At 33.1% G+C, this 72,089-nt stretch overlaps 6 protein-coding genes and 3 pseudogenes across 7 annotated transcripts; 4 read left to right on the top strand and 5 right to left on the bottom strand.

Moving 5' to 3' along the window:
* Positions 1 to 5,935: 5,935 nt before the first annotated feature.
* LOC123907311 lies at positions 5,936 to 6,476 on the bottom strand (annotated as a pseudogene).
* Positions 6,477 to 17,214: 10,738 nt separating this feature from the next.
* On the bottom strand, positions 17,215 to 17,750 carry LOC123905967 (annotated as a pseudogene).
* Positions 17,751 to 19,422: 1,672 nt separating this feature from the next.
* LOC123907313 lies at positions 19,423 to 19,958 on the bottom strand (annotated as a pseudogene).
* Positions 19,959 to 27,711: 7,753 nt separating this feature from the next.
* LOC123910844 (LOB domain-containing protein 2-like) lies at positions 27,712 to 30,064 on the bottom strand. The gene is made up of 2 exons (XM_045962120.1): positions 29,556 to 30,064; positions 27,712 to 27,847 (listed from the first exon to the last, which is right to left on the bottom strand). The coding sequence occupies exons 1-2, from the start codon at positions 30,058 to 30,060 to the stop codon at positions 27,828 to 27,830; spliced, it is 525 nt and encodes a 174-aa protein (XP_045818076.1). The 5' UTR covers positions 30,061 to 30,064; the 3' UTR covers positions 27,712 to 27,827.
* Positions 30,065 to 34,253: 4,189 nt separating this feature from the next.
* On the top strand, positions 34,254 to 48,843 carry LOC123907843 (50S ribosomal subunit assembly factor BipA). 2 transcript variants are annotated; one of them, XM_045958239.1, is made up of 19 exons: positions 34,254 to 34,724; positions 34,817 to 34,891; positions 35,663 to 35,813; positions 36,650 to 36,718; positions 36,804 to 36,976; positions 37,394 to 37,531; positions 37,925 to 38,050; positions 38,796 to 38,894; positions 39,109 to 39,229; positions 39,321 to 39,384; positions 40,231 to 40,285; positions 40,361 to 40,485; positions 44,219 to 44,292; positions 44,579 to 44,628; positions 44,783 to 44,869; positions 45,271 to 45,321; positions 45,401 to 45,484; positions 46,184 to 46,234; positions 48,386 to 48,843. In XM_045958239.1, exons 1-19 carry the CDS (start codon positions 34,410 to 34,412, stop codon positions 48,467 to 48,469), a joined length of 1,992 nt encoding a protein of 663 aa, XP_045814195.1. In that variant the 5' UTR covers positions 34,254 to 34,409; the 3' UTR covers positions 48,470 to 48,843. The 2 variants fall into 2 exon arrangements, with proteins under 2 accessions (XP_045814195.1, XP_045814193.1); XM_045958237.1 differs by having other exon boundaries at positions 34,319 to 34,724; positions 40,231 to 40,485.
* Positions 48,844 to 50,576: 1,733 nt separating this feature from the next.
* Positions 50,577 to 54,650, top strand: LOC123905333. The gene is made up of 4 exons (XM_045954940.1): positions 50,577 to 50,610; positions 50,940 to 51,615; positions 53,994 to 54,477; positions 54,615 to 54,650. Exons 1-4 carry the CDS (start codon positions 50,577 to 50,579, stop codon positions 54,648 to 54,650), a joined length of 1,230 nt encoding a protein of 409 aa, XP_045810896.1.
* Positions 54,651 to 54,696: 46 nt separating this feature from the next.
* LOC123907842 lies at positions 54,697 to 55,963 on the top strand. Its single transcript, XM_045958236.1, has 2 exons — positions 54,697 to 54,990; positions 55,094 to 55,963. Exons 1-2 carry the CDS (start codon positions 54,715 to 54,717, stop codon positions 55,379 to 55,381), a joined length of 564 nt encoding a protein of 187 aa, XP_045814192.1. The 5' UTR covers positions 54,697 to 54,714; the 3' UTR covers positions 55,382 to 55,963.
* LOC123905332 lies at positions 55,472 to 56,011 on the top strand. Its single transcript, XM_045954939.1, has one exon. It carries the CDS (start codon positions 55,472 to 55,474, stop codon positions 56,009 to 56,011), a length of 540 nt encoding a protein of 179 aa, XP_045810895.1.
* A 6,908-nt stretch (positions 56,012 to 62,919) lies between these two features.
* On the bottom strand, positions 62,920 to 64,011 carry LOC123905331 (protein MAIN-LIKE 1-like). The gene is made up of 3 exons (XM_045954938.1): positions 63,859 to 64,011; positions 63,049 to 63,768; positions 62,920 to 62,958 (listed from the first exon to the last, which is right to left on the bottom strand). The coding sequence occupies exons 1-3, from the start codon at positions 63,898 to 63,900 to the stop codon at positions 62,920 to 62,922; spliced, it is 801 nt and encodes a 266-aa protein (XP_045810894.1). The 5' UTR covers positions 63,901 to 64,011.
* Between the last annotated feature and the right edge of the window lie 8,078 nt (positions 64,012 to 72,089).

Here is a 72,089-nt window from a genome sequence, read left to right as displayed (position 1 = left end):
AGCATGAAGCTCCTGCTAAGAAGATTAATGAAGAATCATATGGGGCTCAGAAGAGGAAATTGCAGCTAGATGATGATGCTGATTCTGAAGAGACTGATACAGATAGGCAAACCATTGCTGCTAAGCTACAGCAAAGAAGAAAAGCTCCTGCTATTAAAGGTAAATCTCTTAAGATCACATCTACTGATAAGGAATTAGGCTATACCAAACCCCTTCAAACCATTCACCCTGATTCATCTCAACCCATAAACATCTCTTCATCTGAAAACTCAGAAGAACAAAGTTGTTCAACTAATGAGCTGATCAAAAGAGGTAAGAAAAGGCTTTCCAAACTTACCTCCTCTGATAAGTCTCAACAGAAGGACAAACAAGTTATCTCTGATGACCCCCTCATTGAACTAGAGAAACATCTTAGCCCAGACACCCTAAACACACATACCTTCACCCATGAAACCACTAAACCACAAAAATCACCAGCTAAACCCCAATCACCAGAAAAACAACAACCTCTTACCTCCACACCATCCTCACCAGTTAAACCATCATCTGACCCACAACCAGATGAACCTAAACAAACCTCTCCCACCAAATCACCTGAACCCATATCTGAGCCTATGGACTCTAAACCAACCAAAACCCCAAGTGTTGAACATGAATCTCCTGTACGTGTTCACACTTGTGCTCCTCGTCCTCCACCTCTTACCATGGATGATCTTGTCATGCGTGCATCTGTCTTTGATGAAGCCTTTGCACACTTTGGCGAACCAAAGGTAGATGTAGTCTCCTACATCTCCAGAAAAGATCTTAGCTTCATTAAGTTTATCAAAACTCCTCCTGAACTACCCAAACCATATAATGTCCCTTACACTTATTCCAAAACCTCTGACCCTTCAGCTGACCCTTTTGATAGCCTATCAAATCAGTTTTACTGTGATCTTCTGAGGTTATCTGAGCTCAGGAATAAGTTCCTAGTCTTTCCCTATGATGTGGATGCTGAAATCTATGCTCTCAAGGCCAAGCTGAGTGATCTTCTGAAGTGATTGGTCAAGAGATTAAGAATGAGATTGGACAAAGGGGAATGGAAGCTGTCAGACTTATGATGGATGTTGTAGAACGAGCCAGTCAAAAGAGATTGACTTTTCTCAGTCATGCAGAACTTGAGTCTACAAGGTCTGAAGCTGAAGCTGCCAGAAAGGCTGAGGATGACATGCTTCTTCAAGCTCTTAAGGGTTGCAGGATGGAATCTGAATTGTTCAATAGATTAGAGGCACAGCGCATTGAAACAAAGAGGCTAGCTCAAGAGACGGTTTTGCTGATTGAGTATCCAGAGGATGTTGGTTCTACTTCTGACAAAGGCAAAGCACCTATGGATTCAGATGTGGATGATAAGCTCAAAGTTCTAGAGGAAGCTATTAGAGCTCAAAGGTCTGACCATCAAGTTCTTGCTAGCAAAGAGGACTCTTTGGACTCTAAAGTGGATGGTCTTCATGCAAAATTTGACCAAATTCTTGCTCTCCTCTCCACCTCTAAACCCTAGGGCTCTATGTTTTTGCACTGTTTTTGATTTGTTTATGTTACTTTATTTTGATGTTGCACTTTCAAAACATTGGTTTCTTTATTTAAGTTCTCGTTTAATATTGGTTTTGCATGTTCTTGATTGTTTATTTTTTTACGCAAACGAAAACTCAACAAGTATCTAAAGGAGCAGATAAAGAAAATCAAGAAGTTGAAAACTCAAACTTTTTATTAAAATTGGCTGAAAGCCTTGATTACATTTGCAACAGAAAAAGAAAACCTAAGTTTCTACTCTGATGAAATCTCAGATTCTTCAGGTTCTGAAGATTTTCTCTCATATTCATCTGAGGAGATTTCAATTGGGTCTTCTTCTTCTTCTTCCTCCTCAGGAACATACGTTGCAAGGTATTCAGCGTAATCAGCATCAATCTCATCCTCTTCAGACTCTGATTCAGATGAGATGATGATAATTTCAGCTTCCTGTTTTTTCTTCTCTTGTTTCTCCTGCTGCTTGTTGTCTCGTTCTTTTTCTTCTTCTTTCTTTCGACGGAATTCTGCGATTCTCATGCTAAACCTTTTCATCCTTCTTTGGTTTGATATTATTTGCTTAGTTTGTTTATTTGTGAGTGACAATGACATCGCGTAATGTATTTATAGCATATTTGGCGCGTTGGTTTTATCTCTAAAATTAATTTCTTTTCGTAACAACCAATCTTTACCCTTGACTGTCTTGGAATTTTACATCTTTGACTTTTTTACTATTACTTTTTGATAATGACAAAAGGGGGAGTAGTTACGCATTAATTGAGATAGTTAGGCATTAATTGATATGTGTCAAAAACCTGAAACCACGCTTAAAGTTGTTAATAAAGTTTGTTACAATTATTTGTTTTAAATAACTTATGTGGAGACTAAGTGTTTTACAACTGAAAATAAATTTCATATGTAAGAATAAGTTAAGAGTGCAATCCAAACTTAACCTTATGTGACTTAGGGGGAGAGCTTGCAAACCTCTCGTTCTGAAGAAAGATATGGAATTTTATTTCACTATAAAAACAACTTAATCTTATACTAAATTAAAATATCATGGATAATACTTAAAGCTAAGACTTTATGGAGTATCAATCTTAGGGGGAGCTTGCAAAACTCACAAACCCAAGAGAAACATGATAAGTTAATTTAACAACAATTGTCAATTAATACTTATGTTTGTCATCATCAAAAAGGGGGAGATTGTTGGAACAAAATTGATTTAAAAATTGTTGCCCCTAAATCTATTAAGGTTTTGATGATAACAAAGTATTAAATATACAATTGGAGATACTAAAAATTTATTTTAAGTGTGCAGAACTTAGATACAGGCAAGCTCTGAAGACAACTCAGAAGTTAACTCTCAGAGTCTCTCAAGAATCTCAGAGAATAAGAATCTTCAGAAGTTACATGTATCAGAGGATGAAGACCTCAGAACTTGTCAACTCAGAAGTTAATCAAACTCTGATGTTATCTTGGATTGTGTGAAGATTCGTATTTGAAGGTCAACTCTCTTACCAATGAAGAAAAGGACCTCTCAACCTTGATCAGAACAGCTACTTACATTTTGTCTGTCCATAAGGGAGAACGTGACTTGTCTGACTTCTTAGCTGAATAAGGAAAGTCTTCTCTGCAGATGGTCAAAGTTACTGAAACTCTTACTTAGTTTTAGTAACATCCAAACTGCATCAAGACAGATGCATGAAGACAAAAGGTTATCTCCATCAACGGTCATTTTGTAACGACTCTTTCTCAGTAATATATATACTAGAAGAAGTGAATTGCAATATATAAAAACACGCACGAACAATTCCTCATTCACGTATACAAGCTCTCAACCTCTGAACCGAGAATTTCACTCTTAGTCTAAATACTCTGAAGTCTTTGTGTACTCATTGTATTTTATCTTAAAGGTTCTCTTAAGAGTATTTCTATTACAATCATTGAACTTTATTTACTTTTGTAAGTTTGAGAAGTCTATTGTTGTGTGCTTGAGCATTGTGGTGAAGTCTCTTGCTGTGTGCTTGAGCAATTGTAATCTTGTGTGATTATAGTGAAATCCCTTGGAAGTGCAAGGGGACTGGACTACTCTCGTTTTGTGAGAGGAACCAGTATAAATCTGTTGTGTGCTTTTCTCTCTCTGATCTTGGTTATTGTTATTGCTCTTATCCGTTGCGAGCTTAGTTAAGTTAAGAACTTTGAAAAAGTTTTAACTTACCTAAAACACAATTCAACCCCCCCTTATTGTGTTTTCACACCTTCAACAATCACTTAAAAATGAGTCACAATAAGTCAATGGGACTGATATTTTTGTTTGTTACTGATCAATTAGTTAAGTTTAATTTAATTATTTAATCTATATTTTATAATTTATTATAAAAATCATGCATGACGCAAATATTTGTGAATAACAAATTTATTAAAACTAGCAGGCCAGTCCGCGCCTGTCTGTGTCTAACGTACCCAAAAAAATATATATGTCTTATATTATGGTTAGTTTGTTAATAAAAGATTTTTCCTGCTAAAAAAAAGGTGTTTTATGTTATGGTGAGTTTGTTAATAAAAGATTTTTGTTGCTACTAAAAAAAAGCAAGAGTAATGTTGGTATTATGAAAAGTCTACACCAAAACACATGTATTCTCTTTATATATAGTATAGAATAGATATAGATGAAAAAACCATAAAAAAAAAAATAAAAAAAAAAGAAGAGATGAAGTTAAGGGCAATTATGAAATAATTAAAAAGCCATAAAGGAAGTTAAGGGCAAAATGGACAAAAAAAAGTCAGTCCAAACTCATTTATTCCCTTTATATATTGTTATAGATTAATGCTTCTAGTGTGTCGAAATAAAAATGAAAACAAATATAATACATTTACTATAATTTTTTCAAACTGAAAATTTATTTTAAGTTGTTTCTGTAAAAATAAGTTTTTTTTTTATTAATTTATAAAAGCGTACAGTTCATTTTAATTTTTAATCAAAAATATAATTTTTTCTTCAAAAACAAATTACGTAAAAAAAAATAACTATGTTGGTTAATAAAAATATAAATTTTTTGTTGTTGATCAGAAAGTAATCAATATTTTTCTTACACTTGCATAGCAATAATAATAATAATAATAATAATAATATTGTTGTCAATGAGATTCGAACAAAAGACCTAATATGATTAAATTTCAGTCTATGTAAAAGCTTGAATACGACTCTCTCAGTCTATATAATAAGTTTATAGGGTCAAATTTATAGGGTTAAATATACTGCATTTAAATAATATATAAATATAAATATTAACATATAAGATCTTGTTCAATTTGTTTTGAGAGTATTTTCAAAATATCAATTTTTTAAATTTTTTTTACTAATAAACAATTGAAGATATTAGTGATCAAAATTGTGCATTGACGTACGTGCAGTGGTCAAACAGAGTCTTATAATTAGGAATGGAGGTAGTAGTATTAATAAATTATTTAAATGGTTTACGTAAATTTTTAGTCCCAAAAATAAAATATGATATTATCGTCCTCTCAAAAAAATTTCGTTTCGTTTTGTCTCTAATGACATTTATGTGCATGTTACGACTCCTTTATGTTAAAGGCACATGTCTAAATTATTTTCATTAGAGATAAAAGAATAAAATAGAAAATTTTTGAAGGGCGAAAACTTATTTTTATTTTTTGAGGCTAAAATTAATATTCTTTATTTTTTATAGACGAAAATTTTATTTTAACGAATTATTATATTTATATGCATTTTTTTTATCACTATGCAAAAGAAAAAGAGAAAAACTGCTTCTTTTTATCCAAAAATAATTTTAAAGAATGAATAAAATTTACAAACTAAAACATGTTTACACATGTAACGAAAAAAAAACACGTTTACACAATATCACTTTTTTTTTTCATTATAAAATAATTAAATATGTTTTTACTACATACATTTTGGCGAACTTCTAAAAATAGCCTTATATTTTTTTATTATAATTTTTTGTCTTTAATGTTTTTATCGTTTCGAACACTGGTCTTCACTGTAAAATTTTGTTTGACTGAATAGACAAAAAATGACATATAGATGCCACATACCCTAAATTAATGCTTAGTTTCTACTCGTTCACGTTATTAAATCAACTAGAACATCGACCCGTGCGGTGCATGGGTCTGATTAGCTGCAAGATATATAATGATTAAATAAGATATGATAATTCCAATAATGTAAGGTATATGAATAAAGTTGAGTAACATTAAACGATAGTTCAACAATAATTTTGGATAAATATTCATACAAAGAAAATTAGGTTATATTACGAAAGACTTCCTTATAGACCACATTCGAAGTTTTAGTCGTATCTTCACCGTCGTCATCAATGATCAATATTTTTAATTTTTTTCTAGAAGTAACTCTTGAAATTGAAGCATACAACTGACCATGTGAAAACACTGACGACGGAAGATATATCCCAACATGCTTTAAAGATTGTCCCTGACTCTTATTAATAGTCATCGCAAAAGAAATCATTATAGGAAATTGTCTCAGTTGAAATTTAAAAGGAATTCTCACGTCAGATGGTGTCAGAGAAAATCTAGGTATGAAAACCTGATCACCAATATTACTTCCTGAAATACTTTTTCCTTCATTCAAGAGCACGTTTTTCCAATCTCGTAATAATAAGTCTTGTTCCATTGCATAATACTAATTTTTGATTCAAATTCCTTAATAGCATAACTGGAACTCCAACTTTAAGTCTCAACTTTTGATTTGTAAGTCCCGACGTAGAAATCGTGTTCAAAAATTCGGGAGTATGAACATCATCCATTGTTTGACCGTCTACATTTTGTGTGAGTGGAGTATCATAACTCAAATATGTTTTTTCTTCACCAGGAATTAAATCCAACATATAATCATTTATTGTGTCGACTATTGAATTTTTAGGAGCTAGTATAGCTCTATTTTGGAAATACGTTATATCGTTCATGTTTTGTAAAAGTTGGGGATAGGTGCTTTCAATGATAGAAGCAAGAGGATCACCTGAATTTGGAATCAATAAATCTGATGGAATGTCAAGTTCTAAATCATCGTCGTTGTCATCTCTAATTTCTCCATCGCCAACACCCAAAACCCATTCAGAAAACAATATTCTTTGTTCAACGTCTGCACTCGAAGCACCACCGAGAAGCCTCATGTTTTTACTCAATGTTAAAACTTCACAAAAATTCCAAAGAACCGAAGAATTAATAGAAGCATGAACAACTTATGGCCTTGTACCTTTGGGTATTACTGGTAGAATTTGTTTAAAATCTCCGCCAAAAACAATAACTTTTCCACCGAAGGGAATGTGTTTATTTTTTTCATCAACTGACTTAAGAATATCTTTTAAAGTTCGATCAACAGTTTCGAAACAGTGTTTGTGCATCATTGGTGCTTCATCCCATATAATGAGCTTTGCTTTTTGTATTAATAGCGCCAAAGGGCTTTTAGGAACTATGGTACATGTTAAAAACTCGTCAACATTTAGAGGAATACAAAACTTTGAATGTGCTGTTCTACCTCCAGGTATAAGCAATGCAGCGATCCCACTTGAGGCAACTGTTAAAACTATCTCACCTTTTGAGCGTAATGCGGCTGACATGACCCTCCAGATAAATGTCTTCCCTGTACCACCATAACCATAAAGAAAAAACACACCAGGTTTGTTTTCGTTAACTCTTGTCATGATTGTGTCATATACTTTACGTTGCTCTGAAGTCATAGTTGACATCAGTCTAACATGTTCCTCAGCTAATGATTGTCTGTTATAATTCAATTCGTCGTGTATTAAACTATTTTGTATATCAGAAACTAATGATGTGTCTGCTCTACGCATTGGAGGATAATCCTTTAAACTCTCCCCACAACTACGTAACATCATCTCAATATTTGCTAGTGCATATTGTATCAATTGATCATCTGTTAATATTAAATCTGCAATGTTAAAATCAAAATAATGAGTATGAATTTATAACTACACGAAACCTATCCCTTAAAATTATACCAAATTGTCCTCTTCCGGTGTATACCGATGTAACCCAAGCCCCGATACGGTTGATATTGTAAAAATCTTTTAAAGCATATCAGTCATGCGTTAAATAAATATTATTGTTAATTTTTTCGACTAATACTTTAAATTGATTCGCGAACGGATCTACCAAAGTTGCGAAACGATAAATTTCGTGTCGAAAATCAGCAGAAAACATCTTCAGAAGCATCGATGCACCCTATAAAATCAATGAACAACAATAGAAATGTTAGGAAAAAATAAATTTGAGTTTTTTCCATTTAACAATGTTCTATGAAATGATGAATACTGCATATTATTTATTCCTGACTAAGTATCAATCTAAATATAATAGAAATCACTAACTAAATGCAAAATTGTGTCGTGTGTGAAAATCCTAATATCAATACTCGGTATCATAATTTTAATAGAAATAACATATAAAATTAAATTAAATATAAATAACTGAGAATTTTGGTGTAAAAAAAATCTATTAAAAAATTTGGAACTATACTAACTTCAGTTACGCAAAACTCAACGCAGTAGGTCCGATATCTAATTTGCAATATTTCATTAACCAACTTCTCTCGATCAGATAAATAAATGACTGGGATTCAAAGGACCTGTTTATATATATATATATATATAGTTAGCATAAAGTTTTAAAACAATATCGATTTCAAGAATAAAGATAATAAATCACAAAACAGAATGAAAGTTTATACACACCTCTGAGTAAATTAAGTCGAATTGTGGTGAAGTTGTTAACATGAGACATTGAATTGTGAAAGATGCTTTTTTTTTAATAGATTTCAATATTGTTGAAGGTGTTATAGTATGAGAATTATTCTCTAAATTTATGATCCGGTAGAAAAAAATCAATAATCAGGAAAGACATAAAAATATTTCGTGATGAATAATATAGTCAACAATAATTTTGATATGATATACTTTTAAAATTAATGGTATTTATCAATTATTGCACATAATTTTAATCACAATTGGTATACTTGTCATAGTGGTTGAAAATATTGTCTTTAATGTTTTTATCGTTTCGAACACTGGTCTTCACTGTAAAATTTTGTTTGACTGAATAGACAAAAAATGACATATAGATGCCACATACCCTAAATTAATGCTTAGTCTCTACTCGTTCACGTTATTAAATCAATATGCATGATATTTATGTAGCATTTTTCGTCTGCCCAATCAACCTAAATTTCACCGTAAAGGTTAATGTCAATGTGACTCGTGAAGACTATTTTTAGAAGTCCGACAAAATGTAGGACTGTTTTTATACGTGCCTAAATTTGGTGCCTATGAATATAGTGAGAATTAACACAAATTTATGATTTTTTTAATTAAAAACAAATTATGATTTAATAAAACAAATAAACATTTTTAATTAAAACAAATCCATGAATCTTCATCTTCTCCGGTGTCTTCAACCCAAAACCCCGACATATTCCAGAAAATAAAAATCTCAAATCTTTCGTTCACGACCATCACTTTATTGCCATTATGAATTTGTTTTTCATCAACCACAACACCACCTTTATATATATAACAATTAAACAAAAAATAGCAGCAACATATTAATCTCTCTTTTTGTTTTGCACCAACAATGAATTTCATTTTGACTTTCTTCTTCTTTTCTTTCTTTTGTGCAAAAAAAAACAAAAACCAAGCAAGGACCAAATCAAAAGGGCAATCCTTAAAATCCCTTGTTTAATCCCCCACTGTTTGGCTCAACTAGATCTAATTTCAACCTGAGTTTCAAGAGAGAAAAGATTTAAATATGATGGAATTTTTATTTGAGATTTTAATTTGAGTTTTTATCCGAAGAAGCTTTGAGGCGTGAGACAAAAATGGATGTGAGATCTTAAAAAGGGAGATGAAAGGGAGAGGTAATGAGAGTTATGATTAATGAAAGTGTATACAAATCCTGGTTTGGAGTACTATCTTATTATTGGAAAATTAAGTTGGGTGGTTGAGAATAGTTTTTGATTTTTTTTTTTTTTTGATAGACTATTTTTTTTTTTTATAGAGAATAGTTTTTGATTTTTGAATCCATGAAGTTTTTAATTTTCTGGGTTGTTTGATCTTTGATGAACATAAACTTGAAGGGATAAAGATGGTTGAATTTTTGGGAAAAATTAAAAGTTAAAAAGCAGATACTATTTAATTAAAAATAAATATTCCTGAATTATACGGTATATATCAAAAACCAATTCATGAATTATTTTAACTTTAAATATAGATGCCGATGAAAGGAGGAAGGAAGAAGAAATCTGATGTGAGAGGTTGCACAATAACATTGATGAACTTGCATAATTTAATGAGGGTAATGTTAACTTGTGCACCTAATGCACACGATAAGGACTAATAAATAATGATTGGTCCCATCTATTTTAAAGGGAAAATTAACTTCATGTTATGAATAATAATATGTAATGAATGTCCATTATTGTGTAGGTTTTCTTGTCCCCTAAATGTATCCTATAAATAGAATCTCTTTATTACAATGTAATGCACACCTTGAAGAGAATATACAAACTCTAATCTTTCTCTCTTCTTTCCTTCATCTCTATTCTTCTATATTCTTAGTTATGTTTAGATTAGTTTCATAACACGTTATCAGCACGATAGTCTCTCCTCTTTCAAGAAAGGTATAACAACTATGGGAAGTGATAATTTTATTTTTTGTATGATTTTTTATTCTATTTTTTATCGGATCATTTTATTCCTTCTCGTTTTTTTTATATTGATTCACAGTCTACGATCCAGAAGTATCGTGATAAAATTCTTTAAATATGAATCCTGAAGATTCATAGTTTGACAAAATTTTAAAATATGAATCCTACGATCCAGAAGTATCGTAGTGAAATTTTTGAATTATGAATCCTGAAGATTCATAGTGTGATGAACTTTTAAAATATGAATCCTGAAGATTCATAAGCCTCAATTTCTAGAAGTACCGCAAAATATTTTTAAAATATGAATCCCGAAGATTCATAGATATAATAATGAATCCCGAAAATTTATAGATATAAATAAAATGAATTGGATAAATAACTGATTTGATCTTATTATTCATTTAGAATTCCAAAAGAATTCAATATCTATATGCATCCCTGAAGGATTGCACCAATATATTTCTCATACTTTATAGTATATATTATACAGTTCCTGAAGAACTCAATGTTATATATGCATCCCTGAATGATTGCATAAAGAATTATTTTTACATTATAACGATATTATATCTTGAAGAACTTAAAAAAAAAAATAATCAAATTATTTTCTATATATGCATCCCTGAAGGATTGCTTAAAGAATGATTTTTACAATATAACGATATTATATAGTTCCTAAAGAACTTAAAAAAAAAATCATGGAATATTAACTCATATGTATTGTGATAGTTTTAAATTACTACAAGCGTATTTTATCTCTTTGCTTATACATAGAATTATATATAGAATTTTATGAAAATGAGATAAGAAGAACATGTGGTATAATTTGTTAGTCCCTAAAGAACTAAACCCTTTTTACGTTCTTATTTTAATTCAAATAAAGAGTGAATGAAAATACATTTACTATTTTGTAACCTCTTGGATCATATGATTTCATATTAAGATTACATTTATGAAAATATGAAGATTTTGTAACCTCTTGATTTTACCCTTTTATGTTCTTATTAAAATACATTTACTATTTTGTAACCTCTTGGATCATGTATGAAAACGTTTTCATCACTTTTAAGAGAATTAATTCCATTTTTTGTACATTAATTCCGATTTTTTGTTTGATAATATATCTTTAATTCTTTATTCTTTATTTTATTTTTACATGTACAATTATATATAGTCTTATGAATTCTAGAAGAATTCAACATTCAAGCATCCCTGAAGGATTGCTTAAATAATGATTTTTCTTGATCATTGTTTATGAAAATTATTTGTGATATAGTAGTTCCCGAAGAACTAAAGAAAAAAAAAAAACCTTAATGTTGAAGTATCTTTGAAGAATTGCTCAAAGAAAGAAGTTTGATATCAATGTTTGAAGAACTTAAAATCCAATATTAAAGCATTCTTGTAGTATCGCTCAATAAAAAATTGTAAAAATTGTGAATTTCTCCGGCCATTCTAAAAAGAGATTTGTTATTGAGTTCCTGAAGAACTAAATTCTTACGGCAGATTACAATCTATATGATCTATTTGATCTTGGTATAAGATGGACCAAAATTAAAGGAAATTAATAGAAGAATTGTTTATGTCTCTCGAATATGCTCCTGAAGTAGCAACTTTGAAAAGATAATTTCAAGAATATTTTGTATATCAATTGTTGCACATACATTGGATGAATATTATTGATATATTTAGCTCATGATTGAATGCATGGTTCATACGTTTTTTTTTCCCTCTCATAATAAAGATTATTCTCTTCAAATATAAATTGGTTTTAATTATTCGGTTACTTATTTAAATCAATTTATTGATTTTAATTTTAAAAATATTTTAATTGTTACTATCTTCTAATTTATTTATTTTATTTTGGTTACAATCTTCTAATTTCTAATTCTGCTGAAATCCACATAAACATTATTCTGTTATACTTTATTTTTACTCTTTTAATTCTCAAACAAATAAATTATTACTATTTTTTATTATGTTCTACCGAAAAGAATTTTTTTTGCTGAAACATATTTTTGTTAGCATGAAAGTATATATCTATATTACTATTCATAAAAAAAAAAACAATTGGAAGGAATTAAATCCTATGTTTTATAGTACAAAAATTATTGAAGCTCCAGAAGAGCAAATACATTGTTATATCGAGAAACAAAGTTACACTTTGCTAATGTATTGTATATTTTAAAGTCTTAAAGAAATTTAGTATATATGCTTGGAGGATATTCACATAAATAAATATCATATTGAAACAAGTAATGGAGGAGATCTTGTATCTCTATATTACGAGACACGTTATCAATTTTTGTCTCTAGTTTGGGGCATACTTATAATATTAGGGCATACTTAAATCATATTAAGTTTGTAATTGGCAAGATCGGATGCGTCATCCCGAATCTATTATGATGTGAAATATAAAATATTTTATATGAATTGAAGGGCCTGAAGTTTCTTCAATCTAATAATTTTATGTGTTACTAGTTCCCGAAGGAAGTTGATAAATTAAGTAAATGAGCATCTTTTATTTTTTAGAATATGTATAAGGTGATATTTGTAAATCAATACACCGATCACGTGGATCAATTCGATTCCTAAAAATTTAATTGATGCATCAACTAAATGGTCACATGTATGTTTGTTATAAACTCACAACCAGAAGTTTGTGAGATTATTTTTAAGAGCTCATTTTATATATATTATTCTAGAAAGTATTTGATAAATATCATATGTTAATTGAAATTTATACTGAACATTTTGTAGAATATGTTCATACAAACAAAAATAATGGACTTGAAGATCCATTCTTTAGAGGTCTAAAGTTAATTACACGACCGATACTTACGAGATCGTAAGGGAACACTCAAACATGTATGTTGAGATATTAAATAGCATCATGCCAACAAATTATTATATACATAAGCTCTCCCCTAATTTATTTGAATTTTGGTTTATAAACCTAATTTCCCATATATAAACATTTTTGGATGTGTTGGGTATGTCTCAATTGCTCCAATATAATGCATTTAAATGGGTCGTAAAAGAATATTGGGAAAATATATTTGATATACCTCTTCATCCCTTATAAATTATATCGAGCCAATAAGGGACTTGTTTATAGCCTAGAAGGCTAATTTTCAAGTGATGAATTAGTTTTCCCAATATTAGGGGGAGGGAATAAGCAGCTAAAAAATATGAACCAGAAGTTCAAATGAATCACTTGAAATAAATTATTATTATTATCTCATCTTGATCCTCATATAAAATAGCTTGAACCAAATGTTCAAAAGATAACTCATTTGCAAAATTTATGAAATCAATCAATAGCTGCTAATGCTCCGATAAAAATAAATGTCCCTGTCGGACAATCTAATATTGCAAATGATTCTTAACCACGCTTGAAGCATGGTAAGCAAATCGGTTTCAAGGATAAATTCCTCAAATAAGATAAGGAGCTAAAAAGAAAGATGACTCAAGGGAGGATATGAAAAATTTTGAAAAAAGTATTTGACATAATTAATTTTTCAGTTCCAGAAGAACTCATCAGGTACCTGTAATTTATTAAAACAAAGAGATCTCAATAAATTATGTCATGAATAAAATACGATGGAACCGAGATGAAGTCAACGTTAACACTATTTTTGCACATAATAAAGCGCTATATGTGATAAATGACAATGAGGATCATGGATCAAAATCTATTAAAGATTAGGCAAATGCTAAATAGTGCCCCTGGGGCACTCTTTAAGCCCTTAAATAGTAAGTTTTTTATAGAATTTTTATCGGAATGCGTAAAGTCAATGTATTGGAAATTGTAGTGTTTAACTTTTTGAATAAAAAGTTTCTTTAAATGGAATGCTTAAAGAGTGCCCCGGGGGCACTCGTTAGCAAGACCCTAAAGATTATAGACAATGAAATTATTGACTAAATAGGTAGATGCGATTGATACAATATTAAACTAGCTTTGCAAAGCAAAAGGTTGTTGGACGAGCAGTCCGTACACCTGAAGATGAAAATAACTAGTACAAATTAGTTTTCGCGCGAAAAGAAAATGATAAACGTCTACCATTAATTTTCAAGAGGCGTATTCACCTGAAGTGAATTCAATACTTCTTTATAATTGATTAAGTTTTATAGCACATGAAATGCTCGATTTATTTGAAAGATGTGTTACAACGTGTTTGAACGGCTCATTAGATAATGATTATGTGAAAATCCCTGAAGGATTTAATTTTCGTGAGACATGTAAAATAGACTATTGAATAGATGATTTAATAAAAATGAATAAGTCCTTTTGTCTCTCAAACAGTTTTGATGCATGTGAATATTTCCAAATGAGGAATATGAGAAGGACATCATTTATCCATTTTTAAGAAAATATTTGAAAATGAATTTGTTATATTTGAGGCTTATATCGATGATAAAAAATATCATTAAGACTCCTGAAGAGCTTATGAGATATTGTCATTTTTCTTACAAAATAAGTAATTGAAGAATGCTTCGTGAATCATGAATCTTATAGAAAACATGATTCTGTATGAAATTGTTGTAAGTTCCTCAATAGTGAATTACTAATCGGTCCTGAAGTACCATATATCAAATGCTAATATATTTGTTGAGAAATATCATTTGCTGTAAATATTATCAGAACTCCTGAAGAGCTTCTGAAATTTGTAGATTAAAGAAATATCTGGATGCACAAAATTTATTTGGAATTGCAAATTTATAATTTGAATAAAATTTTGTGCCTCAATAAAATAATATTTGACATTGACAAATCTAATTTGTTGTGTACTAAAATGGATGCGATGTCATTTGATGTGTCAAGCCTCAAGACAATGATGAAAATATGATATCTTAATTCAATTGTGGACACTAATATATTTTACTCGTTATACATGTAGTATTTTATTTTAGTCTTTTCAGCCAACACAAATAGTGGAACAAAGTCAAGCATATTATTTACCTTAAAGAAACAACAATATCATCCAATCATATAAAGATTTTAGCACTACATCAAGCAAGTTGAGAATGCACTTTTGTCGAGGCCCGAGGCCTGTAATTCAACGCATACAAGAAACTTATTGTTTTTATTACAAAAGGATGGTTCCCGCAACAATTCAATATGAAGATAACATAAGAAGCACTGCTAACTTGGAGAAGAGTATAATAAAGAAAATATGTCAAATCTTTCTACAAAATCAACTTCAAGCAAATCTTTTGAGGAACTAGCACCGAAGATTATTTGGTTTTTTCATCTCATATATAACTATTTTTATGAGGGGGAGACATAAATATATATGTTCTGCACTCTTTTTCCCTTCACCGTGGTTTTGTCCCACTGGGTTTTCCTGGTAAGGTTTTTAACGAGGCAGTTCACATATAAAGGATGATATGTACTCTTTTTCCTTCACTAGGATTTTTTTCCTAATGGTTTTTTCTCTAGTAAGGTTTTAACAAGGCATATCCTTGATGGACATTCAAGGGGGAGTGTTATGAATAATAATATGTAATGAATGTCCATTATTGTGTAGGTTTTCTTGTCCCCTAAATGTATCCTATAAATAGGACCCCTTTGTTACAATGTAATGCACACCTTGAAGAGAATATACAAACTCTAATCTTTCTCTCTTCTCTCATTCATCTCTATTCTTCTATATACTTAGTTATGTTTAGATTAGTTTCATAACACTTCAATTAAAAAAATATAAAAAAGTGTTTTTATTTTGTCAAAATTACCCTCAACCTATAACACAATAGACACGATCTAATTAAAAAAAAAAAACAGTTTCTCTCGCTAAAATAAAACAGATCCTCTGTCTTCTCTTCCACCGTCTCCCTATGATGGACCATATGCTGTCCCCGTCCATGTTAGCATCAGCCTTCATTTCAATCTCTCAAATTTAATTCTAAATTATATAAAATTACTCAATTTAATCTTTGTTAAAACATGTTATGGACTAGACAGGAACTTTTTTATATATCTATAGATTAAATTAACAAATTTCATATAGATTTGTTCAACTGCAATGTTGAACGATAATTTGTTTGATGTAGGAGGATTTCTTCAGTATATTATTATTTTAGTTAGATTTAGTTTTATTATATTTTAGGTTGATTTCTTATTTTTATATTTCACCTAGGTTAGTTATTTTTATATTTTAGATAGATTTGTAATTTTTATTTAGCTAGGTTTGTTGTTTTTATTTTTACAATCTTTTAGGAGATTTGTTAATATTATTTTTCACTCCTATTTAAGCTAAATTATTGTAGCTTTGAAGGAAACTTTTTGATTCAATAAAATAACAGAGATTTTTCTCAAGTTTGGTGGATTCCAAATTACTCCTTCTGGTGGATTCCGGAAGTCTAGTGGATTTTAGATTAGTTACTCTTTCTGGTGGATTCCGGAAATCTGGTGGATTCTAGAGCCTTATCTGACAGGTTTGTCGCTTGCGAACCTGTGTTTTATTATAGGATTAGCACTTGTTTTTCCTTCACGCTTCCGTACTGCGTCATCTGTGGGGGTCGCTAAAAAAATTACAATATATAAATTAAACAAAAAAATTTATTTCATATTTAAGTAATAAAAAACATAAATTTGATCATAAACAAAAATAAATTGTATAACTTAAATAATATTCTACGTGCGTCAACTAACTTGAAATTATCAATAATTTACTTTAAACTAGAACATCGACCCGTGCGGTGCACGGGTCTGATTAACTGTAAGATATATAATGATTAAATAAGATATGATAATTTCAATAATGTAAGGTATATGAAAAAAGTTGAGTAACATTAAACGATAGTTTAACAATAATTTTGGATAAATGTTCATACAAAGAAAATGATGTTATATTACGGAAGACTTCCTTATAAACCACATTCGAAGTCTTAGTCATATCTTCACCGTCGTCATCGATAATAAATATTTTTAATCATTTTCTAGAAGTAACTCTTGAAATTGCAACATACAACTGACCATTTGAAAACATTGGCGACGGAAGTTATATCCCAACATGATTTAAAGATTGTCCCTGACTCTTATTAATAGTCATCGCAAAAAAGTCATTATAGGAAATTGTCTCCGTTGAAATTTAAAAGGAATTGTCACATCAGATGGTGTCAGAGAAAATCTAGGTATGAAAATCTGATCACCAATATTACTTCATGAAATAATTTTTCCTTCAAGAGCACGTTTTCCCAATCTTGTAATAATAAGCCTTGTTCCATTGCATAATCCTAATTTTTGATTCAAATTCCTTAATAGCATAACTGGAACTCCAACTTTAAGTCTCAACTTGTGATTTGGAAGTCCCGACGTAGAAATCGTGTTCAAAAATTCAGGAGTATGAACATCATCCACTGTTTGACCGTCTACATTTTGTGTGAGTGGAGTATCATAACTCAAATATGTTTTTTCTTCACCAGGAATTAAATCCAACATATAATCATTTATTGTGTCTACTATTGAATTTTTAGGAGCTAGTATATCTCTATTTTGGAAATACGTTATATCGTTCATGTTTTGTAAAAGTTGGGGCTTTCAATGATAAAAGCAAGAGGATCACCTGAATTTGGAATCAATAAATCAGATGGAATGTCAAGTTCTAAATCATTGTCCTTGTCATCTCCAATTTCTCCATCGCCAACACCCAAAACCCATTCAGAAAACAATCTTCTTTGTTCAACGTCTGCACTCGAAGCACCACCGAGAAGCCTCATGTTTTTACTCAATGTTAAAACTTCACAAAAATTCCAAAGAACCGAAGAATTAATAGTAGCCTTGTACCTTTGAGTATTACTGGTAGAATTTGTCTAAAATCTCCGCCAAAAACAACAATTTTTCCACCGAAGGGAATGTGTTTATTTTTTTCATCAACAGACTTGATAATATCTTTTAAAGTTCGATCAACAGCTTCGAAATAGTGTTTGTACATCATTGGTGCTTCATCCCATATAATGAGCTTTGCTTTTTGTATTAATAGCGCCAAAGGGCTTTTAGAAACTATGGTACATGTTGAAAACTCGTCAACATTTAGAGGAATACAAAACCTTGAATGTGCTGTTCTACCTCCAGGTATAAGCAATGCAGCGATCCCACTTGAGACAACTGTTAAAACTATCTCACCTTTTAAGCGTAATGCGGCTGACAGGCGCTCCAGATAAATGTCTTCCATGTACCGCCATAACCATAAAGAAAAAACACACCAGGTTTGTTTTCGTTAACTCTTGTCATGATTGTGTCATATACTTTACGTTGCTCTGAAGTCATAGTTGACATCAATCTAACATATTCCTCAGCTAAACTATTTTGTATACCAGGAACTAATGATGTGTCTGCTCTAGGCATCTCAATATATGTTAGTGCATATTGTATCAATTGATCATCGGTTAATATTAAATCTGCAATGTTAAAATCAAAATAATGAATGTGATTAGTGACATGACTATGGTTGTGTTTGGTTGTATTGCAAAAAAAATTGATTTAGCAGAATTGAGTTTGATAATAACTTTCCAAATCACACGTGATAATAACTTTCCAAATATCACATATAATTATTTTCTAAATTTATGATCCGGTAAAAAAAAATCATTGATCAGGAAAGACATAAAAATATTTCGTGATGAATAATATAGTTAACAATAATTTTGATATGATATACTTTTAAATGATGGTGCTTATCAATTATTGCACATAATTTTAATCACACAATTAGTATACTTGCCATAGTGGTTGGAAATATTTCCTTGCATTGAAGGGTTGTGGGTTTGAATCCTAGTCAAGACAAAATTATATTATTTTTTAATAAAAATTGCAAGATAAAATGGAGGGAAAACAGGGAAAACAAATTAGGGTTTATGGTTTGCTTGTGTATACAAGCTTATAATACTAGAACATCGACCCGTGCGGTGCACAGGTCTGATTAGCTGTAAGATATATAATGATTAAATAAGATATGATAATTCCAATAATGTAATGTATATGAAAAAAGTTGAGTAACATTAAATGATAGTTCAACAATAATTTTGGATAAATATTCATACAAAGAAAATTATGTTATATTACGGAAGACTTCCTTATAGACCACATTCGAAGTCTTAGTCGTATCTTCACCGTCGTCATCGATGATCAATATTTTTAATCCTTTTCTAGAAGTAACTCTTGAAATTGCAACATACAACTGACCATGTGAAAACACCGGCGACGGAAGATATATCCCAACATGCTTTAAAGATTGTCCCTGACTCTTATTAATAGTCATCGCAAAAGAAATCATTATAGGAAATTGTCTCCGTTGAAATTTAAAAGGAATTCTCACGTCAGATGGTGTCAGAGAAAATCTAGGTATGAAAACCTGATCACCAATATTACTTCCTGAAATAAATTTTCCTTCAAGAGCACATTTTCCCAATCTCGTAATAATAAGTCTTGTTCCAATGCATAATCCTAATTTTTTATTCAAATTCCTTAATAGCATAACTGGAACTCAAACTTTAAGTCTCAACTTGTGATTTGGAAGTCCCGACATAGAAATCGTGTTCAAAAATTTGGGAGTATGAACATCATCCACTGTTTGACCGTCTACATTTTGTGTGAGTGGAGTATCGTAACTCAATATGTTTTTTCTTCACCAGGAATTAAATCCAACATATAATCATTTATTGTGTCGACTATTGAATTTTTAGGAGCTAGTATAGCTCTATTTTGGAAATACATTATATCGTTCATGTTTTGTAAAAGTTGGGGATAGATGCTTTCAACGATAGAAGGAAGAGGATCACCTGAATTTGGAATCAATAAATTTGATGGAATGTCAAGTTCTAAATCATCGTTGTTGTCATCTCCAATTTCTCCATCGCCAACACCCAAAACCCATTCAGAAAACAATCTTCTTTGTTCAACGTATGCACTTAAAGCACCACCGAGAAGCCTCATGTTTTTACTCAATGTTAAAACTTCACAAAAATTCCAAAGAACCGAAGAATTAATAGTAGCATTAACAACTTCTGGCCTTGAACCTTTGGGTATTACTGGTAGAATTTTTCTAAAATCTATGCAAAAACCAACAATTTTTCCACCGCAGGGAATGTGTTTATTTTTTTCATCAACAGACTTGAGAATATCTTTTAAAGTTCGATCAACAGCTTCGAAATAGTGTTTGTGCATCATTGGTGTTTCATCCCATATAATGAGCTTTGATTTTTTGTATTAATAGCGCCAAAGGATTTTTAGAAACTATGGTACATGTTGAAAACTCGTCAACATTTAGAGGAATACAAAACCTTGAATGTGTTGTTCTATCGCCATATATAAGCAATGCAGCGATCCCACTTGAGGCAACTGTTAAAACTATCTCACCTTTTGAGCGTAATGCGACTGACATGGCCCTTCAGATAAATGTATTCTCTGTATCGCCATAACCATAAAGGAAAAACGCACCAGGTTTATTTTCGTTAACTCTTGTCATAATTGTGTCATATACTTTACGTTGCTCTGGAGTCATAGTTGACATCAATCTAATATGTTCCTCAGCTAATGATTGTTTGTTATAATTCAATTCGTCGTGTATTAAATTATTTGTATATTATGAACTAATGATGTGTCTGCTCTAGACATTGGAGGATAATCTTTTAAACTCTTCCCACAACTACGTAACATCATCTCAAAATCTGCTAGTGCATATTATATCAATTGATCATCGGTTAATATTAAATCTGCAATGTTAAAATCAAAATAATGAATGTGATTAGTGACATGACTATAGTTGTGTTTGGTTGTATTGCAAAAAAAATTGATTTAGCAGAATTGAGTTTGATAGATTTGATTTTGGTTAAAAGTGAGTTAAACAGAATTGATTTATGTTTGAATACATTAACGTAAAAATAAAGGGTATTTATAAAAAAATATCAATTCTTTTCCATTATTTTTTTTTTTACAAAATTCTTTTTCTAATTTTAAAAAACTACAATTTAATAAACTGCATAATAGATAATTTAAAAAGATATATAAGCAAGTTACGTGAGACATTGAAATGTGAAAGTTTTTTTTTTAATAGATTTCAATATTGTTGAAGGTGTTATATATATATATATATATATATATATATATATATATATATATATATATATATATATATATATATATTTTTTGAAAACTTGGTATCCGGCCTTAGGACCGACTAATCCAAGGGGACCAATCCCACCGCCCACTTGCGGGGGCCCCATTTAAAGCCAGAGTTTTTTTTTGCTCTGTATGGACTTAGCCCACAGAAATTGGCATCAGTGGGAATCGAACCTGAGACCTTGAGAGAGCATACTCCAAGGGCCCAAACCAACACTATATATATATATATATATATATATATATATATATATAACTTTCCAAATCACACGTGATAATAATTTTCCAAATCTAACATGATAATTATTCTCTAAATTTATGATCTGGTAGAAAAAAAAATCATTGATCCGGAAAGACATAAAAATATTTTGTCATGAATAATATAGTCAACAATAATTTTGATATGATATACTTTTAAAATTGATGGTGCTTATCAATTATTGCACATAATTTTAATCACAATTGGTATACTTGCCATAGTGGTTGAAAATATTGTCTTGCATTGAAGGGTTGTGGGTTCGAATCCCATTCAAGAAAAAAAAATGTATTATTTTTTAATAAATATTGCATGATAAAATGGAGGGAAAACAGGAAAACAAATTAAGGTTTATGGTTTGCTTGTGTATACAAGCTTATAATATAAAAGATAAAAGATTAATACTTGCATAAAGTTGATCATAAAAAATTATATATTTTATCATATTTGATTATTATTTTTTTGACAATTTTATCATATTTGATTTATACTTATTAAAAGAGAATGATTGTTTTTGTTTAAAAATGGTTGAATTGTTTTTTGGAAAAAAATTAAAAATTGTCCATTGTTTATATAGATATATGAGTTAGATCCGTTAACATCGGGAGTTGACAATGGATATGAATTTTTACCTCTCTTCCTCGCTCGACAAAAAAAAAAACCTTCTCTTTTAATGAAAATCTGATGATGTCCACAAGTGTTCATTACCTACCGTCCTACCGCCGTCAATCACGGTGCTGGCGCCGACCACAATACCATTGTCAACGGCAGCCTAGACTGCCGCCACCTTACATTTTGACAATTTTCCATCATTGTCTTCACTCTGAATCTACCAAGGGTGTAACTCTCTACACCGTCCCAATTCCAACATGCCTCACCGTTTTAGTTGTTGGACCATTGAAAAGATAACTACTTTTTCTTCTCAGGTGGACATTAGCTAATAGAGAATTTGTTAACTTTTATCAATTTTTGGTTAAACCTCAATTTTCAAGATTAAATTAGTATTTCATTAAAAAATCATAAATTAGATCAATATATCGTGGATCTTGATCTTGATTTGGAGATCATTATATAAAAAACTCATTATATGAGAATTTGGCCACTCAATAGTTCCATACTGTAAGTTAAGAAACAACCATTGATCTCATTGGACGTTGGGTGCTGTTGCGCAGCTGATGGCGGTGGTTCTGTTCTGTTCGGCCTTCTTCGACAATGACGACGGAATAAAATAAACTCTCAATGGATGTTGTGCCAAAAACAAGTCACGTGATATTTTTTAAAATTAACTATAATATTCTGTTTTAAATATTATAAATCGTCGGATCAATTAAATTGAATGGTCAAGATTTTGTGTTGAATTAAAATTTGACACTTTGTGTCAACGGATCCTGACTTATATATATATATATATATATATATATATATATATATATATGGTTTTGCTATAAGACACCCACATTCAAATTAGAATGTGTCTTTTAGCAAGCTACACATTTGCTAGTTGACAAAAATATCTAACTTTTTTCTTAAACAACTAAAAAAGGAGGGGTATGACTATTTCTGGTTGAACAAATTTTGACCAGGAATCATCCTATTCTTTACCTATTCCAGAAGCTTTTAAATAGCCAATAGAATTGAAAGATTAAGGATGCGTTTGATCTGCTAAAAAATAGGGGACTGGACTGGACAACTTTTGTTGTACCCTGTTTGATTTGAAACAGGCTATGGAACTGGACAAATTAGGCAGCAAGGGACAGGACAAAAACAAGATTTTTTGTCCCTCACTGAACCACAGGACAACTTTTTGTCCACAGTACAACTATAAAAAATATGAAAATACCCATTTTATTTTCAAATATAAAAATATTATCGCCCTATATCTCTCCGGTACAGTTTTGTCCTGTCCTGTATTATCTTGTTCTGTCATGTACTGTTTTGTCCAGTTCTTGCTGTTTTACGAATCAAACGCACCTTTAATCTTTGCGGCGGTTAAAATTTTCTAAATTGATTTTAAAATTAAAACTTAGTTTAAGGAATGAAAGAGATCTAAAAAAATTGCAAGTAGCTCACAAACATTATTTCCGGCGGCAACAACAAAGAAGTTGAAGTGATTTTTTTTTTTATTAAAACAATAAGTCTTCATTTTTTTTTATCAACCCATTGGTCATTCATTACGGAGAGGCCTGATAAAAAAAATGGAAATTGAACGATGGAGGAAAAGAAAATCAATTTTTGCTTTGATAAAAAAACCAGTTTAACTGAAGAAAAAAAAATTGGTTCAAAGAAGAAGATCTCATGACCTTCAACTAGAAAATTGGGATTTCTGTTTTTTATAATTATATGTTAATTACGGTAATACCCCTCCTTTTTTGGTTGTTTAAGAAAAAAATTAGATATTTTTGTCATCTAGTAAAGATGTAGATTGCTAAAAAACACCTTCTAATTTCAAGGTGGATGTCTTATAGCAAAACCCATATATATATATATATATATATATATATATATATATATATATATATATATATATATAGGGGGCTGCTAATTTAGACCCAGTTGGGTCTAAATTAGCAAGGTGCACCTTTTGAGTTGGACAAAAATACCCTTTCTTTTTTTAAAAAAAAAAAAAAACATATTGGCGCTGATCCAGTGTCGCGCGCCTACCGCAGGACCACCGTTACAGACCGTTGATTTCCATCAGACGGCCAAGAGATGATCTCATCATGGCTGTCGGATCAATCAGACAGTCCAGATCATCCATCTCCATGATAAGCCAGCGCGTGCACCACACTGGATCTGCGCCTGGAGAGAGAAAATTCCATTTTAAAAAAGCAGGACACGTGTCAACTGCTGGGTGGTTGGCGTGTTTTTTTTTTCATTTAATACTTTAAACTCAATTATTTCGTTGTAAATTAATTTTTTATTTTTTTATTTTTATACCAAAATTCATAATTTTTTTTTGTCTACAAATAGAGACTTGGTTCGTTTGATTTGGACACAAAAAAAAAACTCAATTTTTCACTACCTTTAATTATCTTTATATAATACTGTGAAACCATTTAGCTGGTAGAATGGTTTCACAGTATAACTCTCTGAAACCATTTTACTGGTAGAATGGTTTCAGTGAGTAATTTCTTAATTGTTTGCTTCTGAAACCATTCTGAAACCATTTAGCTGGTACAATGGTTTCAGAGCGTTGTACTTTGAAACCATTTCACTGATAGAATGGTTTCAGGGGAGTTGATTTTTAATTGTTTGCTTCTGAAACCATTTTACTGCTAGAATGGTTTCACAGTATAACTCTCTGAAACCATTCTTCCAGCTAAATGGTTTCAGAAGCAAACAATAGTTTTTAATTACCGTTTTATCTCATTTAATTAACGAAAAATAGTTTCAGGTCTCAAAAAATTTCATAAAATATACCAAAAGTTCCAGAATATTATCTAATATTTTATTAGAAACAAATAAAAAAACAATTGGTTTCAGAGTACAAATCTATGAAATTATTATTATTATTTGTTAAATGGTTTTAAATAATCAGCGGAATTTGTGAAAATAATTTCATGACTTGAACTAGGGAGAGTGAGGTACACAAGAGGGTTCTAAATAATTCATAGTACTTTACATAAAATTTTGGAAATTTTTTATGGAATTATAATATTTTTAATTACCTTTTTACTCATTTAATTAACTAAAAATAGTTTCGGGTCTCCAAAAATTTCATACAATATACCAAAATTTCCAGAATATTATTTACTATTTTATTATGAAAAAATAAAAAAAATAGAGCCTCCCTGAGGCCGCACGCGCCCCCACGCGCCGCCGGTGAGAGTGGGCGTGGGCGACGCGCACTGTTCATCGTCCCTCCCACCCGTTTTATGCAGAAACGGGTCGTGCGACCCGGTTTTTGACCCGGTTCGATCTCCCTCAATACTCAACGAAACTCGACGTTCCTTATATGGATTTTGATCGTTTTTCAATTTTACAAAGGTTTCCGGTATTAGTTTTTGAAATCGGCGTTCGATTCTCACGTAAAATGAGGTCAAAATTTGGAAGAAATTTAAAAAATGTAATAGTTGTTCTATTGTTTCAAAAAAAAAAAAAGGTATTTTTATGATGCAAATTACATACATGCCTCAGTTGCTCTATTGTTTCAAAAAAAAAAAAAAGGGTATTTTTGTCCAACTCAAAAGGTGCACCTTGCTAACTTAGACCTAACTAGGGTCTAAGTTAGCAAACCCCATATATATATATATATATATATATATATATATATATATATATATATATATTTGTTCCCAACTGAACCAAGGCTTATCTGCAAGCTAGATCATGGCAATCAGACAAATCTTAAAACACACATGAGTTGTCGGATGTTGCCGGCTAACCATCCACCGACACCTGTGTCACATGACAGTACTTTTAAAACTTTAAATTAAACTAAAGACACTAATGTAATTTTGTGTAGAAAATATAAAACCTTGGGAAATAGAAATGTGTCATTTAGTCCTTATATAAATTGGTGGATATTATTATTGTTGGGCGGTGATAAAGAATCTCGTCCGATTTTGGAGGATACATTGAACATTGAACAAGTGAATTGACATTACACTTTTATCAAGATTTATGTTTGGACTAGAGATTCTAGAAATCAACCAATTTTAAGTACTAGGCAATTCAATTGATTCAATTGAATTTCCTTAATTTTCAAATTCCAGTGTTTGAATAAAGTGTTGAAATTTCATCAATTATAAAATTCTTTGTTTGGTAATGTAATTGAATTTCATTCATTTAATTTTATTTATTTTAATAAAATTAATCCTAAACTCAAAAAATTGGCCGAAAAATCTAAAATCGACTATCAACCATTAAATCGAACGAAAAACCAAAAAAATTGGCGGAAAAACCTAAAATCGGCCAAAAACCCTAAAATCGAGTTTTTTGGGTTTAGGGACGATTTTAGATTTTTCGGCCGATTTTTTGGGTTTTCAGCCGATTTTAGGGTTTATAGTCGATTTTAGGGTTTTTGGACGATTTTAAGTTTTTCGGTCAATTTTTTGAGTTTTCGGTCGATTTTAGGTTTTTCGGCCGATTTTTTGGGTTTTCGGCCGATTTTAGGGTTTATAGTCGATTTTTGGGATTTTGGCCGATTTTATGTTGTCGGTCGATTTTTGGTTTTTCGGCCGATTTTTTGGGTTTTCGGGCGATTTTAGGGTTTATAGTTGATTTTTGGAATTTTGCCTGATTTTAGGTTTTTCTGCCGATTTTTTGGGTTTTCAGCCGATTTTAAGGGTTTATAGTTGATTTTTGGGCTTTTGGCCGCTTTAGGTTATTTTTGCCGATTTTTTGGATTTTCGGCCGATTTAGTGTTTATCGTCAATTTTAGGTTTTTCGGCTAATTTTAGGTTTATCCAAATACTGGAATTTGAAAATCAAGGGAATTCAATTGAATCAATTGAATTGCCTAGTATTTAAAATCCCTTGAATTTCTAGAATGCCTCATCCAAACACACTCTAAGGTATTAGATTTATGAGTCATCTCAAGTAGTTAACCTTAACTCTTCCAACCAACGTGAGACTTAACTCACACTTGATAGATCTTAACATCTCCTCTAGTGTTAGTCTTTCTGTGTCCACGATCCATCACCACTCACTTATTGCTCCACTGAATCGGGTTCTGGAATCACTGTTGAGTCGTGGGAGGAGAGTCTCACCGAATGAGATCGACACATTTAACATTAAACCAATATACAAGTAACTTTAACACCACATTTTCACTCAAAACCTTAATTAGACCTTTGGTTTATGGTCATCTATTTAACCTTAACTCCTTCAATGTGAGATTTAACTCACGTTGATCTATCTTAACAATTATAGACTGTATTATATAGTCTATGGAAAATAGAAATCATATAGTTGTATGGAAAATAGAATTCTTAACTAAAAAAATGACATCTTTTTTAAAATAAAAGGATTTCTTTTAAGACTATAATAATAAATAAATTGTTGGAAAGTAAAAAAAAAAACACTATCTACTTATTATTGTTTAAAGTGTCCTTGTCTCAATTTGCACAAAAACAAAAAAAGGCCATATATTTTAAATTTCATATCCAAATATGAAACTTCCTTCACTCTGCATGATTGCCAACCCAGGTTGTGCCTAGCTTCTACCATGCTCCCATTGTTCATTGGTTGAATTCATCACCTAAAATATTGAAACAGGAAAAGATACATAGTTAGATTAGATATGTTTAATTTAATTCTAAAGGGTATCTATACAAGTGAGGATGAACTATATATTTGAAGAGTAAAGAGCACCGCAAATTATTTGACATATTTTAATGTGTAAATAGTTTTATACCCCCTGCAAAATAGGCGAGTTTTGCGTTACCCCCTGCAAAATATTTTTTTGAGATTACCCCCTGCAATGTCAAGATTTTTTGCGTTACCCCCTAACTTAACAAGTGGGCATATGACATGGAAGAATCTTGACGTGACATGACACGTGGAAATTAATTAATTTATTATTTATTTTTAATTGTCAACTCATTAATTAATGTGAGTTTTTAATTAAAAAAATGAAAAAAAAAACTTAAAAGTTGTTATATTTTTATGAACTTACTTAAAAGAAAGTTTTTTTTTTGACTAAAAGTTGTTATTATATATATAAAAAAAATTCTTATATATATTAGTTTTTATTATTATTATTATTATTAGTTTTTTGGTTACTATTATTATTATTAGTTTTTTTTTTCATCTTCGTTTTTTTTTATTACACTATTATTAGTTATTATTATATATATATATATATAATTTTTTTTTATATATAATAACAACTTTTAGTCAAAAAAAAAAACAAAACTTTCTTTTAAGTAAGTTCATAAAAATATAACAACTTTTAAGTTTTTTTTTTCTTCATTTTTTTAATTAAAAACCCACATTAATTAATGAGTTGGCAATTAAAAATAAATAAAAAATAAATTAATTTCCACGTGTCATGTCACGTCAAGATTCTTCCGTGTCATATGCCCACTTGTTAAGCCAGGGGGTTAACGCAAAGAATCTTGACATTGCAGGGGGTAATCTCAAAAAAATATTTTGCAGGGGTAACACAAAACTCGTCTATTTTGCAAGGGGTATAACACTATTTACCCTATTTTAATCACTGGTTAAATTTTAGGTGAGTTAAATAAGAGGGAGTTTTTTACAATAGGATTGACTTTAGAAACATATCAAAAGTAAAAAAAAATAGATTAAATTAAACTAACATATAGTATTATCAAAATTTAAAATAGATTAAATTAAACTAACATATAGTATTAACAAAATTTAAAATGAAAAAAAAAAGGTTAATGCAATATATATATTTATACTAATAAAAAGATAAATAAATATTAAAATATATGTATGCGGTTTGGTTTGGTTTGGATCGGTTTTAAGAAATCAATCCGAAATCCGATCCGATCCAGCGGTTTTCACAAAAGAATATCCAAACACATCAAAAAATCTTCGGTTTTTTGCGGTTTTCGATTTTTTTTGGATCGATTCTCGGTTTTTATTTGGATTGGTTTGGATTTGAACACCCCTATTAGAAGGTAAAGTGTGAGTTTTTAACACATTGATCGATATTGTAAAGTCACGGGGGTTAAAGTAGTGGTTGGTGATGGTTATAGTGGTAATCGATAATGGGAGCAAAGTAAAAAATATATTTTATTTTTTTCAAACAAACCTAACATATTTTATTTTTAAATTTAACTTTTAAAACTAAAACCCAAAATCTTGCAACTGCCCCAAACCACCCCTTAATTTATGTAATTTAGCGAAGAGTCCAATATTTAGAATGAAAGCTACTAGATACTTCTAAAAACATAAATAAATGAAATTTATAAATATATGATGAATTAGATTGGTACCTGTAATATAGTATGACTGAGAGTGCTGCTGAATTGGGATGACAACTTCTGTCCTCAAACTCTCAAGATCTTGTAAATAATTTGAACAATATGAATTATAAATTGTAGTAGAATCCATAATACCATTCTTATTCTCATGATGAGGTGGCATTTGCAACAATTGATTTTGGTGTTCTCTAAACATCTTAAGTTCTTCAAATATTTTTTTATACTCATTGCATACTTTTATATACTCTCCATAAGAACCATTTATAGGATCCTTTTGTCTACTAATTGCTTCCCATATCAATGAATCCACAACTCTTCTTCTGTCTACTTCTTGAGCATTCCTTACCAATTTTGTTATGTTGCTAACACCAAAAACTTTGTGCACTGCTTTGAATTCTTTACTTTTATTTGATGGAAAGTAAGGTGCTAATATGCAATTTTCACTGCATTTTTTTCTTTGATGTTTGCATGCTGCACATGCTTGATGCATACCATTGTTGTTAATATTTCTTTGCATCCTACAAGAAGATTTAAAGTAAATTTCATATAAGATATAATAATCACATCATATATAATAATTAATAGAAGGAGAGTTAAATTGCAAAAACTTTGTATATAAAATATTGTTTTAGTAAAGAGAATTTCGTGACATTGAGCTCAAAGGGTTTATAAGTTACCCCTATGATGAATTGTTTGGAAGAACATAAGTTTGACTCATGGTAAAAATATATATTTGATCAGATTTTATTTATCTCGCAGTCGAACTTTAGATTATCAGAGCATAAATCTGATTTCAAGTAAAGATGAATATTCATTCATATACGAATCATTCTTATTTGGTTGATTAATTTGGAGGCAAGAGAGCAAAATTCATTCTCACTTGATTCTAGTTCCTTCAATATTGAAAAATAGATTCTCTTGTTTTGAAATTTATGGTGGAATTGGTAGTAGACTATTAAATTACACAGAAAATCTTTATATCTTAATCTAATAATTTATGGTCAACTCCACTATAAAATTAACTTTTTGAGATCTAAAAAATCCATGTATAAAAAAAAAGAAGCTCAATATTACAATTTACAATGATCAAGAGGAACAAAATTGTGTTTCAAATATTTTAATCCTATTATTATTATTATTATTATTATTATTATTATTATTATTATTATTATTATTATTATTATTATTATTATTATATCACGAAGGTTGTAACAAAATCATAACTACCGTGTAACCAAAAAAATCATAACTACCATCCTTTTAATCCGGAAAAAAAAAATCATAACTAAATTACTCATTCCTCTCAATTATAAAATGTCTTGACTCAGTTGGTAAGTACATTACATATATTATGCAGGAGCCGAAATTCGAATCCCGAACACTCCACTTATCCACCAGGTGGAATTTGTAGCCACTGACCAAAAAAATAAAATGTCTTGACTCTCCCCACCATCATTTATCAGAAAACAAAATTATTATAATAAATTGCATCCCTGACCTCCCTTTTCCTCCCTCCCTTTTTTACATGTCTTCTAAAACTATAAATCAAACTATGTGTAATACTCTGATTATTTTAGTTTTATGATTTTGTTTGTATTGTTACATATATGCATCTATATATATGATGATGATTAAAAAAGAATAAACAAGAATTGTGACAAGAATTGAAAAGTGTGAGTGTGCTTGATTGCATGATAAGTATCTAAACTTGTTAATGCATCTCTATAGAGAGCACCACAAAAAAAAAAAAAACAGAAAATTAAAGTAGAATAATTGAAGATACAAACCTCAGGAAATTGTTATTGTCTTCAAGCAAATGAAAAATCAATAAGTATATATAACAAATAGCATACAGTAAACAGTTAGTAAAAAAATAATACTTACCTAATAAATTATGTATAGAAAAAGTAGTGTTGTTGAGAGTAGGAGGAGCACGGAAAGATTGCTAAGGTACGTGTCTCTTGGAGTGACAATTATTTATTTAAATAGTGAAGAGAAGAACAAGATTAATGATTAAAAAACAGTTGCAGATGAAGTTTGTTTAGGAGATAATCACGTATTTAGCCTTAATCCGAAAAATAAGATAAAAGAATACAGCAACTAAATCGTAACAAGAACTTCCGAAAAAAGAAACGAAACTCTCGACACTGTTCTGTTCCGCTATTTCTGCACTTTGCTTGTTTCAATTTTTTTTGGTTACTTTGCTTGTTGTTTTTTTATTTTTATAAACGGTTACTTTGCTTGTTTCATTCATCCTTCTTCTATTATGTTTGAGCAATGCTACATTACATTAAAATGGGCTGAGTGATCCATTTAACTTGGCATTAATCTAAACCGTTCCATTAATCTTCTATTATTTATGTCATAAAAAATATAAAAGTTGTAAGTTAAACACTTAGGATGGGTCACATGACCCAATTTTGTAGAATGGGTAGTCAAGTTGTCACCCCTTCTAGGTGATGACTTGATGGCAAATTCTTATCTACCCATTACATTAAAATGGGCTGAGTGATCCATTTAACTTGGCATTAATCTAAACCGTTCCATTAATCTTCTATTATTTATGTCATGAAAAATATAAAAGTTGCAAGTTAAACACTTAGGATGGGTCACATGACCCAATTTTGTAGAATGGGTAGTCAAGTTGTCACCCCTTCTAGGTGATGACTTGATGGCAAATTCTTATCTACCCATTACATTAAAATGGGCTGAGTGATCCATTTAACTTGGCATTAATCTAAACCGTTCCATTAATCTTCTATTATTTATGTCATGAAAAATATAAAAGTTGCAAGTTAAACACTTAGGATGGGTCACATGACCCAATTTTGTAGAATGGGTAGTCAAGTTGTCACCAACTTCTAGGTGATGACTTGAGGGCAAATTCTTATCTACCCATAAACACATCCCAATACTTTCCTGCCACATCACCCTTTTTATTAACTTTTACCTAATGACCGGATTAGCAAGCGAGAGAGTATTTTATTATTTATTATTATTATTATTATTATTATTATTATTATTATTGAATTTTCATCTTCCACCTTTAGATCTACGAGCTCTCTTGACCTTGCCGCCAACTAGCTCAATTTCAATCCTTCTTGGTTGATGTTTCCATCTCTATGAACTCCATTTGTTCTTTACGAGAGAGAATGAGAAAAATGGGTAACAACCAAGTTGAATTCCACCATGCTATCTTGTTCTTCCTTATTGTTATGGTGGTGGTGAGAGTGGAATCAAGGAAGTTCACTTTTTGATTATAAATTCTGCAAATTTTCTCACAAAGGAAGTTCAATTTGAAGACAGATTGTTCAAATTAAATACTTGGAGTTGTTCGTTCACATCACAAATTTACCATTTGCTGTTTTTGGGAAACAAAATGCATGTTGACGGTGGGTATTCTGAGAAGAAATTAAAGCAAAGGCATTGTGTCTTTTGACATTGCATTAACCAAAAGACCAAATCTACAGAGATATTGCCATGTCGGTACATATTTGGAGGAGAGAGTGAAGATAGAAGATGAGAAGCTCAATCCAAATAATAATATTAAAAATAAAAAATAAAAAGATTAAACTCTCCACTTTCAAAACTGGTCATCAGGTAGAAGTTTAAAAAAAGAGTGATGTGTCGTTAATACATTGGAGTGTGTTTAATGAGGTGTGTTAGAAGGTGTATCCTTAGCATTGCTCATTATCAAGGTTGTCAGAACTGGACCGGTCATCAAACCGGCGAGCTCACCGGTTCAAGGTTTAATTGGTTGGATCAGGTTCAATCGGGGTCGAACCATTTTTAATTAAATATATGTTTTAATTAATATATAAATAAAAACATATGAATAATTACTCAATATTTCATAATTTCACACATTAAAAAATAAAATATCACAAGTCAAAATAAAATAAAATTTATAATTTAAACCAAATGAAAAACGGATGAAAAACAAAAATATTTTCTATTCCTACGACGTCGTTGTTTTGTTTCAGAATTTTTTGTTTTTTAAAAAAAGGTTAAAACGACGTCGTCTTGCCCTGTTTTTTTTAAAAAAATAAAAATCTGCAAAACCGCTTGAACCGCCCGGCCGGTTCACTGGTTCGACCCCGGTTCACGCGGTTTTTTGCCGGTCGGTTCCTATCGTTTTTTGCTCAAAACCGAACCATTTTCATGACCGGTTCACGGTCCGACCAGTCCGACCGGCCGGTCCAGTTTTGATAACCTTGCTCATTATGTTTTATTTTTAGGGGAGTTATCCGGTATGCATTTTTTATTTGGATATATGTATAGGTATGTTATTGAGGTGATAATTATAATAGATTCATATCCTTCAAAAAAAATATAATAGATTCATAGTATTTTTAGAGGGGTTATCTCGTATGCATTTTGTTTTATTTTTGAATTTAATTTTTATTTTACATATATGTCCAATAATATACCAACGTATAATATATTTTAAAAATACATGATATGTCACATTCATTAAATGATATAGTAATATATTTTTTATTTTTGAAACATATTGTAACACATCTTTGATTGTACAATTAAAATCTTTGTTTTTACCCCTTGGAAAAGAAAAGAAAACAACAATAAATTTGTTCCGCTTCACGTTATGTTTATTATACACTCTACCATAACAAAGCGGCGCTTGTAGCTCAGTGGATGGAGCGTTTTTTTCCTAAGCAGAAAGTCGTAGGTTCGACCCCTACCTGGCGCAGTGTTTTGCATTTTATTTTTTTGCAAAATTACAGCTCGCCATAAACCCACACACACGTGTGGCACTCACTAGCGGGTAGCGGCTACTGCTTTACTTTTACTTCATGGTAGCGTTAAAACGCTAAAACCCTCGCATCACAAAAACACGGTGGTTTAATGGCGGTTCCTTTTCTTCTCCGTTCTCTCTACTCTTCCACCAAAAAATCATTTTCCTCTTCTTCACCTTTCACTCCATCTCCCTCTCGTTTCTTCTCCCGTGCCTTCTCTTCCGCACCCGCCGCCTCCACCCATCCCACCGTATCCCCTGACCCTAGCCGCCTCCGCAACGTCGCCGTCATCGCTCATGTCGACCACGGCAAGACAACTCTCATGGACCGACTTCTCCGTCAGTGCGGTGCTGATATCCCTCACGAACGCGCCATGGATTCCATTAATCTCGAAATTGAGCGCGGCATCACCATATCTTCCAAGGTTCCGTTTCACTTTTTATTATGATCGAATGAATTCAAGGTTATTATGTGAGAACTGTAATTAATTGATTCATTGATTGATTGGATTTTCAGGTTACTTCTGTTTTGTGGAAAGAAAATGAGCTCAACTTGGTGGATACTCCTGGACACGCTGATTTTGGTGGTGAGGTAAATTTAGCCTTTCAAAGTTTAAACTATATCCTGTTTGGATTCAAATGCTAATTGCATAGCTTAACATGATTGATTACTAAAAAAATGGTTTTCTTATTAACATAAAGGATGCTATGTTATTTAGGTCCTATTTAGATAAACAAACGCGTCACATATGTATAAGCAATGTGAAGGAGGGCCTGTTTGGTTGGATTGGCCTATTCGAGCTTATCTACTATATAAGTTTTGTGAGACTGTTTGGGAGAACCAACTTATGACAATTTTCATAAGTTTTTTTTCAACTTAATTTCATAAGTTCTCCAATATAGCTTATGAAAAGAGTTCGTAGAATATATAAAAACAATTTATCTTTTGCTATAAAAATAGCTTATATGTAAGTGCTTATCACGCGCTTATATTATAAGCTGTTTATCCAATATCACATATTGTCAAACTGTTTTCATATAAGTTATCAGCGTTTTTTCATCAGCTTTCCTGAGGAGCTTATGAAAATAAGTTGAAAACAACTTATGTACATGTCACAAGTTATTTCTTTAACCTCTTCCAAGTGTTTATGGGAGTAGATAAACTTAAATAAGCTAATCCAAAACAAACTTTCTATGTCATCGAAGATTGTACTTTTTCTTTGTGACCTTACAGGATTGAACACACTCTTTTGCTATTAGATGATCAAGTTTTGTTTTTTTTTTCAATGTGAATTACTATTTGTGAAAACTGCATACTGATTGTGTTCTACGCTTATTATTTTCGTGTTTGGTTTATTATTAGGTTGAACGTGTAGTTGGTATGGTTGAGGGAGCAGTTTTGGTTGTTGATGCTGGGGAAGGTCCACTTGCCCAAACTAAGTTTGTTCTTGCAAAAGCCTTAAAGTATGGGTTGCGGCCTATTCTTCTTTTAAACAAAGTAGATCGGCCATCAGGTTAGTTCCCTATTTTTCTGCCATAATATTTCAGTACCATTTTTACAAAGAATAGAATTTAAGTTGATGACATGATTTTTTTTTTATGGTATACATGTACAATTTTTTTGAAACGAAGACTAAGAAATAGCACCAACTTCTTTTTCCAATCTTTCCAATTGCTATCTCATTTTCCATGCATCCTCTTACAGTCTTACTCTTCCTCTGGGTTTCTTACTCTTCCTCTGGATTTTGAGTACATTGTTCTTGTTCTCCTTCATGCCAAATTTCACATAATAAAACATTAAAGTTGATCCTAAGACTTTCTCAAATTACGCTTACTTGTAGAAGCAAAAAATAATGTAATGCAGTAATCACGTGAAATCAAGACACTATTTAACTGTCTCACCAACATTTTCTTCTCTGCGTCTTTTAGGTACTTCTATTGTTGTGAACTAAGGGGGCATTTGATGCAAACTGAGTCATAAATCAAGCATAATCACACAAACACATTACATACAAAATAATGTGAAATCTACTTCAATATTTCTTTGTATTGTACAACCTTTATTGCGTGTATATATGATCATTTTTAATATTAAAGAAGAGAGAGATGTGATAGAGAGAGAGAGAGAGAGAGAGAGAGAGAGAGAGAGAGAGAGAGAGAGAGAGAGACTGTTGAGTAGAAAATTGATAAAAAAAAATTGTCTTATAGGCTATGTTGTACTTGCAACTAAAAGCTGTCCCATAACTTGTTGAATAGTAATGTTTTAGAGTTGTATTGTACCTGATTTATAGGTTTGTAGTGTTGCGTGGAAATCACAGACCCTAAACCTTGTGATCTTTATTTCTTTTAGTTACCGAGGAGATGTGCAATGAAGTTGAGAGTCTGGTGTTTGATCTATTTGCCAATCTGGGTGCTACAGGTACACAAGATATGAGAATTATGCTTGATTGGTTTGTAATTCAAATTCTGTTTTCTGAAATTTAATGTTTTATTTGTATCTATAGAGGAGCAACTTGACTTCCCAGTTCTTTATTCTTCTGCTAAAGAAGGATGGGCATCCACCACTTATACCAAGGATCCTCCTGCCGAAGCCAAAAATATGTCACAGTTGCTTGATGCCATTGTATCACATGTCCTTCCACCAAATGCAAACATTGATGCCCCTTTCCAAATGCTGGTCGGTATTTAAAATATTGTTGAATTTATTATTGTGTCTGTTTTATGTGATAAGCTTCCTTTTGGGGAAGTTTCCTTTTTGATGCAGTGTTTCTTTTCTTTTGTTGCCAATGCACTTTTCCCTTTTATAAGGGAAGTTTGTATAGATGATTCAGATGGCTCGATCTTATTTATTATTGAATTTTGAATCCAAAATGAATGTTCATGGTTCATTACTTCAAAATCTGATTCCCTATCCAAATAATAATCACAATCACAAGTGATAACTAATTATAAGAGATCAAATAAGCACAATGGCTTTAGGAAAGTCTGGTCTCATTTGTTCTTGTATAAATCCTCTTTATTGTTGTTTCTCCGTACTGTTCTTGGATTTATACTTTCAGATCAGTGAAAAACCATGCTTAATAGTGATTTTCAGGTTTCAATGATGGAGCGGGACTCGTATCTTGGGCGGATTTTGACTGGTCGTGTGCATTCCGGGGTTGTTCGTGTTGGTGACAGGGTTCACGGACTACGTAACAAAGATTCTGGCGCCGAAAAAATTGAAGATGGAAAGGTGTGTAGATCTATGAGCTCTCCATTACATTTGTAATTGGATAGAATGGTAATTTGGTCTGATACTATGGTGGTAAATGGCAAAGAGTTAAATAGTTTTCAGTATTTTTCAGTTAATGTTTAATTTATTAAATTATCCACTACACATTCTTACTGTTCACTGTGTAGACAACGCTTAATATACATGTATCATTCATTTAAAAAAATCATTTATGGAAGCAGTACATTGTACATAGCTCCTTAAATACAAATTGTTCTATAATGGCTAACATAATAACTGAAATGTTGAAGTCCTGTTGTCTATTATCAATTAACAATAGCATTTATGAGATAAATATATATTGACCTTCTACTGGAAACACTAATTTGACGAGTTTTCATTTAAATTTAAAAGGTTGTGAAAGTAATGAAAAAGAGGGGTACAACCATGATTGTAACTGATTGTGCTGGAGCTGGGGATATAGTTTCAATTGCTGGTTTGTCAAGTCCATCAATCGGCCATACAGTCACTTCTGTGGAGGTATTTATAAGTTTTCATATTTATGCCTCCTTTTTTATAGCTTAATGAAAAAGACCATGGATCATTTGAACCTTCATGATTCCCTTTTCCATTTTTATAAAACTTTTAAACCAAGACATAAGCATGCTTAATAGTTAATATTGCAGATAACTTCAAAGTTCAAACAAGAGTACCAAACTATAATGGTGTCAAATTAGGCTCTTGAATACCAAACTTATTGTAGGGCAATCCATGAGTAGTCCTCTTGGCTTGGTACTCGGGAGTTGGGATAAACCTAGAGTACTTCTCTAAGGCGTAGTGCTCGTCTGATTATTTGATTGATGGAAAATTCAACATCTTATAATATGGTCACGTGGTGAGGAGTTTGGGTAGTATGTTAGAGGTCATAGGCTCGATCCTCAGCTCCACTGTAAACCAAAAAAAAAAAGTGTCTCAAATGTTCACTCTACTAACAAAGCCAAACACTCTAATTATCTAGTAACCTATTCTAAGTTAGAGTAATATAATCCAAACCTGAATAAATCCCTAAATAAAATAATAAAACCAAATATTCTAATATGCATCAGTAGTTTTATAATTTCCTAACAAAATTATCCATTTGTTCGCTGGTTGAGATCAACCGTAAGCTCTTGTTTATTTTCTTTATGTTCAATAACCAATTTATATGTAACTAATGTCCTGTATTTTGAGAATTTTACTATCACAGAATTGGCGACAGAAGTAACTTTGTGTTTTTATGCCTTAGATTATGTCTGCATTACCCACAGTTGAATTGGACCCCCCAACAATTTCTATGACCTTTGGTGTAAATGACTCCCCATTAGCGGGCCGTGACGGTACTCATGTAAGTTGTGTTTGTGTTACCTTTACTTTCTTTACTGCTTCAGTAGCTTATGTGAAATCTTGTCAGAGATTTCCTAAATCCATGCTTAAACTTGACCCTTTTGTCATCATTGAGGCTGCATTATATAGTTTTTCCATGAATAGTTTTTGTATGTCATTAAATTTGTAGTTATTGTTTCTATCAAGTAAACGAGCTAATGCTGGATTTTTTGTAGTTAACTGGGGGAAAAATTGGTGATCGACTAATGGCTGAAGCTGAAACCAACCTTGCCGTAAATGTGCTTCCAGGCATGTCAGAAACATTTGAAGTTCAAGGAAGAGGAGAACTACAGCTGGGTATGTTCTTGTTTCTTGAAATTGCACACATGTTAAAACTCTATGATTCATTTTGTGCTTAGGAATCGGCTCAAAGTATTTATGTTAACAGGTATTTTAATTGAGAATATGAGGCGTGAGGGATTTGAGCTATCTGTCTCTCCACCTAAAGTCATGTGAGTTTCTGAGGACTGAAGCTCTGAAATTTTGGTGTGATTATCAGTTTTGACTTTATGTGGTTTTGCTTGCTTAGCACTGTATTTGAGTTTGTCATGCTATTTAATACTGAGTGAATGCTGTAAGTTTCCTGTGTATTATTGCTTATATTTTGGCAGAGACTATTGAATTTTTGAAAGACCAGCTCTCCTAGAAAGCTTAAGCTATATAAGATCATTAATAATGCCCAAATTCATTTTCTATATGCTCAAATTAATTTTAAAAAACGGACTGCAAGAATTGATCTCCTAAACACTCGGTCGCAGCAATCTAATACCATGTCATTGTCAGGGACCTAATTTATTGTTAAGTCAGAGCCTCAGGATTGGTTTGGTATCCAGTACAGAAATTATTGTGAAAAGATAGAAAAGAACAAGAGATATAGTAGTGATTAGTGATGTGGTGCATAACATTAACCTTGTACTCCTATTTCCAGCACCATTCTAAATCTAATACAAGTCCAGGAAATAGCACTGGTAATGTAATAAGACTCCTAAAACAATAAGATTTTAATAACAGATACAGAAGTTCATGAATTAATAAAATCCAATAAGCACTGAGCTGGTGTCTGTCAGGGAGAGTTTTGAAGGCTGCTCATTTATTTTTGAATTCGCTGTATTGATACTTCTCTTCATAAATGTCAAATATTCTTGAAAGGTCTGCCCATGCAAAATGTTCGATCTGGCCAAATGTTGTATGTTGATTGATAGTTCAGTAATTTTGGTCAAATTATATGATATGCATTATGGCGTCGTTGGTTGGTGTTTTTATTCTGTTTTAATGTCCTTTTGCTTTGGATTTGTTAGGTATAAAACTGACAATGGTCAGAAACTTGAGCCAATAGAAGAAGTTACAATTGAGGTAATAATTCAATTTGGTGTTCAGTGTGCTTGTGCATGTGTTTGGACTTTTAACATCATAATGGATCTATCCCAGGTAAATGATGAGCACGTTGGCTTTGTAATGGAGGCCTTGTCTCACCGACGAGCTGAGATTACTGACATGGGTCCTGTCGCGGGAGCTCTTGGTCGAACTAAATTGTGTTTGACTTGTCCATCAAGGTTGGTTTTGTTGTCTCCTTTTCCATCTTGACTTTATCTCTTTGATTTATAACCCCGTGTACTGTACATGTCATAGGTAAAGACATTTACATGTATATATTTTTAATGGAAACACTGTTAGGAGAAAACACCATATATGTATATCCCTTTGCCTCTTTCGTGGGAGTGATGATAACCTTTTGCCAACCCAGTGGCTTTCTTAAGTAATCTTGCTCTGAGATGATTAAAAATGAAAGCAGGATATTGCAAATCTAAGTGTCTCTTCAATAATTGGATGCCTTTCAATTACTTACGATACATTTTTCAGTTTTTCTCGCTCAAAATTGCTTTCAGCGTCAGAATTGGTTGCAGACAGCACATCTTACTAACTCGGTTGAAATTTTTGATTTACTGTTTGGTCTCATAGAGTTAATTGTGTAATTTGAGCTTTGGGAATTGAGTTCTCTATTGTCCATTATTTATCTTATATCTATGAAGAGACAGAGAGAGAAGAAAAAGAATGAATATTTTGAATTATGAATACGGTCTGCAATATGATTGATGATTATGCTTTTTGATACAAAAATACCAAACACTAACTGACATTCAAAATCATAATTGAATAGGGTAATAAATCGTCATGATAATAACAAAAGAAACACGGAAAGTAATCTTAAGGATATTGATAAGCGACTGCTTAGGATCGTCTTGAAAACAGGTAAAAGAGGAACTTGACCCTAACCGCGACCTGCCGGTAGAACCAAAGTTATCAAGGAAAAGGGGAACTTGACCCTAACCGCGACCTGCCGGTAGAACCAAAGTTATCAAATAAAGTGTGACCCTAACCGCGACCTGCCGGTAGAACCAACACTATAAAGTTCTTATCTCAAGAACAATGTTCTTATCACAAGAACAAAGAAAAAGTTCTCACAAGAGAAACTCTCAAATTAGATTATATTCCAAGTTGTTTGAAAAGTACATGATAGTCCTATTTATAGCATATCCTTACATAGTAGGATTTATTGTCCACTACCATACATTCACCATAGGACTTAGAAAATTCCCACTAACATGCTTATAAATTCCCACTAGCCACTATAATGACTTAGTGCACCACTAGGAAGCATCTAGAGAGCTTAGGGAGCAACTAAAGGTCATCTAAAAACTCTCCTAATACCAAAAACGAAAATTACAATAAAAATAAAGAAAATTGGACTTAATTGTTTTTTTTTATTTAGTCCAATATTATTAGACCACAATTCAGCCCAAGGATGCTTCTTATCATATGAATTGGGCTTCAAGTTGGGCTCAAGCATCTTCATCCAAATATTTTTTTTATGCATTTTTTTATAAGTTTCCTTCCACATGTTTAGGAAACTCGTGATCGTATCATTCTCTCCTTCTTCAAGAGGATTTGTCCTCAAATCCAAACCTGCATAAATAACTAAAGGATTAGTAAAAAAAATTCTCTCTTTTGGATATTCCCTTTCTTTTTGCAAGTTGAATTTTTCTTCTTCAATCTTCTCAAAGTTGACATCTTTTTCAACCTCCTCATTTATTTTTCTCTCATAAATTTCCTTCGCTTCACATTCATTTTTCTTTTCTTCTTTTCTCTCAATATTTTCTTTCTCCTCCACTTCTATAACATCATTATATTTTCTCTCACAATTTTCCATCTTCTCTACTTCCTTTTCTTTACTTCTCTCAAAAGCAAGATTTCTATCTTCTTCACTAACTTCTCCTTGAGATAAAGACTCTAGAGTACAAGAAGTAAAATAAACATTATTAAAAGGAATGATGACATTTTCGGTAGCCACAAAAACGCTATCAATTTCTTTTTCGATAATCTCTTCTTTTTCTTTCTCACTCTTAGGAATGGTGACATTTTCGATAGCCACAAAAATGTTCTCAATTTCTTTTTCAATAATTTCTTCTCCCTTCACTTCACTTTCAAGTTTCTCCTTGCTCTCTTGTTTTCTTTTCTCTCTACCAATCTCTTTATTTTGGAAGTTACCCCAAAATACATCAAAATTTGCAATATGTTTTTTCGTTTGTCCCTCACTTTTCATTCTTCTATTTTCTATCTCCTTTTCTCCGTTTCTTTTTTTATAATTTTTTCTATAATTCCTCTCTATGCGATCAAACTTTTCATGAAGCTTTTGAAATTCTTGAAATAATAACTTCTCCAAATGTTTCATGGAGACATGCTTTTCTTCCTCCATATTTTTTTTTCAACTCTTTTTTTTTTAACAAGATAAAAAAAATGATAGATCAAACCTGATTTCAAGAGCCGAAGCTCTGATACCAACTGATAAGCGACTGCTTAGGATCGTCTTGAAAACAGGTAAAAGAGGAACTTGACCCTAACCGCGACCTGCCGGTAGAACCAAAGTTATCAAGGAAAAGGGGAACTTGACCCTAACCGCGACCTGCCGGTAGAACCAAAGTTATCAAATAAAGTGTGACCCTAACCGCGACCTGCCGGTAGAACCAACACTATAAAGTTCTTATCTCAAGAACAATGTTCTTATCACAAGAACAAAGAAAAAGTTCTCACAAGAGAAACTCTCAAATTAGATTATATTCCAAGTTGTTTGAAAAGTACATGATAGTCCTATTTATAGCATATCCTTACATAGTAGGATTTATTGTCCACTACCATACATTCACCATAGGACTTAGAAAATTCCCACTAACATGCTTATAAATTCCCACTAGCCACTATAATGACTTAGTGCACCACTAGGAAGCATCTAGAGAGCTTAGGGAGCAACTAAAGGTCATCTAAAAACTCTCCTAATACCAAAAACGAAAATTACAATAAAAATAAAGAAAATTGGACTTAATTGTTTTTTTTTATTTAGTCCAATATTATTAGACCACAATTCAGCCCAAGGATGCTTCTTATCATATGAATTGGGCTTCAAGTTGGGCTCAAGCATCTTCATCCAAATATTTTTTTTATGCATTTTTTTATAAGTTTCCTTCCACATGTTTAGGAAACTCGTGATCGTATCAGATATATTCTAGAATACTGATAAGAAACTGATCTATTGAGATTATCCATTTTATTGTCAAAAAACTAAATAATATCCATTTTTGAACAAATACTTGATAAAATTACATTATATTTGGCAATATGTATAAATTGCATTACATTAAACAAACCAATCAAATTTAAAGATGATATTTTAACAAAATTTGACAATGAAAGTACAAAATTTTGAACATCCTAGTGAGACCCATAAGAACATTTGTTTTTGGACAAAATACATATATATATATATATATATATATATATATATATATATATATATATATATATATGAACATAGCTCCATAACATGTCCATTAAGTCTCTTTTTTCCACATTTTTTATAAATCTTGTTTTTCCAGACAGATAGTATAGGGTTTTGATAAAGAGAGAAGTGCAAGAATAAAGACTTTCGAGTATTGAAATTAATATGATTGACAATTATGACTGTTAACTAAAAAAGGCTGGACACTAGCCTTTATTTACACAAATACATGGCCACAAACCTATTATCATAATTAAATAAGGAAACAAGTTATGATAATAATATAGAGAAATATGAAAACTAATCTTCCGGGATAGTCAAAGATATGATAAGATAAGAGACTAATCCTATGAAATAATCATATGGATAACATATTAATATTTTTTAACAGGCGTTACAGTTATAGTGAAATCAAATGTGCAACAAATGTAATTTTTTTAATTCTGTTTGTTCAGGGGCCTGGTTGGTTACAGGAGTATATTCAGCAGTGAGACGCGTGGAACTGGGTTCATGCACCGTGCTTTCCTCAGTATGCATCTTTTGCTAAAAAAAATTATCTTCTTCCAACTGGCATGCAAAGATGCTGATTCTCAGTATGATTGTTATATGTTTTCTAAATCATGCTGTTTAGTTGCCCCCATGATTTAGGTTATGCTCATTTATGTTTGTGGATCATGCTGCAAGCATATTTGAATAACTTCCCATACTAATTTTGAGCACTTCGATTTTTGCAATGAAGCCATCAGAGTTGTTTTTATACATACAGCTTACATCCATACATATATTTTATAATGTGCATTATTGTAACCGTGCAGCATATGAAAAATTTCGAGGCCCTCTTGGCAATGTGAGGAAAGGAGTACTGGTATGTTTGTTGGCTGTCTGTCTTTACTTCAAGTATTAACACCGAGTTACTACTCACCTGATATACCCGTTTTAAATCATAAAGCTGTTTTGAGTGTGATTTGAATAAGTGTTTGAACTTGTTCATACTGACTGTTGTTCCCTTAATTGAACAGGTATCAGTGGGTTATGGTCCGATCACAGCTCATGCATTAATGAGCTTAGAAGCTCGTGGGACTCTTTTTGTATCTCCTGGAATGGAGGTAGGAGCCAATCCCTTCTGCTATTTCATGTACTAGATGTTGTATTGTATGCCTTCCTTCTGGATCACTTTTTTTAAATTAAAAAAAAAATTGTTCACCCCCCAAAGAAAATCATCCGTGACCTCTTCTATTACTGTTTTGGCCGCTATGGACTGACAATGGGTTCATTGATGTCCTTATTCAACATTAAAGTTAAATTTAGAAAAACTGAATTTCAAGTGAAATACTTTCTTGCCATGATTTTTCATTTTGATGTTCAAATACTTTGACCTTGGAGTATAGTGAAACACAAGAAAGTGTGCTAATTAAAATTATATTATACTATTTCATCTAGCTTTTGCTTGTATTCCACATATGTTTCTCGTGCATACTGCATGTAATACTTGTTCTTTCATTTACAGACATATGATGGAATGATTGTTGGAGAACATTCACGGGATACAGATCTTGATGTAAGAAGAATTCTTAGCCTAACTGTCAGTGTTACGTCATTGTTGGTGACTCACTGACAAAGACTGATATAAATTGCAGGTTAATCCAGTGAGGGCTAAACAACTTACAAATATACGTTCTGCTTCCAAGGATGAGAATGTGAAGCTGACTCCTCCTCGCCTTGTATGTATCTGTGCGCTAAAATTATGCCCTTAAATTAAATCTTGCTTATTTTAGACAATCGAGAATTCTGATACCTACTTAGGTTTTGGTTAAAGTGCATGTAAACACCAAGATGTCCAGCAATTAGTTGAAGGGTTCATCATTTGATAAGACATAATTAGGATTTCACAGGCCCTGGTATTTTAAAAATCAGTTTTTTTTTTAACTGGGAAAAAAAATCTAGGGGGAGGGGATGACGTGTCCGTCTAAAGCAAGGAAAAACTTACATATTCCTGTATGTTCAGTATTTATGATATTGCATCTGCCTGTTTATAACATAGATGCTTTTAAAATCTCTGATCGAATTGTGCGAGTTTATGAAGTTTCTGTTTGTTTAGTTATTTTAAATAATGATTTGTAGCATAAGAGAACTTTTTTTTATCTTTTTTTCTTTTTCCGGTCATATGGTTTATCAACTGGTGAAATGATAATATTTTCAATATGCTGTGTCATTTGCGTTTCTTGGATTCCACTGCTGTTGGTTATTGCCAAAATCTTTCAAGGAACCTAGCAAGTTTTATGTAGTAGACCTGGCATCATTTTGTGGCTTTGAGTGAATTATGTTGCTTGTGATTGGAAAGTAGTTAGTGGAAAGGCCTAATATGATGATGTTTCTTGAGTTTAATATGTTTGCTTACACCTAATATTTTTTGGTTGTAGATGACGCTGGAAGAAGCTATAGGGTATGTAGCTTCAGACGAGCTTATCGAGGTACATTCTAATCTAAAATTTATTAATACTGCAAAAAGTTTCATCTGATGTTTGCGATGATAATATGTAAGAGTGCTTCATCCCAAGCTCGCTTCCACTCCATGCCCAGTACCAATAAAATTTTATGACTAAACCCTGAATTGGTTCTTCAAATATATAGTCCCTCAACAATTTAACTGGTAGCCATATTAGTCCTCTAATTTCCCACCCTCAATCTAGTTCCTCAAAAGTTTCAAGAATTGTCTCCAAATTTGTTCCTTGTCGGCATCATTTTAGTTATGTATGGATGAATTTGTTGACAGTTTTGTATCTTTATGGAGTCTAATTTTTTTTTATTTTTTTGGACTAATAATATGAGGACAATTTGATTAGGAAGGGAATTACTGGGATAAAAATGTTTAGAAGGCTAATATGATGACACCCTAATTCGACGGACAAGTTGAGATCAAATGGTCTTCATCCAAATAACGCACAAATATGAACACTTTGAATGCAGCACATGTTAAATGGAATAATGAAAAAGGGGAAAAGAAACACAAACAATCTTATTATATTTTTATATTGGGATAATTCATCCTTACAAAACCAGTTTTTCACGTGCCCTGCAAAATTACCAAAATACCCATGTTCACAACTTAAGTAGCGGATATAGTTTGTTACTTAAGTAGCAGACGTGTGGAATCTTAAAAATTTCACGTTAGGGGTGTTTTTTTCTCAAATTTCTCATTTTTATGACGTCTGCTACTTAAATAGTCGACTACTTAAATAGTCGACGTGTAAAATCTTGAAAGTTTCATGTTAGGGGGCGTTTTTTCCTTTTCAATTTTGTCTTTTTTATAACGCCCGCTTAAGTGGTTGATGTTTAAAATCTTGAAATTTTCATGTTAGGGGGTGTTTTCTCCTCAAATTTCTCATTTTCATAATGTCCGCTACTTAAGTAGTGAAAGGGAAAAATAGAAAACTAGAAGGGCGCGCGAGATGTTGGTAGGGTGCCAAAAGAAGCTCTCGTAAGGTGAAGGGTGCAACTCTTTATAAACTCTAGTCAGACCTTATCTTTCATCAATGTGGAACTTGATTTTTCCATTACACTCGCTCACGCCCAACATTATTGGGCTTGGTGCATGGATATAAATAGTGGGTGACCCGAAATGATGGTCTAATACCATATTAGAGTGTTATATTGGGTCTAACCTATGTTGCATAGGTGCGGGTACGGTACCGGTACGTGGTATGACATTTAAAAAAAAACTAAGGTACGAGTACGCTCGTATATTTTTTTTTTTAATATAGTTATATAGTTAAAATAATAAAATTATATTCTTAAACCAAATAATTAAACATAAAAAATAGCAAACTTTAAAAGTTGTTATATTGTGGTTTACACGTTTAGGAAATTATGAGTAGTAGTAAGACGAGAATGGATTCTCTCAATTTTATTTTCCTCAATTTCCTCAATTTTTTAATCTCTACCTTTTAATTCACCTTTTTTCTCTTTCTCTTTTATCTCTCCTCACAAATCAATGGTTATGATTCTACTATTTTTCTCAAGTAATGAGAGAATCCATTCTCGTAGTGATACTATGCGGCTCTACTTTTCAAAATAAATAAAAAGGGAAGCAGAATTAATCGATTCTAATTTTAAACTAAAGTGAATCTTTATTAAAAAAATAAACAAATAAAAAAAGAATGGGATTGAAAAGTGTTGCAAAAAAAATGAAAATAGTTTTTGATGAAATATGTACCATGTGTGTATCCTGAGAGTAGCACGCCCATACTCCGGAAGTACCACGCGTGTACTCGCATGAAAAAAAAAACTCAGTACTTTGAGGGTACGTACCATGGGAGTACCATATGTGTACCAGTATCCGGTACGTACCTGGTACCGGTACTCTGTCTAAAACGGAGTATCCGTGCAACATAGGGTCTAACCCATCCTTGCAAAATCAGCTTGCAAGGTGAGGGAAAACCGGCTTGTAAGGTGAGCGGTGCCATTGAGGCCTTATCGGAAAACCGGCTTGTAAGGTGAGCGGTGCCATTGAGGCCTTATCTTTAATCAATGTGGGACTTGGTTTTTCCGATAAATCTTAATGTGACTAAATGCTATTACTATTATTTTATTGTTTTGATGGTGACCTTGTTTCTGGCATGAAGGTTACCCCAAAGACCATCCGGTTACGAAAGAAATACCTTGATGCTAACAAGCGTAAAACCATGAGTAAAAGGCAAAAGGAATGAAGAGGACAAAAAGCCAAAGGAATGAGGTGTTTTTCCTCAATTAAATTTTGTAACATCAATTTATTCAGCATACATGATATAGTCGTCACGACTCACGAGCAAACGTTTTCATCATCAGGTTCTAACTTAAATTCAATATTCTTTGATAGTGATATAATGCAGCCAAATTTTGTATTTCTAAGAAATGATTAATAATTGCCTATTGATTAAGAAATAAGTACTCATTGTTATGTTCTATAGAGTTTTTATATACAAGAGCCCATTTGGTGCACAGGATAAGAGACAGAATATGATAACTGTATCATATCCTGTTTCAGTCCAGTGTTTGGTGATACACATCAGTGTATAATAAGTTAATCCTGTAGCTTATCCTATCTTGTCTCTCTAGTTAAAATTTTTATCCTGAATTTAAGCTGGGTTACCAGCAGGATAAGATAAAATATTTTTTTTACTGATTTATTCTATAAAATATATTTTAAAATAAAAAAAATGAAAATTAATAAAATATAAATAATAAAATAATTTAATAGTAAATTAATAATAAAATAATTAATTTTTAAATATACATGTGATTTTCTCACAAGGTAATTTTGTAATTTACATAATCTAAAAATCAAAATTATACTAAAATTACAATATTTTAAAGTAAACTAATTATTAAAAAATTGTAAAATATGGATATTAATTTAAATTTTATAAGAAATTAAATATAATTATTTTGCAATGATATTTTTATTATTTACGTATGAGATATATCATATATTTATTTAGCTTATCTAATATGTATATATTATTGGGTTATTTATTTGATCATGATTCATATAAAAAATTAAACTTTATTATTTTTTCATGTTTTTTATTTAAAACTATATAAATTTATTTGATTACTTATTTATATTTTTTATTTAAAAAATTCAAAGTATTACAAAATAATTTTTAAAAAAATAACAATTGATTTACAAGGGTAATTTTTTCATTTAAATATTTTATATATCTTATCATATTATTATGAGCAAGTATGTATTAAAAACATGATATAATAGTTATCATGTTTGTTATCCTGTGTGCACCAAACACAAGATAAGATAACTGAAGATAACTGTTATCTTGTTGGTATCGTATCCTATATCCTTATCCTGTTTTATATCATATCCTGTCATGCGCACCAAACGAGCCCTAATTGTTTTAGAGGATTAAGCTTTAAATTTTATTTGCTTATTTAATTTAATGATTTGCATTTAGCATGACGTTTCACGCTTTTAAGGCCATTGTAATTTTGTTAACATGAGCAAATTAATATTGGGAAAGATTAGAAAATGTTTGTTGCACATTGTAAAGTACGTAGCAAATATGTACTCTACAAGTTGTATGTTGTAGGCAATGTCTAAAATATTTAGACTCTTTTTTTTGTCTTGAAAAGCCGATAGATTGTTCTTACTTCTTATTTAAAGTTGCAGATTTGTTCTATAAACAGTATCTTGCTTTTGGTTTTAAACTGTTAGTTGGAAAGAGTCTATGTATTTAATCTGAGTGAACTTGAATAAGTATTCTTTTTTAACAGTATTGAAAATTTGGTTTATTACATTAAAATGAATATCAGATATTAAATCAAACATATACAATGAGTCACATCGATGCTGATTTTAACGAGGAATACTAATATCCCTAATACTGATTATATTTTTGTTAAAAACATTAGTTGATTTCTTAATAAAAGTTGATTGATTTACGAATCAACAAAGTTAATATTCATCTTTGTCATATAATGAATATTTACGGTTGCACACCAATATAGACGTTAAACATGAAGTTTTCTCTCCCGACCCCCCCAATTCTTTTATACCCCCCGAAAATCCTATTTTGCCCCTTGCGGTATAAAATTTTTTTGCCAAACGACTTCGGTTTTTAGAAACCGCAGGCCTAGGACTTCGGTTAATATAACCCGATCGCTGAAAGACTTCGGTTAACGTTAACCGAAGTGTTTCTATATATAAATACTCTGCTGTCACTTCTTATTCTACACAAAACGAAATTTCAAAAAAGTTACGGAAAGAAGAACGATTTTTGACGCATTTGAGGCTTGAAATCAAGATTGAAGCATCATCTAATGGATTCAACACGCACCAAAGCACAAAACTCAGGTAACCACCGATTTAAATTCGTTTTTTCTTGCTATCATAGGCTCTGTTTTTCGCAGGTGTTCTGACAGTAACCCTTCGGGGAATATAAACCGAAGTCAAGTTATGTGACCTTCGGTTTATACGAACCGAAATGTTGATCCTCTGCGTTAGGCTTAGGCTTGGCTTGACTTGACTTCATATTGACTTATAAACTGTACTTCATATTGACTTGGCTTTATTTTGGCTTCATATTGACTTCATAGTGTCCTATGTGTTTAATTAGTGTTGTAATAGGATTGTAAATATTATGTGTGGTTGATTGATTGTTTTTTCATTTGCGTATGCTGTAGTTACGGAAGGCGAAATTAACGAAGTTAGGCGACCTGTTGTGCTTGACCTTTTTGCAACGGCCATTGTTCCATCTGGTCAACCAAGAAGTCCTCCTAATGTGCCGCAGCCGATAGAAATTGACACATCGTCTCATTTTGCGACTGATAGGGAAGAGAACGACAGAGATGAGTTGATCAAATGGGCTCGAAGCGTGTCGCAAAGTTTAAGGTTCGCAATTATAGTTAGGCGATCCGATTCGGGCGAGAAGAGAAAGGCTCAATTGGTGTTAGAGTGTGAACGTAGTGGGAAGTATGTTCCAGCCAAGAAGAAGTTGAAATCCGATACCTCCGGAACAAGAAAATGCGAATGTCCTTTCCGACTCCGTGGGTATTACAACAAGGCAACAAAACTATGGCGTTTGACTGTTGTCAACGGTATGCATAACCACGAGTTGGACAAAGGGCTTGAAGGGCATCTCGTGGCGGGGCGTTTGAAACCGCAAGAGAAGGATTTTATGGACGAGATGACAAGGAATGCGGTGGCTCCAAAAAACATATTGTCCACATTAAAGGAGAGAGATCCGGAAAACAAGACCTCTGCAAAGCAAGTGTACAACGCTCGTCATAGGTACAAAGTTAAAATGAGGGCGTCCATGACTGAGATGCAACACTTATGCAAGAAGCTTGATGATAACAAGTACTACTACAAGTATCGGACGGTTGTTGAAAATGGAGTAGAATGTAACGACCCAAATTTATTATTCACTATGTAAGTGTTTAATTATTTGGTGACGTGGTTTTTAAGTAAGATAGTAACTTTAAGTTATTTATCGAGAGTTTTAGTTAACGCGCGAGTTAGTGAGAGTTATCGCGAGTTGGACGTGTTAGTGGTCTTTAGGCCCAATGGGCCTTGGACTTATGGAAGGGGCGCTATTTAAGCCCATTAGAGAGAGAAAGTCACTTTTTTTCTTTGTTCTTGAGAAAGATAGAGAGAAGGAAGAGAAGAGGAGAGCTAGGGCAAGCTTGAGCAAGAGAGATCAAGAGCAATCGTTGAGCTTTCGTCGGATCTAAGGTAAGAGAGTAGATTTCATATTCGTGGGTGACTCGAGAAAGGGGAGAATGTTGATTTCTCCTCACCCGAACTTCCTCCACCCCATTTTCGTTTTAGTTTTGGATGGATTTTCTTAAAGGAAATCGATTATTATGTTCATAACATGTTTGATATACTCTTGGTATGATGTATGAACGAATTTAACAAGTAAAAACATAAATTGTAGATGTTTGATCTAAGAACTTTGTGTTTTGGTGAGTTTTGGGTAAAATACATAAATCTCTTACTTTATGGCATGTGTTGAAGTAGATCTGTGAATCAATATGTTATTTTATGTTTATGTATGTGTAGTAGACATGAAAACAAACATATTTGGGTTTTATAACATGTAAAATGGGGTTTTTGGGCCAAATAAGTGAGTTTTGGACCATTTTTCGTATGAACATGAAGAACATCAGATCTATCACGCCCCCAGCGTGACTGTTCCTCAGCACTCACGCGCAGCGTGATCCCCATCACGCGCAGCGTGATCCTTTTGGAAATGTTGCTGGTCGTCTCGGGTAGCATGATTCTTATCACGCGCAGCGTGATCATTTCCACGCGCGGCGTAGCCTTGTGTCACGCGCAGCGTGAACCTTTCACGCCCCCAGCGTAGTTCAACTTGAACTGTGTTGACTGTTGACTTTTGGGTTGACCGTTGACTTTTGACCTATTGACGGTTTATGCAACCGGAACCTATTTTACTCAATTTTTCGCGTAGATTCCGATTCCGGAGTTTGTTTTATGATAAAATGCATGCTTAATACACTTTACTTATATTATTAGTATTGTGTTAAAAATGTGAGTAAATGCATTGTATGTGTTGATAATTGTTGATGATGTTTGTTTAAATATCAAAGAAGTATATTAAGGTGTTAATCAACTTAATAAAGAAGGATATTAGAGTATGTTATTCTAATAAAGAAGGATATTAAGGTATAGTGTTATCTTAATAAAGAAGTAATGTTGGATAGTGTTCCACATTAGTAAAGGAAGAGCTTAATGCTAATTAAAATGATTGTGAGTGAATTCATGAAATACATACATGCATTCATGAATATATGTGATATTGGATATTCCAATAAAGAAGGATATCAGATTATATTTATCCGATAAAAAAGGATATTAGAGGTGAGATACTCTAATAAAGAAGATGGTACCACATGCATTAGATATGTCTAGGGGACATAGCATGAAGATTGTGGCATTAGATTGCATTAGGATTTGTGTACATTATTTGATATTTGATATGTGACACATTTGTTTGGAATTTGTGATAATTGTCTATGCGTGTTAGACTTGATGTATGTGTTGATTATCCGATGATTTTAAATGTAATTGACTTCAATATCTTGTAAATTATGATTGATATTTGGTTATAACTTTTCGTAGTTTATAATTAAATGAGATTAATGAAGTAAATGCATGATATATGAATATGCATGAATGTTGATGAAGTGTTTAAGTATAATTTACTTACACTTGTATATTTTTGAGTATGTTATCTAACTCTCTTTTATGTGTTATGTGCTGGACCGTTGGGGGTCCAGATTCACAGGTTTTGTGGTTATCGATGTCGAGTCGTCGATGAAGCCTGCTCTGATTGTGACACGGGAAAGGGTTGTATTTAGTATATAGAGTCTTCATGACTATTTGTATTTACTTTGGAAAATGTATCTTTATAAAGAAGATTTATTTTGTATAAAACGAGTTTTACTAATTAATTAACTTAGTATTATTTTCGTAAAGAGGAGTGTAATATCTCGAACCAACAATTTATCAATCAATTGATTTAAGTCTAGAACTTTATTTTATCCGCTGCGTCGTTTTTGAGAAAAGAAATTTTTAAGCCATAATAAAGGCATTAATGGGTTTGGGTGTTACATAGAACATCTTCAAGATATATTCTTTGCACATCCGAGGTCCATAACTTTATTGAACTCTTTTCATACTGTGCTGATGATGGACTCCACATACAAAACCAGCAAGTACAAAATGCCGCTGTTTGAGATAGTCGGATTCACTTCGACCGAGAAGACATTCAACGTTGCTTTTGCCTGGCTCAGTAACGAAAAGGAAGACAACTTTATATGGGCTCTGCAACAACTACGTTGTTTGTTAAGGCGTGAGACAAATTTGCCGAAGGTTATCTTGACGGATCGAGATTTAGCTTTGATGAATGCTATTCCGGCTGTGTTTCCAGAAGCGGCGGCGTTGGTTTGTCGGTTCCATGTTAAGAAGAATGTGAGGACCAAGGCAGCCGAGCTGGTCAAGGTGAGGGATGGGGAAAAGGTCAAGGCGGCGGACATGAGGGAAAAAGTCTGTTTGGCGTTCGAGGATGTGTTAGATTCATCTACTGAGGCCGAGTATACTGAAAATGTTATGGCTTTTAGGAAGTTATGTGAGAGGTGGCCAAAATTTGTTCGGTACGTTGAAGAGACAATTTTGGACACCGACAAAGAGAAGCTCGTGAGTGCATGGGTGGACAAGTATATGCACATGGGCAACCATACGACAAATAGAGCCGAAAGCGCACACAGTGTTTTGAAAGGTTACTTGACCGACGGTCTCGGTGATTTGGTGAAGGGTTGGGAATCGATGCACAGAATGTTAGGCAATCAATTCACCCAAGTGCAAACTGAATTTGGCCAGAGCATGTCTGTGTATGGACACACATACCGAAAGAAAACACTTTACTCGACTTTGATGTTTAAAGTCTCTAGACGTGCAATGAGATACATCCACACTGAATCAAAAAGAGTCGAGTTTACTGGTATGGATAGCATGAAGTGTGGTTGTCTGATGAGGACTAACTACGGGCTGCCATGTGCGTGTTTGATTGCCAAGAAACTGCACCACAATAGGCCTATTAGACTCGATGAGGTTTACAAACATTGGAAGATAATTTGTTTCCAAGATGAAGAAGTTGGTGGCGACGTCGAGGACGATTATGCGTGCACGGCAGAGTGGCAAGCAATTCAGGTGCGTGTTTATTAAAGGCATAATACACTTATTTTACGATTTTACGATCATTATGCGTTGGTTTTTAATTTTTAAAGGCATATTTTTTTTTTGTTTGTTTTAGGAACGATTGAGGACAGCTGATGTAAGCATGAAAAATGAGATCCGAGATCAACTCCGCAAGATTGCGTATCCTACAACCACCGATGTGGAGCCTCCGACCACAAATGTAAAATCAAAAGGGGCTAAAAAGAAAAAGGTGGTCCGTGGAACAACATCCACCAGCAGAGATAAGTCTCGATGGGAGCATGTTGAAGAATATTTCACGGAGACACAAGCGTCGCAATCGTCAAAGCCGTCTCCGTCAATTCCGTCCCACTCAAGGCCATCATCATCACAACCTACCGCATAAAACCCTATGCCTACGGTGTCTGAAGCTCCGCTCACTGTGTCCAACCCATTGCCACTAACCTCATCATCTCAAATTTTTGGAATTAACCACATGCCAAAATTCATGCATCCCTTCATTGAAGATATCATCAACGTGGACGGCGACGGCTATTGTGGTTACCGTGCCGTTGCATTGGCTCAGAGAGGCAACGAAGATGATTTTGAACTGATACGGTGCAACATGAGCAGGGAGTTGCGATTGAATAAGGATATGTATGTTGCTATATTTGGTTGCGAGGAGCGTTACCAATATATCTGTGATGCACTACTCCCACCCCCGAGGACGAGACAACGTACTAGTATTAGGAATAGTGTTGCACCGATGGATAAATGGTTCACGTTGCCGGATATGGGACATATCGTGGCCACCATATTGGATAGAGTAGTTGTTCAGCTCTCCATACTTCAAAACGGCCCTTGTGAAACTTTTTTCCCATTGCGTTCCATTCCGTCACCAAACCCGTCTTCAAGGGTTATTTGCCTTGGCGCGTTACCGGATCACTATGTTTTGGTAAAGCTTAAAGTTGGGTGTCCGATACCCAAATCAAACAAATCGTGGAAGCAATATTGTGCTAAACAAAGTTTGGGCTGAGAAGCTTCATTCACATCTGCGCAGCATAAGTTCGAGGAGATGATGAGCACCGAGAACGTTGTCATCGTCAAAACAGTTGGTGCAGGCAGTAGAGAAACTCCGTTGGTGATTGACTGATCATTTGGCCTATTTTGATGTATTTTATGTTGTTATATATTTTGATGTAACGAACATCCATTTTGTAATGAAATGATTCGAGATGTAATGACATCCATTTTGTTATGAAACATATTGGAGTGATTTGGTGTTGTTTAATTGTTTGTGTCGATATAATGATATTGGTGTTTGAAATAATTTTAATGTTGTATACTTGTATGAATTTCTTTTCCAATATGAATGTGTCTGGATGAACAATGGATTTCGCGTGGATGTCATTCCATGGAAGGTCGTGAGTTACAATATCATTGGTTGTCATGAAAATATATTTCGGTAACTAGGTACCGGAATTTACCCAGATTTTGGTAAATATCTGCCGAACCAGCCTATTTCCAGTGAACAACCGAAATTTTCGGTAGATTGGTACCGAAGTATGCTGTTATTCCGGCAAATAGTTACCGAACTATATATTTCGGTAAACATCTGCCGAATCCTACAAATTCCAGTGAACCACTGAAATTTTCGGTAGATTGGTACCGAAATAAGGGGGTATGACAGTCAACTTCGGTGAATATTAACCGAACTCATAAACTTCGGGGAATGCGAACCGAAATATGTTTAAATTTTCAACTGTTTACTGGGGGTATAAAAAGAAAACTGGGGGGTAGAAAAGATGTAAGCATATGCCTAAAAACTTGTTAAAAATCATATAAATAACTTAATCGATACGAACCCGTCAAATAATTTATAGTTGAGATTACACCGACACATTTTGTGGTCGAGATTGGACCGACAATTTTTATTTTTTTTTATTTTTTTTTTGTGGTCAAGATTACACCGACATTTAGTTGTGGTTAAAATTACACCGACGAAATTATGTGGCCGTAATTAGATTGAATGTAGTATAAAACCGCCGTATGTGTATAGTTGTGAAAAACACGTTTTCACAATTTCGCAAAATGAGTGCTTCAAATCGGTCTGTTAATAACAATAGGGCGACATCTCATGCATTTTCAGTTAAGTTTCGCGGTAACGACGAGTTGTTCTGCGTTGACCTGTCGAACAATTTGACGACTATTCAAGCTCTTAAACGCCAGATCGAAGTCATGTATCGCTTCAAATACGGCAGACAAATCAAAATAGAAAAAATTGCGTATTACGAAACGACAATCGATCTGGCCAGTGATAATGTCGGTGGATATGATGAGCAACCGCGAAAATACGAGTGGAAGGAGTTGAAAAATGATGACGATGTGAACGACATGTTCAATGGGGTAGAAGTGGATCCGAAGTATCCACGTTTGTATGCTACCTTAGTAGTTACAAACTGAAATTTGGTTATTCATGTTGTTGAATTCTCAGTTATGTTGTCGTTGCATTTTCGTTTACGTTATCGCTGATTTTTCAGTTATGTTGATGTTGACTTTTTAATTAATGAATGCTTTTATGTTGCACGTTTTTTATGCTCCATCTAAATTTTCTAAACGCTCGCCAAACGAATCAACACCCACCTACCGCATTTAAGCCCACCTAACTCCGTTAACTACCAATCCACCTCATTAACGCTCACCTACCGCCATAATGTTCACCAAACCCATCTTTAAATTCACGTGTTTTGTTGAATTCAACATTCGACAGAAAAAAATAACGGGAAAATGGATGTCTCACTCACACAACGAATGAGATATACTCTTGCGGCAGTTTACTTCGGCGATGGAAAACCGCATTTGTTTCGAATCAATGACGGTGAAACGTTCGAAGGTCTGAAACAGCAGCTGTACCAACTGAATCGCACCGTCAACAACCCGAACGACAATAGAACGGTATCAAATCTCCTGTATCGAAAGCCATAAATTGGTTCTGACGAACGCGTTGCTTTCACTCGTATGGCTGTTGAAAACAACGATGATGTTGAAACTATGTTTTCAATCTTCGAGCAGTACTCCTCCACGGGGCCTATCGAGCTAGATGCGACACTGACAAGATCAGTTGAAGCCATCCTTGCTTGTCTTGTTGGGCCGGAAGACCCAAATAGGCAAACTAAGTGATGCGACCGTGTTGTTATCGTTTTGTTTTTTAATTTGCCTAAGTGTGTTTTCCTTTTCATCTTTGTTGTGATTTTTAGTTTGCCTAAGTGTGTTTCATTTTCTTGAAGTTATAATTAATACTAGTCGGTGTAATTTCAAAGATTTCGGTGAGATTGAATACCAAATTTTATTTCGGTAAAAGCATACCAAATTGTTCCCAGATTTCGGTATTTAGGTACCGGAATTTTGACTCGCTCACTGGAAATAGGTAGTTTCGGCAAAACTTTACCGAACTCGGTATTTCGGTAACTGAAACCCGAATATTACCCAGATTTCGGTAATATCCTCCCGAACTTTTCTCTGGCTCACTGTTTTAGTATGTTTCGGCAGAGTTTTACCGAAATATATCTTTTCCCAACAAATGACTTTAAACTATGTATCACCCGTGGGATCATATCCACGCGAAATCACCTGTTCGGATATAATCGTATTTCAAATGAAATTCATACATTCCAATCCAAATCCAATAAAAAAACAAATTAAAATGGAAACCGCATTCAATATAAATCCATGTTCATACATCCCAAGCAAAACGAAATTATACGGACAAATTGTTCCATTGTACACGGTAGGATTAAAAAAAAAAATAAAACATAGCGAAAACAAAAAATAAAAAACTACAAGCTGCTTGTTCCGGCATCTTCCGTTGTTGTCTTCTTCTTCTTCTTCCTCTTCTTTGTTCCTTCACCCGAGTCTCTTTTCCTCTTCCGTCGCACCAAATATGCATCTACATGCTCCAAATCAGTGTAGGCTTTTTCAATAACCACCAAAGCATCGGCCAAATTGAGTTGACCATCGAGCGCTTTCCTCAAATCCGCTCGAACCTTCTTAGTCACTTCAGACACGTCGCATTCACCACTCACGTTGTCCTCCTCAAGGTTAGCATGTGTTGGTGGATCCGCTTCAACCGGTGGCAATATCTTCGGATGAGAAACACGGTATAACCATGGAATGTATCCGGGTACGGTATCAAATGCACGCACAACTTTTGGTCCTCGCATCTCCTCTGTCACATAGTTGGCAGTCAGGTAGGAAGCAAATGCATCAGCAATCGTAAACCGATTCATACCAGCCTTTGCAGATACATCAGGGTGCCTAGGGATAGACTGGACATGTCCGAATTGTCGGAGGACACGCTCTGGCAAGTGTGGATTGATAATAGCACTTCCACACATAATCCAACCAGTGTACCAACTGATATCTTGAAAGGGTCTGGTTTGCCGGTGCTCCTCATATGGGCAAAACACCACTTCATCCATGCGCATTGTATCCAATGCGGACCTATGCTCCCCTGGAAATTTTGGTCCTTTTAAAGGCAAAAATCTTGCCGCATAGGGATTGTCGTGGATGTATTTTGGATCAACAAAACGTCCACCAAAAGTTTTGAAATGCGCCATAATCCAGGCCTATTGAAAACACATGATATGGGTAAGTAAAATATTTAATTATAACAACCGATATTCAGTTAAAAGGCAAAACGCATTTTGAGTTTGTATGTATACCTGAAATAGACAATTATAACCACCATGATTTCCACATCTCGGGCGGCTTGCAGCATCCAAGTAGTTGTACAGATATGCCAGCCCAGAAGCACCCCAATTCCATGTGTTAACTAAACTGAGGTCTCGCAAGTAGGTAAGAAAAATGACGTCCACGTACTGCATACTTTTGTTGGTGAAAATGGTTGCACCGATCAAGTATAGCAAATAGCATCTAATGGTGCATTCCCTGAGGAATTCAACATCTTCAGCAGGCTTCTTTAACCTTTCAGCTTTCAAGGCATCCCTCAAATTATCGATATACAAATCCTTCAACGTCTTAAACCCTATATGTGCTCCTTTCATTTTTTTAAACTCCTTCTTGCACTTATTGATAGGGAAGTTCAGATACTCTACACACATCTCTTCACCGTCTTCCTTTGTACATGACGTTCCGTTGTGGTCGAGCATTTTTCCGGTAATCGGAATATGAAGCAATGAGGACACGTCGTCCAAGGTTATAGTCATCTCACCAATAGGAAGATGGAAAGTACCGGTCTCGGGATGCCATCGCTCTGCAAATGCCGTCAACAGCCCCCAATCGGTGTGATTGTAACTTGTCCGCCGCAAGGTTTCGAGTCCGGACGCATTAACGACATTCCAAAACCACGAGTACTCTTTCGGACATATCTTGAATTTATTGATTTTTTTCCCGTTGTTCATTACCCTCAAATACCGGGATTGGAGCTGCAAAACATTACACTTCATTACACTTCATAACAATCGACATCGAAAATAAATAGTGTTATCTGAATTGTAACTTACCTCTCCTTTCCACAACGGGACAGCAACATGTTTTCCAAATCCCGGCAACAAAGACAAGTCAGACGGACCACCATCATAACATGTAACTGGTGGTGGTTTTACTCGTGGTGGGTTCCTTCCTTGTGTTACTCGCGTAACCTTTTTCTGTGGTTTTTTAGGTTCTGGTGGTGGTTGTTCAGACTCCTCTTCCTCCTCCATTTCCTCTTCCGTTTCGTCATCCACTTCTTCTCCCCCTTCCTCCTCCCCCTCTTGATCCGCTTCCTCGTCAACTTCTTCTTCCCCATCATCATCCCCCTCTTCATCCGCTTCCTCGTCCGCTTCCTCCGCTTCCTCATCCACTCCTTCCTCCCCTTCCTCTTCCCCTTCTTCAGAAAAATTTTCTTCCACGTCTTCATTCTCCTCTTGCGATTCTGCATCCTCCGGTCGAGGCTCATCCGTCGTGGTTGAAACTGCTTTCCCTTTAGCTCGACTTGGAATTTTATCTACATTGACCGCAGCCTGTCTACGTGCAGAGTTATGTGCTTTGCTTGCACCGCCACGTCTTGTTCGGCCAACTTTGTCGTCCGTCATGATTCCTACAAGAAAACAGTCACCATAAGTATCTACGAAATCAATACTTATCGGTTACTTATTCAAACAATTTTTATACATAAATCAATACTCATACAAGCATTTTGTCAAACACTTGGTGCACATAAACAAGAATACAAATCCAATTCATATGCCCTAAAATAAATTACCCTATACAAGTCCAATCATATACCCTAAATTAAAATACAACCCCAAATTTAGTGGAATCAAAACAATAATCACGAGCATTAACAAATCAAAATAAAATAAAAAAAAAGCAAGAAAATGAGAGAGTTGAGTTTGAAAACTTACTTGTAGAGATGAGTTTGGTGATTATCAGAGAGAAATTGAATGTTTAGAAGAGAGAAATTGTCGTTCTACTGGTGAAACCTTAAATTTGCGATTGAAACCTCCAAAATCGCCCTAGCCTCTGTTACAAACCGTTTTCGCGCAAATGGTGAATGTTTAAAGTTTTTCCTAATATATTAGTTAATTTCGGTACATGCGAACCGAACTATAGCGTTTTCGGCAGTTGTGTACCGAATCTCACCCAGATTTCGGTAAATAGTCCCCGGAATTTTCATTGGTTCACTGGACAGGACATATTCGGCAGAAATATACCGAACGTTATTTCGGTTACCAGGTACCGAAATTTACCCAGATATCGGTACGTGGATACCGAAATTTTGTTTGGTTCACTGGAATATGATCTATTCGGCAGAAATCTACCGAAATGTATATTCGGTTACCAGGTACCGAAAGCTACCTATATATCGGTACCTAGATACCGAAATTTTCTTTGGTTCACTGGAATTAGGTTGTGTCGGCAGCAAACTACCGAAATGTGTATTCGGTTACCAGGTACCGAAATCTACCCAGATATCAGTAAATGGATACCGAAATGAATTGCATAATTTTTTTTTTTTTTTTTGGGTCTTGCACGTTTATGTAACATCATAAAATATCATAACATAGCTGAGTATTAGACACATCAATTTAACGGAAATTTAAAAAAGGTAACGGGTAATTAAACGTAGTCAAATACACCAAATTGTTTGAATCAAACTACATCCAAATTCGACAAATTCAAATAATAAAATTACATTAAACAACAACTGAGTTACAATATTAGCTAAGCCTACTCTCGAGTGTTGTACCGTCTCCCTCTACCCCGCTTAAGTCGCCGACACGTCAAAACAGGGTTAAGCAAATTCAAAATCCTCCGCAAAGTACCATGAACAGGAGTTCCTTCCACCGCCTCACCTTCGCGAAGTGATCTCTCCACCTCATCCCTAACACCACGGCATACCTGAAGCATGTTAGGGTCATTCCTTGCTTCCGCGGCCTCTATCAACACCTCTAAGTTAGGTGGCCTTGGTGGTGACGCCGGAGCTTGTACGGGTCGCATAACTGGATGCGACACTTTGTAAAACCATGTCATGTATCCAGGTTCATGGTCCCATGCGCTAACCACAGCCTGACCCCTCATCTCTTCAGCAATCATCCTCAAATCCAACTCCTCCATAAAAACACGATCAATCTCACATAGGCTCATCCCCGGAGTCGCAGACAAATCCGGTTTTCTTGGAATGCCTTGGACATGTTTAAATTGTCTAAGCACGCGTTCAGGCAAATGCTTTGCTTTCAAATTACCACATCTCAACCATCCAGAAAACCAGCATGAATTTATCAAAGGGCGGACGTGTCGGTGATCATCATATGGACTGAATACGCAGCCGTACGTCTGAATATTATCCAAACTGTTTCTATAGCTACTTGGTTCCCTATGTCCAGCTCCGGGAACAAACTTTGCATTTCGAGGCATGCCCTCAAAATAGATAGGATCCTGCGCCTACACACTAAGTCCCGGAAAATGAGAAATTATCCAGCCCTGAAAGCATGACAAACAAGTTTCATTATATTGACGGACATTACATATCATACATGTTGAATAATTTTCGTAAGCGCACGTTTATGTTACCTGAAGCAAAGACATGTACCCAGCCATCTGATTCACTGTCACCAAACACGCATCATCCAGATAATGTTGCAAATGAACCAGAGCAGCAGCACCCCAATTCCATTCACGGACAGCCGACAAATCCTGAAAATACTGCAGGTATACTACGTCCACGTAGTAACTGCTTTTGTTGCTAAATATGGTACAACAGACCAAAAATAGCAAGAAAGCCCGTATGGACCTGTCCCTATACAGCTTAATCTCATGCGCCGACTTACCTTCAGCAACAGCTTTATCAGCTAATCCGTGGTTAACACTATAGATATCCTCCACGTCAGAATGCTTCAGATGGAGCCCGTTCATTTTGGCAAAATGACCCATAACAACATTCCGATCAACTCCTAGAAATGAGTTAACCATGTCAGCCGCTTCATCCCTTGACATTTTGCCATGGTTCAGAAACTTTCCCTCGATCGGAATATGCAACAGACACTGGACATCGTCCAATGTGATGGCCAGCTCACCCAATGGAATGTGGAATGAACTCGTCTCCGTATGCCATCTTTCAACAAATGCCCAGAGGAGCCCGTAGTCAAGCACGCTAAAATTAGTCCGGGTAAGCGGCTCCAAACCCGATGCTTCAACCACATCCCAAAACCATCTGTCCGTGCGGCGGGACGGTTTTTGTATATTAATAACTTTTTTTCCGCTGGCGATGCAACGTAAATTTACCGCTAAAATCTGAAAAATTCCAATAACACAAAAAATTATCGAGCTAACGTAATCACAACATTTTTAATAAAATAATCGTCGTATTTTAAATTGGTTTACCTCTTTGTCATTTGGGTCTGCATACCATATCGGAATAGCCATATGCTTATCGTACTCCGTTAACAAGGACAAATCCGTCGGTCCTCCTCCAAAACCTACTTCATCATCATTACGTGAACACTTTGGTGGTTTTCGGCGTACTGGTTTGCGCCGTTGTTGTTGAGGTGGTTGTTGCGGTGGGTCTTACGGTTCATCTTGCGGTGAGTGTTGCGGTGAGACTTGTGGTGAGACTTGTGGTGATCCAAGATCATCATAATCAAAACACGCATTTAAAAATTGGTCGGCATCAAATTCATCTTGCACCACCAATGATTGTCCTAGACGTGTCCGTCCACGTGTATGCGACCCACCCGCCTCGGCATCATGTGTACCTTGCCCCGGAGTTGGTCCTTTGCGACGACCTCGTTTGGACGGATGATTTGCAGCAAGCTCTCTACGAGCGGAAGCATGTGCGTTGATTGCCTTTCCATGCCTACCCCTAGGTAGATTTTCTTCCATATCTATACATAGATAAATAAATTCACAATCAATACAAACAATTAATCTATGATAAATTCATACTTATAATTCAATCGAACACATGATTCTTGCAACAATGGAAATATAATTCAAATGGAAACATGCATTCATATTCACTCGTACATTTTGACAAACACTTAGAGTACACTATAACTCAATTAGCTTCATATTCACATTTAACTCAATTAGCAACATTCATTCATGCTAGTATGTAACCAATCTAACAACTAACCAATAATCAACGATTCAAACAACATAATCAACAATTTAACTCAATAATCAGATATTGAAATTTTGGAATTTTTATAGGGAAGAACAAAAAATGAATTTGAAATGTCATGGTGATGAGGAATGCATAGAATGACAAATAAAGGAAAGAAACTTACTTGATGAAATGTGATTTGAAGTTGGATGTTGAAGTTGGCCGCAAATGTGTAGAAGAAAGGAAGAGATGAGTTTTGTGGTTTGTTTTTCAAAATAAAACGAACTTACTGAAATTGTTCATATGTAAGACAACTTCGGTTAATATCAACCGAAGCAACCCTACGATTAATATCAACCGAAGCAACCCTACATTCGGTTCGCAGTTACCGAACGATGTCAACACCACGTTCGGTTCGCAGTTACCGAAATGTTTCAACATGTCAAAAGACTTCGGTTTTTATAAACCGCAGTACCCCCAAGGGTAAAAACGGAAATTCAGGGGGTATAAAAGAAATGAGGGGGGTCGGGAGAGAAAACTTCGTTAAACATGGCATGTCATTGTTGTCACTGATGTGGACTGTGAAACAAATCCAATCCAGGTTCCACGACGTAACTTTCACAAGAAGGCCCAATACGTGATTCGTGATATGATACCAATCCGATACCGATACGGCAATACGTAAAAAATTTCAAAATTCCCGATACGATACTGCCGCGATACATTATTTAAAAATTAAATACACAAATATAAACGTAACTAAAATCGACAATGATAATAAATTAACATTCAAATTACTCAAACTGAGCAAACAAATGATAATTGCATATCTTAAGTTAAGTAAGTACTCCCTCCGTCCCAAATTATAAGGGAAAAAAGGCCATTTTTTTTGTCCCAAATTATAAGAGAAAAAATCATTTTCAAGAATGTTTTTTCCTTATTTTCATAAAATTAAATACAAATTGCATTTAATTTCTTCTCTCTCTCATTTTCTCAATAAACAACAACCAATAAAAATTATTTTTACATCTTCCTATGCAACTTATTCCAAGGAAAACCCACAAAATCATACTTCAAATTCTCATGTTTTACTTTTTCTTAATAAGTGTGATTTTTTTATTTTCCCTTATAATTTGGGACGGAGGGAGTACTACGCAAAAAAAACATAACTAGTGTCATCCAAAAAAAACATCATCGGTACCAACCAAAAAAGACATAGTTGGCAATCCATAAAAAAACATCATATTCTAACATTCACTATTTAAGAAGAAAGTATCGGTCTCTTCTCCTGCATTTCTACCATCAAAGAACATTAATTGTCCGATACTTCTCTGATACGCATATCGGAGAAGTATCCGACACGTATTGATAATTTTTTTTATTTATAAAATAATATTAATTGCCCGATATTTTCCGATACGAGTATCGGGACGTATCAAACAAGTATCAAACACTATCGAATATGATACTTTGCCATTTTTTGAGTACCGGAGCTTCATAGTTGACAAGGTAATAGTTAACTTAATAAATGTTTGTTTATTGGAGTGAAACAGCGCAGCAACAAAAGTAAGCCACTAGTATTTATAGAACATGTACGATAGTGTCCCATATACACCAAATGCTCACCTATAGTGTACTAGTGATATTTGGTGTGCAAATATTAAATGACCCAATCAAACTATTTGTGGTAAAAAAATATTTTATCAAACTGTTAGTTATTTAGGTAAATTCTAATATGGACCACTTCATCAAGTGGTCCATGGTGGACCAGTCATGAATAACATTATAACGAATACGAATTTTACAAAATTCACCGTTGAATTCGAAGTTTATATTATATAGATCATCTATAGAAAAATTTAGAAAAATTGAAAATCATTTGATATGTTATTGAGACACATCAAGATTAACGGTTTATTAAATAACGTAAATCTTGATGGGTCTCAATAACATATCAAATGATTTTCAAAAAAAATTTAAAAATTTATGGATGATCTATACGATATAAACTTTCAATCCAACAGTAAATTTCGTAAAATTCATATTCGATAAATCACTTATCCATGGTGGATCACTTGTGGAGGTAGTCTACCGTAGTATTAGCCTAGTTATTTATCTAGCTTTTTCTACAAAGACCAAATTGTTGGTCTAGTTTTCAACTTTTTACAAGCTTGCCCGTTATAAGATCTATTTAAGTCACTTATAGAGTTCTTATGTATTATTGAAAAAATGTACATTTTGGTAACAAAAAAAAAAAAAAAAAAAAAATGTATATTTTTTTTGTCGAGGAAAGTAATACTAATTAAATCTTTTAAAATAGTATATTTGGATGCACGGCTGGAATATTTTCTTGTGTCACTATGTAATCTAGAACGTAAATTTATAAAAGCAACAAATAGTAGAGTTAGTCAATATGTCGCACGTGACACCTAGTTTCTTAGTTTTGCAAATAGACAGTAAAAGTGTGTTTGATTTGTAGAAAAATCAAAAACACAACAACTTATCCCGTAGTGTTTTTGATTTTAAATTTGTGACTTAGGTTGGATAAATTGACGATTAAATGATTGAACAAAAATTAAAATTCTTTTCTATCACTATATCATATGATAATTTTTTGTCCTAAGTACAAGTTACAAGTTGTCTAAACGACAAAATAACTTTTTTTTTTACCGAATATCTTATAAGATAAAAAAAAATTGTCCAATCCTTGAAAGTTTATCCCATGATACTATCATGCGTTGTGTTTAATAGTAATTATATTTTGCATATCAAATACTCTAAGTCATCCTTCAATCATATACGTAGTTTCATACTTGGACAATCTTCGGGATTCCTTTCATTTTGATGTGATTCATTTACTCATATACCCTTTAGTCCATAAACATGTCAGTGTTGAAATATTTTATGATATTCCAATAATATTATGTGGGCAAATATCTTTATATAATTATATTAGCTATTTATCAATTAGGAGTCTTAATCGACTAAGTGATCAAATAAAGTTAAAAGGCTTATTAGATTTCTATTTAGAAATTAATTAATTAATTAATTAATTGGATATGAGTTCAATATGAGTGGATGTCAGGATGACCGATTTCGGAATAATGGGAACCCTAATTGACCATCACACTATATATAGGCTATGGTCCTCAATATACCGTACATGAGCAAATAATATCTTCTCCCCATCTGAAGAGAACTCAAGACATTAAGGTACCAGTTGAGGAAGAACCATACAAGCCGCCAAACTTTTCTTTGTGTTTCAGATTACTGCTGAGAGCCTAGAATCAACGGTTTGTTCATATTCTTCTATCCATGTATTCCTAATACTGATCTTTGATAAATCAACATGTTGTAGATCATGTTTTATATACATGCTCATATGTTTATTTGGCTTCCGCACTAAAGTAAGATTATGGATTTAATCTTTATTTTGAGCATGTTTTATGATTAATATTAAGTTAAATTCCAACAAGTGATATTAGAGCAGGTCTTCATGTTTGATTTATTGAGATTGCGATTTATCCGTACACCGAGATAAGTTTTATGTTCTTTCCCAATTTCGTATGAACCCTAAATTATTTAAAGCAATGGACAACGATATAAATTCTTATTTGCTTTTGGTAATCGATTAAATTTCTGATTTGATTGATAACGTGCTTGTGATCGGTGTTCATAATTTGGTTTTTATTTTCTTTAAACGTTTAATGTATATGGATTGATGATAAGAAAATATTTATTTGCCGTAAACATACATGATACATACTGATACTATGTATATATAGCTATTTATTTTAAATTGACATCCAGGAAGTAACATAAGGATTGCTTCATTAGCGATCGTTGGCATTGTTTTTTTTCTTTGGTTGTGTTTCAACTAGATAGTGACCCGTGCATCACACGGATTTTATAAATAATAGAATAAAAAAATGGATAATCAAATTAAAGCGAGAAACAAATAAGTTAGATGATAAAGAAAAATAAAAAAGACAATGAGGATGAGATAATGGACAATTTACTATGTTAATTTTTAGAAGTATATTTTGTATCGTATTAATTTTAAAAAAATCCCTAAAAAAAATTAATCTTTAGATCCAACGTAAATCATAAATAAATCTTTCGTGTTTTTTTTTATTATCCTTATCGTATTACCCACATTTGAGGGAAGAGAACTACGATAGGAGCAACCAAAGCCACTTGATGCTAGAAATAACTCCAGATGTAAATTAGTCTTCTAGTGGCCAGAAACTTGAAATACAATTTATGAAAACAAATATTGTCTGGTATAAACGAAAAATATTTTTGATGACATTGAAGTATAAAACAAATTTCCAATATGAAGAGTATGAAAAGAAAAAGGGAATTGGAAATAAAGGTTTCAAACAAAAAAAGAAAGAGGGTTTAAGTAATTATGAGTATTTGGTAGAGATTTTCCAAACAAATTGAAAGAGAAAAAATTTGTTTATTGATTGGCGAACAGAAATATATACTGTTTATTGATTGTCATCGCATGGAATTTTAAAATAATAAAAAATGTAATGCATAATCAAAATTAGTGCAACAAAAAAAAATACACATCAAATAACACAAATGACCAAAGTATTATAATCAAGTAGTACCTATCCCCATATCTGCATTTTGAAACAATACTCGTACCCTTCCTCATACCCGCGTGGGTAACAATCTCTGTACCCGTGCCCGTGCCCTATAGTTACCTAAGTACCCAAACCCATATCCATTACCCGCATTTTTACTAAAAATAAAATCATCAAAATCATTAGTAATATCATGCTAAGCTAAACTTCAGAATACACAATATTGATTTTAAAAGTTTGTGATTGATCACTATCATCTGTTATTAATATCTTTAAGGCTTAAATCCACTTTTGATCCCCTATTTTCAAAAAAATGAAGTTTGGTCCCCCTATTTTAAAAACCAACTTTTTAGTCCCCCAATTTTAACTTTTTTTGAGTTTTAATCCCCCATCCCATTTTAGGGCTAATTTTGTTGATGTGACATTGTCATTAATGCATATCAGCGTCCACGTCGACAAATTTAATATTCATGTCATTATTTATTTTTAATTCAATAAAACTTATTTTATAAAATATTTTAATTATTAAAATTATAGTATTTTTTTAAAAAAAATCAATAAAAAAATAATTCAAAAACATCAAAAATCACACCAAACAATCCATAGCCCCCATTATCATCATCCACTTATCTAGTTATCCTACTCTTCTTACCAACCCAAAAACAAAATAATCACGTTTCAGCATCATCATCGTAATCTCATTAAAATAAAAAATCCCAAAATTCACAACCTCTAATTTATTAAACCTAAGAAAAAACAAACAATCACAACATGGACATGATCCTCTTTGATTGGTGAAATCCATAAGGAAGGATTCTCTCTGATGGAGAATAAAATTCAAGTAGTTGAAGGTTTGATAATTAGGGTTTCAGATTTCATATTTTATAAGATTTAACAATTATTATTTCAGTTGAATATATAATTCTAATAATTAAAATATTTTATAAATAAAGTTTTATTGAATTTAAAAATAAATAATAATGACATGGATATTAAATTTGTCCACATGAATGTTGCCACATCATTAGTTACAAGGCCACATCAACAAAATTAACCCCAAAATGGGATGGGGGATCAAAACTAAAAAAAAATGAAAATAGGGGGACTAAAAAACTGGTTTTTAAAATAGGGGGACCAAAACTTCATTTTTTTGAAAATAGGGGGACCAAAAGTGCATTTAAGTCTATCTTTAAATCAGCTCGAGTTCTAACACGGGAAACGACAACATATAATTGATCAAGTGTAAAAATAGGCTTAGGAAGATACAAACCAAGTATAGAAAACATAATAAGAAAAAAATTAAATCATAATTTTCGTAAAGCCCTAAAATACGTAAGTTTTGTCTAACTCCAAATTCAAAATTAAAGCCATTGGATAACAATCTCTTCGAACATAGAGTCGACAGATTAAATTAATATGTGGTGTTAAATGTATGATAGCATTATATACATTAAACGACCCTCCTTATACTATGCATCAAATTTACCATTCTATTCCTTTTTCTTCTCCTTATCCCTCAAGGTTCTCATCATATATGCATCAGAGTCTATCTTCTCAAAAGGCAAACCTACTATAGGTGCACCTGTTGTAACACCCAAACCCGTTATTTAATTAACTCTGCCTTTATAAAATCTTTTTCGAAAATACGCAGCGGAAAAATTGAAAATCTGATTTATAAAGCGCTGGTTTGAATATCACAAACTTCATTCAAAGATAATACTAATACATTTATGTAGTAAAATATTCGAATGAACTAAAAACAAAACCTCGCATCGAACGATGCGTTATTAGTTATACAAAACGGATACTTTTCAAAAGAAAGCTTAAGACCAACAGAGTATACTAAGAGGACTACATGCATATACATATAAAAACCCCTTTTTCCCGTGTCTCAATCAGAGCAGAGCTTCACCATTGCACTCGGACGAGGCTAACACATAACCTGTCAACCTGGACCCCCAAAGGTCCAGCAATTAACACAAAGCAGAGAGTTAGAAAACATAAACATAAATATAAGTGAGAGTAGTATACTACACACTTCACACGCTATCATACATTTCTAACTCACGCACATACATCGTCAAATACGACTACCAATTAATCATTCATTTACAAACACACCAATCATATAGTTTCACGTCTTCTCGGACACTACCAAAGTGTTCATTTTATAGTCATGACGGACTCTACACTTGTTCATTTTATAGTCATGACGGACTCTACTCACATACCAAGTCATGGCAACAATCACAGTATTAAACAATTAGTAAATACCAAAGCTTAACACATACGGAAAACACATTACAATCCAATCAGATATTGTCACATAACAATTATCAAATACATGTGCATTTACCCTAATGCATCTAATGCCAATTATCCAATGTCATGTCATCCCTAGACACGACTAATGCATGTGGTACCAATTTACATTGTTCAGATTTCAGTCATGACGGACTGTTCAGATTATAGTCATGCACGGACTGTTCAGATTATAGTCATGCACGGACTGTTCAGATTATAGTCATGCACGGACTCTACATCAGTTTTACATCATGCAGGATAAGCGTCTCACCAATGGTGGACCAAACCAGTTTTACATCATGTTGGATGCTGCTATTCACCCCATTTAAGATGAACCCAGTTTTACATCTTGTTGGATGCTGCTATTCACCCCATTTAAGATGAACCCAGTTTTACATCTTGTTGGATGCGTCGGAACTTACCGAACCACCTTATCTCCCTTGGATAAGCTCAATAACAGTTTTATATCATGTAGGATATGGTTATCATCAACCATCTCTCCCATAAAGAGGAGTCACACAGTTTTATATCATGTTTGGATATGGGCTCCAGATCTCGGATAACATAATCCCATCTTCGGCCACTTTTCATAAACATAAACCATTTTCATC

This window comes from Trifolium pratense, linkage group LG2, assembly GCF_020283565.1.
Source record: "Trifolium pratense cultivar HEN17-A07 linkage group LG2, ARS_RC_1.1, whole genome shotgun sequence".
NCBI classification, from domain to species: domain Eukaryota; kingdom Viridiplantae; phylum Streptophyta; class Magnoliopsida; order Fabales; family Fabaceae; genus Trifolium; species Trifolium pratense.
This window is presented reverse-complemented; position numbering and strand designations above follow the sequence as displayed.

Coding starts and splice junctions, on each gene's coding strand:
- LOC123910844 (XM_045962120.1), bottom strand. CDS start 30,060: ATGCAAAGAAATATTAACAACAATGGTATGCATCAAGCATGTGCAGCA. Junction 27,848..29,555: donor TCAGTCATACTATATTACAG/GTACCAATCTAA, acceptor TCAATATTTTAG/GTGATGAATTCAACCAATGA.
- LOC123907843 (XM_045958237.1), top strand. CDS start 34,410: ATGGCGGTTCCTTTTCTTCTCCGTTCTCTCTACTCTTCCACCAAAAAA. Junction 44,629..44,782: donor ATGTGAGGAAAGGAGTACTG/GTATGTTTGTTG, acceptor TTAATTGAACAG/GTATCAGTGGGTTATGGTCC. Junction 45,485..46,183: donor AGCTGACTCCTCCTCGCCTT/GTATGTATCTGT, acceptor TTTTGGTTGTAG/ATGACGCTGGAAGAAGCTAT.
- LOC123905333 (XM_045954940.1), top strand. CDS start 50,577: ATGGATTCAACACGCACCAAAGCACAAAACTCAG. Junction 51,616..53,993: donor AAGAAGCTTGATGATAACAA/GTACTACTACAA, acceptor ATACAAAACCAG/CAAGTACAAAATGCCGCTGT. Junction 54,478..54,614: donor ACACCGACAAAGAGAAGCTC/GTGAGTGCATGG, acceptor ATCGATGCACAG/AATGTTAGGCAATCAATTCA.
- LOC123907842 (XM_045958236.1), top strand. CDS start 54,715: ATGTTTAAAGTCTCTAGACGTGCAATGAGATACATCCACACTGAATCA. Junction 54,991..55,093: donor CAGAGTGGCAAGCAATTCAG/GTGCGTGTTTAT, acceptor TGTTTGTTTTAG/GAACGATTGAGGACAGCTGA.
- LOC123905332 (XM_045954939.1), top strand. CDS start 55,472: ATGCCAAAATTCATGCATCCCTTCATTGAAGATATCATCAACGTGGAC.
- LOC123905331 (XM_045954938.1), bottom strand. CDS start 63,900: ATGGCTATTCCGATATGGTATGCAGACCCAAATGACAAAGAG. Junction 63,769..63,858: donor CAGACCCAAATGACAAAGAG/GTAAACCAATTT, acceptor GGAATTTTTCAG/ATTTTAGCGGTAAATTTACG. Junction 62,959..63,048: donor GGTACATGTCTTTGCTTCAG/GTAACATAAACG, acceptor TCATGCTTTCAG/GGCTGGATAATTTCTCATTT.